Here is a 72089-nt window from a genome sequence, read left to right as displayed (position 1 = left end):
TGAAATTAACTCTGATGTTCAATAACTCCCTTTCGAATTGAGTTACGGATGACTCCTCCATCGTGAAGTCGAGTTCATCTGAAATGATATGAAATTGAAGCCGTTCGGAATTTGAATCAGTACGTGGCTTCCCGTTACCCTTCGGTCTTCTTCTCGGTTTAAAGACCTTGGATCGGAATCAAACTCAAATCTTCATGACAGATAGCTTTTTCTTGACTTAAGCTATGTTTTTGAAAATGGTTGCTTGTCACTAGGCACGGCTAACCCAGTCATCTCTCGAATTGAAAACCTCGACTGCAACCGGAAAGTAGTGTGATTGATGTGTCATCGAGCTGAATGGAGTCGAACTCGACAATTTTGATGGCAGATAATCCTTCTTTGAGTTGGATATCCTTTGTCGTGAAGTTGAAATCCAAGTAAGTAGCATTGTTCCGAGTCCAATATCCTCCGTCGTGAAGTTGAAATTGGCTCTGGAACCGGGAAATTGTTTGTTGACAACCAGCCGTCCCTTCGTTGTGAATTTGAACTTGTGTTGTCTCGAGTCCAATATCCTTCGCTGTGAAGTTGAAATTGACTCTGAATGAAATTTTGTTGACAAGCAGCGGTCTCTTCGTCGTGGAGTTGAACTTGCATTGTCTGGAGTCCAATATCCTTCGTTGTGAAGTTAAAATTGGCTCTGAGATTGGGAAGTTGTTGTTGACAAGCAGCGGTCCTTCGTCGTGAAGTTGAACTTGTGTTGTCTGGAGTCCAATATCCTTCGTTGTGAAGTTGAAATTGGCTCTGAGATTGGGAAGTTGTTGTTGACAAGCAGCGGTCCCTTCGTCGTGAAGTTGAACTTGCATTGTCTGGAGTCCAATATCCTTCGTTATGAAGTTGAACTTGCGTTGTCTGAAGTCCAATATCCTTCGTTGTGAAGTTGAAATTGGTTCTGAAATTGAGAAGTTGTTGTTGACAAGCAGCGGTCCCTTCGTCGTGAAGTTGAACTTGCGTTGTCTGGAGTCCAATATCCTTCGTTGTGAAGTTGAAATTGGCTCTGAAATTGAGAAGTTGTTTGTTGACAACCAGCCGTCCCTTCGTTGTGAAGTTGAACTTGTGTTGTCTCGAGTGTCACGATATCCTCCATCATGGAGTGGAAATCGTGGATGTTTGGCTTCGAGCTAGACATCCTTCGTCGTGAAGTTGAAATCTATTCTCGAGCAAATTGTGTCGTTTCAAGAGAAACTGTCTCAAGGGAGACAAAATTTGTTTGAAGGAAAACATATTCAAAGATTTTGTTAAATTGTTTTCAAAGTTTATGTTTGGAGAGAAACCTGTCTCAAGGGAGACAAAATTCGTTTCAAGGGAAACTATCTCAAGCGAGATAAAATTCATTTCAAGGGAAATGTTTTCAATGTTTATGTTTCAAGAGAAACTGTCTCAAGGGAGACAAAATTTTCTATTTCGAGGGAAACTATCTCAAGAGAGAGAAAAAAATCATTTCAAGGGAAATGTTTTCAATGTTTATGTTTCAAGAGAAACTGTCTCAATGGAGACAAAATTTTCTGTTTCAAGGGAAACTATCTCAAGAGAGAAAAAATTAATTTCAAGGGAAATGTTTTCAAGAGAAACTGTCTCAAGGGAGACGAAATTTTCTGTTTCGAGGGAAAATCTCAAGCAAGATAAATCTTCTTAAAAAAATAGCCTTGAGTGAAATGAAATGCCTTCTTTCGAGTGAAAACGGTCTCAAGCGAGACAAATCTTGTTTTAAGAAAAACAATCTTGAGTGAAATAAATCTTCTTTAGAGAAAAACAGTCTCAAGTGAGACAAAGTATGTTTTAAGAAAAACAAATTTGAGTGAAATAATCATCTGCATTAAATGAGACTGTCTTAAGTGAGACAAAGTTTATATTGGAAATGTTAAATCTGGAGATGAATGTCGATCTTTCAATCTGTCGAGTTAGCTTTTAATCTCATCTTCTCCTGAAAGATCTGTAAAATGTATATGGATGTAACTATTCTGATGATGTATGCTTGATGTATGCCCAAATGAAATTTATTTGCTGTTGAATTTGCCCTCAATGGAGGAAAAATCAAGGTTTTTATTGCTCATGATGATGAATTCAAATATACAAATTTCATGTGTCATATATGTACATGTTGATGTATATGTTGAGATGTGAGGGGAATGGTTGCGTGTGCAGTCTTCATTATGACTTAATTTGTCTTCATTTCCACCAGGGTGTACTCTTGTAGACCTCAAGATAATTTTTTCTTCCCTTATCAAATTTTTCCCCAAAGATGGTTTCCTTTGCCTCTGTTTCGATCTTGAGCTTCGGAGCGATATTTGTTGAATTCCAAGATATGCTTCCAGAGAACTTATCTTGTTTGAAAATGCTTTTTTTCTTTCGAATTTTCAAAATTTTGAAAAATATCAAAAAGAACTTTTGAAAAAGTTACCTCTTTCTAGGTTTCACAATTGAAGCAAATCATAAAACATGAGTTCATTGGATATCAAAAGAATCAAACACTCTTTTAATCTTTGATAACTGCAAATCTTTGACAAATATCAAGATCGAAAAGTTGGTCTAGAGGTAAGTTTGTTTCATCGATTTGGTTATCGTGAAGATCATGGCATGCCCCTCTTTCTTGATTTGGTATTTTGATCAGAGGCGAACAAAATGACACAACTAGCATAATCAATGACTAGACCTTTCAGAACACTTCTGTTTCAGTTCTCTGAAATCTTCCATTTGTTCAAGTTTCGTAGGCTCTTCTAACAAAGGTAGTGCAGAAATATCGGTCTAAAAAATGAAATTCTTGAGTGCTCGTGTGAATTTGACTATAACAGGTGTTTCTCAACTCCCTTAGTCTATTATTACCGAAAATTTCTTTTTAGATGAATTTGATTTATTTTGCCATTGTCTGGCTAGTCGAATCCATAAAGTTGGGGTGTTCAACCAATTGCTTTAGATGGACAGCTTATAATCACTTTTATCAGGTTTAACTGAATGGTTCATCTCATCACAAAGTCTTTGACCTGACAAAAGCAGTGGAGCAAACACCGAATTGCCAAGTGTCCGAGCAATGTCATGATTTGAATGTAATCTATTCATAAAGCCAGGGCTTTCGAGTTTCCTCTATAACCAATTGCCTTAGTGGAATAGCTCAGCTTTAGAGGGACAAATCACTGAAGGGTTCGTCTCATCACAAAGTCTTTGGCCTGACAAAAGCAGTGGAGCAAACACCGAATTTCCAAGTATCTGAGCAGTGTCATAATTTGAACATAATCTATTCATAAAGCCAGGGCTTTCGAGTTTCCTCTATAACCAATTGCCTTAGTGGAATAGCTCAGCTTTAGAGGGACAAATCACTGAAGGGTTCATCTCATCACAAAGTCTTTGGCCTGACAAAAGCAGTGGAGCAAACACCGAATTGCCAAGTGTCCGAGCAGTGTCATAGTTTGAACATAATCTATTCATAAAGCCAGGGCTTTCGAGTTTCCTCTATAACCAATTGCCTTAGTGGAATAGCTCAGCTTTACGGATTTAATTTCTTAAGATTGTCAAGAAGAACCTATTATAGTCTAGGTGTTTTTGAAAGTCAAGGGATCTCATCTTTAGAGTTCAATTTCCAAACAACTGACCTAAACTAGATTTGCTTACTCGACTATTCTATCTGTGAAGATCATTATCATCCCTGAACATCATAAAAAATGGTATAAACCAATTAGTTTTGCAATCTCATGTGCTAGTTGCCCTATTCTGTTCGCTCTTAATACGTGTCTGAATACCAAACCTTGGATGGACTCTTCATGAGAAGAGAAAACTTAGCTCGGTAAGAGAAAAATATGTAGTCTGATGTATCTTTTAAATTAGGACCAAGGGGTCTTTGTTTTGCAGGGTTCAATCTTGTCATTTGTCAAAGATTTACAACCTCAATTATTAAACAGTTTTTAATTGAGGTGATATTCAAGGAATTCAAGATTAAAATTTTCTCATCTCCTAAGAAGGAAGCATTTTATTTAAAATGTTTAAACGTCAAGTGACTTAAATATGTTCACGCATAATAAGTACGAAAGAAAAACAAGTTCAAACAAGATGATATACTTGATAATGCAACAAAATTCATAATGGATGCCCCATATGACTCTCGATCAGAATGCCCCATTACATATTGAAAGTGAATGCCCCTGAATCGATCAGATCTTGGACCTTACGTTTCAATGCCCCATAATTCTTAGTGGTGTGCCCTGAACTCCCAATATGATAGCTGCATACGGCGTTAATATCATGACCTTCAGGATATGAGGTCTCTCTAGGTTTGGATTGAACTAGAGTCACAAGATTTTTCTCAACTAGCGTTGGGAGTAACTCCTCATATGTCATTGGGATTGGACTGATGCAAATCTTTTCTTTCCTTTGTCCTCTCTGAGTTTGTTTAGAAGTACTAGACGGTACAACTGCAACAGTTTTTGGACTTGAGACTGTAACGCCCTTGTTTACGTTGTAGGTGTTGACATTGTTGACCTCTCGATCTTTGTTCTTCATGTGAGGCTTTTTACTAGAGTCTCCTCCTTCGATTTTCCCTTTTTTAATGGCTAACTCAATCATTTCGCCAACCATAACTAGATCTGAGAAACATCCGTATGTAATTGCCACCAGGTGTCCGAAGTAGGGTGTCTTCAGGGTTTGTACGAACAACTTTCTAGTTTCTTTTTCATCCAGGGGTGGATGAACCTGCACAGATAAATCCCTCCATCGTTGCGCATATTGTCGGAAACTCTCATTATGCTTCTTTTCCAGGCTTTGCAGCATAACTCAGTCTGGTCTTATATCGTTGATATGCTTATATTGTTCTAGGAAAAGACTTGGCTAAGTCTTTCCATGTCTTGATGTGAGTTTGGCTGAGCTGATTATACCAGCGGATAGCTGACCGGATAGGCTCTCCTGAAAGCAGTGGATCAGGAGTTGATCATTCCCTCCATATCCTGTCATCTTCCGACAGAACATAGTGATATGGGCTGATGGGCAGCTGTTCCGATCGAACTTCTCAAACTCAGGAGCTGTAAACTTTGGTGGAAGCACCAAATCTAGAACCAAGCTTAGCTCCCTTGCGTCCACTCCATAATAATCATGGTCCCCTTGGACTATCTTCATTCGATCTTCTATCATCCTGAGCTTCTCTTCTATCTTTTTCGCTTTGTCATCTTCATTAAAATTCGGGATACTGTAATCATCCGGATGATTATCAGGATTAGTTTTGGAAGTTTGCACCTTTACAGCAGATGGTGCTTTTCCTTTGACAGCAGAAGAATTTTCTTATGGTCTAGGTAAGATCTCGGGTGACATAATCACCTGTGAGGTTGGTGACATGGTTACCTCTTCGAAGGGACTTCCCCCTTCTGCACTAACTTGCTGTAAACATGATAACTTGGCCACTATTTGGTCGACCAAGGATTCCTGGTTTTTCTTGATGGATTCCAGAGTGCTCTGACTGTTTTGAGCCATCTTATCTTCCAGTTCTTTTGTAGTCTTGCCATGTTCTCCTCGAGTTTTTCCATTCTGGCCTCCATTTTTCTTTTCTTTGCTCGGGTATTATGCGGATGATGCGTATTTAATGTCTGTAGTGGTAGACTTGGTGTTTTCGCTTTCTGAGACATGTTCTGTTTGTTAATACGAATGTAAAAACATGGAAAATATAGAAATAAACATGAGATATAGAATGCAAAATATGCAATGCATGATGTATGCAGCTTAGAGGCACTGATCCAGAAAAAGTGTTCATTATTATAAATAATCTTTATTCAGACAAAAATATCATATCTTGTAAGAGACATAAAAACAATCAAAGGTACACTCGGATTAAATCCTCTAAACCCCGAATAGCTTCTAGTAGATTGACAAGTCTTCTGCCTTCATCCGTTACTGGTTGAATACCTTGTCGAACCACTCCGGCTTCCCTTGCCAGGCCATGAAGATGACGGGCTGCCTTCTGTACTTGATCTAGGAAGTCTCGGATGGCTGCGTCTCTGGCCTTCACCCTTTGTTCTGCTTGCTCCCAACGAAAACACCACTATAGACCTCCATCAAAGGGCACTATCTGAAGCTCAGCTGCTTGCTTTTTGAATCCATCTATGATAGCTTCTAACTCACCTATTGTTTTGCCATCTCTCTTATGATGTTTCTCCAGATCAGTCATCTGGATTCTCAAGCGTTGGTTTTGATGTTGACTATATGCTAAGCGCCTTTGAGCAATTTTCATCTTTTCCTTCTAGGCTCTCTCATCAGGCCCCTCAAACTTTCTTTTCAGGTTGTGAGCTTCGCCTTTCCAGTACTCGGAGGACATTTTCAAGTTGGAGTTATCTTTGACAGCATCTTGATACCTCTTTCTTAAGTCTTCGAGCTCGAAACAGACTCTTTTCTATTCCTTTTCCAGTTTGTCTGCTTTATCTTTCTGAGAATCGGCATCCAGCTTCCACAGATAGCGCTCAGCCTCAAGTTCTTTTATCCTCTACCTCAGCTCATTATTCACAGCTTCAAACTCTGTCTTGGCTATCTCGAGTTCAGAAGGGACAGGCCTGAGATGTTCTTCCATAGTTCGGGTGTCCTCACAGTCTGGCACCGGAATATTGTCATTTTTCCTCAATCTTCGCCATTCCACATAATCCGGGGTAAGCATGTTCTTGGCAGCTACAATGTCCATTCGGAATATTTTCTTCCAAGAATCGTCTGCTTCCTTGATCATCTTCTTATAGCTGTTACTGTGATACCCAAACTCTGATCCAGATAGCCCGCATGTTTCTGGAACAAACTGACGTGCCCCATACTGTCTCAGTGCTAACAATGGAGCATACCCAACTGCACCCCAAAGTCCTAGCGAGGTCATCGTGTTAGAGCCCTCACACCGGAAAAGAACATCACTAAGGAACAACGAGGGGGCTCTCCAGGCAATATCTCGGTCCTGAAGATGAGTGAAGACTTTCATCCACTTCTCTTTTGAAGCACCCTCATGCCATTTCATGGTGATGAACTCTCCCAAAGGTGAATAGGTAGTGCTAAATCGACGGTAGGAAACCCCGTTGGTCTTCCAGAAGTGGCTGTGAATCCATACTTGAAGGATCTGAACACACCCAATAAATCTTCCTCCACCAACTCTTCTGCAATGATTAAGAGAACGAAAGGTTTCTGCTAAGATGGCTGGTGCTGGGTTGACTTGTTTCAGTAGTTGTTCAAATAATTCCACAACGGCTGCGTCAATGCACCCCAAAGCCTTCGGAAAAATAATCAAACCGTACAGACCTAGTGCAAAAAGGTCTATAGTTTTCCACTCATCAGGGTGGTTCTTCATTAATTGCCTTATGTGGATCCATTCAATTCCTTCCCCGCTGCCTCTGCGCTGAGTTCGATCAATTACCCATTTCTCGTCTACTCCCGCGACTCTGGCCAGTGTACTCTTGAAAGGCTGACTTTTGGTGTGCTTAACGTAGACTCGCCCTAGTTTGATGTTTTCACAGTGTAGCAGTGTGGTGTATTATTTGATAGTAGGCACCATATCCTCCCAGTTAAAAGTGAAACAACTGTATCCCGGGTTCCAGAATTGGACCATGGCTCTAATCAAGGGCTCATCAATCCTAACGTGAAGTAAAAGTGCAATGTCACCGTACCGTTGGCTGAACTTCTGTTTCCGATCATTCTTCCAACTGTCCCAGATATCTCGAAGCTCCTGCACATTGTTTTGTTTTAGGCTGATAGATGCGTAGCTAACCAGCTCTGACACATAGCTTTCTTGAAGGTTGTCTCTCTTTTCTTTCTGAGTCTTCTCGGACCATAGTCGTACCTCGGGGTTCTTAGTCTCTTGTATTACAACACCTTTGTCCATTAATTCAGATTATTTTGTGTAATAAACACCTTTTCAGGGATTAATAACCTCTTATTATGATGCAAAATACTATAAAACAAACACAATGGTAAAAAGGTTAGTAAAATAATAATATAAAAATAAATAAGTAAAATACACAAAAATAACAAGGTTAAAAAAACGTCATAGGTTTCGGAATGTGGTTTTGGGGTAGGCTTAATTTCTCCATAGTCTCTTGGGTTAGGTTCTAAAATCAGTACCCGAGTTCTCCTTGTTGGTGCCCCCTTGGGCCTACCAGACCTTTAGTCCTAAACCCATCACAGGCTTGTGTGGACTAAGTTAAACTCGAGAGGACACATTCCCTTATGCCCATACGGAGAATAAATTCACACGAATGCATAAGGTATATGAATCCCGAAGGTTACTTGCTAGGCCCATACGATGAATAAATTCACATGAAGGCGTCGCTTTCACCCCCACTTAAACGGGTTCGGAGCTCGGGTATAGAGCCTTTGGATGAAAAATCTTTAAGGGCTGAAATCATTAAAAAACGGTCAGTACAACTATTTACTCGAAAATATAATCAAAAGTAAGTAATAAGGATCAAAATGTTACCTTAAAATTTAAACTTACCCTTTTCATTAAAAAGATAACTGGAAATTACCTTAGCCTGACTCACTTACCTGTGTCCCCAGCAGAGTCGCCAAGCTGTCGCAACCGTCTTTTGGTTAGGCCCCGCAATTGGGCTTCGACTTAGAAAAAAGTGGATTGGAGTCGCCACCGATCATTTATTTAAAAATAAATGGGTTGATCGGATACCCTATTTCTTATCTGATCTGTGTCTTACCAGAAATATGTCGGGCTCGGGAGTCGGTTACGGTCAAGGAAGGATTAGCACCCTTGAACCGCTCTTTCGGTACTACGTAATTTCCAGTTGTCTTAATTAAGAAAAATGACAAGTTAAATTAAAAGGTAAAGTTTCGATCCTAATTACTTACCCTTGATTGATTTGAAAATATCCTTTAAAAAAATCGAGAAATGTTAGATAAACAAGGTAAAGAAAACAAATAAGATACAAGGGAAAAATAAAATAAATAAGTAAGATAAGAAAAAAAATAGTAAAGTAATAATTATATATAGTAATATTTGAAAAAAAGGAAAAAAATATAAATATATATATACATCAAAGTATTAATAAAATAAATAAGCTATATATACACCAAATACTTAAAAATAGAAAAGCTACCCTCCCAATTCACCGAAAGTGGGGGGCTTTAGTAAGAAATAAGACAAAAAAAAATGGGCCCTCTAGGTTAGTAGTATATAATATAATGTTTAATAATAATAATGATAAGGACACAAGGTTTTTTTTAAAAAAAAATAATAATATAATAATAATGAATAAAAAACGAAAATAATAAAAAATAATATATATATATATATAAAGTTATAAGATATATTACATAAATAAAGAAATAATCAAATAAAAATAATTAAGAATATATATATTTAATAATAGGTATATAAATAAACTATTAAAAGTATAAAAAATATATACGACTAGATAAAGATAATTACAATATATATATATAGTAATATTAGACTTATAAGTAAAATATTAAAGAAATATATATATATAATAATAATAAAATATAGTAAAAAATAAATGAAAATAATTTAATATATATATATACATATAATAATAATAACATGAATAATAAAAATAAATGAATAAAATATCCATATAATAAATAAAGGGACTAATATAGATTTTTAAAAAGCTCTTCCCCTCCTTTAACCGAAAATCAAACCGGTTTTTAAAAATAAGCCTCGGGGTAGATCTAGGTTCGAAACTTCGAAACCCCACCCATTTTGGTCATCGGCGCAACCCACGTTTTGGGTTATTCGAACCAAATCTCAAGAAAATTAACGTGCACATGCAAAAGAAAGAAAAAAGAAAATGCTACCTTTTATTTCCTTTTCGAATCCTTTACAATAGTTTTGCCTTTGTATCTTCCTGTGCTTTCCTCTATGTTTTGTGTGTAAATCATGTGTTACAATGGTGAGTTACAATGGCTATTTATAGTACTTGTGGATCCTATCTTTAGGAATTTAAATCTTAGTAGAACTCTATCCTATTTTTAGGAGTTTGAATCCTAGCAAAATTTTATCCTATTTTTAGGAGTTTGAATCCTAGTATGACGAAAATGTGTGTTGACAATTATATGTTTATATGCCTCACTAAGTTAATGACTTAGCGTGTAAGTGATTTGCACGTAGGTATGGAGAAGAGTAAAGAGCGATGTGGAGTAAGACAGGTTATTTCTCCTTACTCAATGTCAGATCAGAAAAGAGGTGATTAATATGTACTTTAATATATAAAGTTCTAGTTGGCATGTATTCAAAAAGATATATTGTATAAGCTCTGAATAGTTTTGTAATCGTTTTGAATAAGTTAAATGTTATAAAAGTTTTTAAATTACTCACTATTTTATACGAATAAAAGTTTGAAAACTCAATGTGACACCTCGGACTTGTATTCGGGTCGGATATGAGTTAAGGGTGTTACAGGTATGGTATGGTACTCAAAACACTAAGGTAAATTTTAAACCTTATTTATTTCTATTTTTTTTATCTTGAACCTCGATAGACGATAACTCAAACCTAAAAATTAACATGCAAGGGCTCCAACGACACACATCAATTTTATCCAACTTCGGTGACGCTCGATTAACCGCCCTAAGATACTTCCAGTGCAAGTGAGAAAATGAAACCGAGCAAGGTAATTAACTCATCTTCTATATCTCTACTTTGGTTTCAAAGAAAACTGTCTATGGTTTGAAAGAAAATAAAGAAATTTTGGAAACTTTTAATGTTTGCACTGCTTCACATGGATTCTGTTTTTGAAAGGGTGTTGCTTAATTTCCTCTAATTGTAAAATAACACGAATACACACAAAAAGATAAATATATATATATATATATATATATAGAAAAACCTAAAATGACACCCAAGAAGAATACCTCGAAATTCCTCGTATTTTATTGCTTTCTCTATTTTTGAATTATGAGGTTACACTATTGTCTCTCTTTGTATTCTTCTACAATGTGGAATTGTTGATGACTAATAGAGTTTTCGGCTGGTAGTCCCTAATTGTTACTTTCTTCGCTTCTGGTGTGAAAAATCCCCTCAGACTCTCTCGGTTAAAATTTTTTCTCTGTTCGTTTTCTCCCAGTTTTTTGCTCTGTGCTCTCTTTCTGTGTGTAATTCTCTGATCCCCCCGTTTGATTATCTGCCCCCTTTTGTTTAACTCTTCCCAAAACTGCTCTCCCAGTCGTGCCCCCCACTTACAAACTTTTTTCTTCAGTTTTTACTCTCTTTTTCCATAATTGTTTGCCTCATTGCTTCTTACGTGGCTCCCAAAAAAATCTGACTTGGTTATTCGCTGGGTGTTACAAACTGTTATACTTATTGTAGTCCTACAATCCACTTTGAATCTTGTATTGGACCTATAAAATAAAATTAAATAATTATTTAACTCTCTATATATATTTATATATTACTATATATTAAAAACAAAAAAAATGTTATTATTATATTTAAAACTGAAACGAAAACCCCGGACAAAAACGAGCATCTATAATATACACACATATATTCACCACTCATCATTTCCATCATTATCTTTATTTCATTATCAATATTATTATCGTTTATATCACTTAATACATATCCTCTTATACCTAGCATTTTAACCAACATTTGACTCATTTAATCATACAATCCACATATCATCATATAAATCATATAATACCATTAATAGCACAAAAGCATACAAGCCACATGTAATATATTTATTGTTATTTCTTTATTATCCCATGTACACATGTGAGAACTATAGATATGTGAGTGTATAAAGGTTGTGCACTAATGATGTCACCACAGCTCATATAAATGCACCAAAGTGCCACATAGAATTGTACCGTAGTGTCGCGTAGAAATGCACCGAAGTGCCATATAAGGTTGTCCCTAAGGACCTTGTAGAAAATTCCTTAAGAATCATATACATATGCCAAGGATCAAGTATGTGTCTCAAAAGACCTCACACATGTTCCAAAGAATACATATATGTCCCGAAGGACCGCGTAAACCCTCGAATCTTGGCATGCCAACTATACCCTTGCTCTCATGACACATAACATGGGCATCATCATTTATGTCATTTCACATTTTCACATAAACACGTAGTTCACTTTCGCATAGCACGTGGATTATGTCACATATCACGTAGCTCATATATATTTTTCATACTATTTCACATTTCTTGTCACATTGCTTATATCTTATTTTTATGTCCTATCATATATATATATTCCCATGTTCATAGAATCCATCATTTCAGCATCTAAATGTGTATTCATATAATTCATCTTCCTATATATATATATATATATATATATATATATATATATATATATATATATATCATTTTTCCTATACTTGTATTCATATCATTTATATTCTCCTTCTCATAATCTCATATGTCTTGATTAATACCTTATATCATATATGTATAAAATAACTTATATCATATCATATAGCTTATACCTTATTCTATGATATTCACCTAAATCATATCACCTTTGTCATACTCATAAACATATATCACTTCTATTATTTCATATATATACTAGTCTAATATATTTACCTAATTCAATTCATACAATACCTATAACTTTCTAATATGACTACGTAGATTTCCATCATACAACCCATATATCATAATTTTATTTAAGCATATGTATCTTTCCCATCTAACTCATCTTATATGTTCCTATTATCTCTTATGTTCAAGTCTCCTATTTGATCTACTATTCTCATATCATCATATAGGTCAATAATATCCATCTTGTTTCAATTCTCATTCAATGATATAATTCAATTTTACTATTTCACATAAATGTTCATACCACTATTCACTTACCCAACTCACATTCTTATTGTTTATATAACCTTTACACTTGATTACTTCATTCCTATCATTTCTTCTAAACTCTCTTTTTACCATATTCCCATATTATTACCTAATTTATCCCATATCATGTATTCGCGTAATCTTATATTCTATTTCTATATATCTCAAAGATCTTATCACATAACTTCTCTTTTATATTCATATAATTTATTATCATATCATATAGTTTATATCATCATAACATAGGATATATTCACATCAACCATGAAATACATATACAATAATATGTCAACACATACCATAACATATAATTCAGACACTCATAACAAACACATGTTCATGTTCATGCTTCATGCACAATACTATAGAAAATAGACTTGTTTCAAGCCTTATTTCCCATTAAACATCATATATAAAATAATGCGCACTTACCTTGGCCTCACTAAGTTCCAATCCATTTTTATAATTTCCTCTCTTGCGATCGAATCATAACTTGATCATCGTTCCAGGACTTGTTCGTGCTCGATATCTATATAATCATACATTGATACATATTAGTATCCAATTGATATACACTAATCTATCATTTCTTAGACCAAAAGAAAAGTATAATTCTATTTCCCTTGAAGTGCATCGATGCACTACACATGCATCGATACGCAAATCACCTTCGATGTTTTCATTTTAAGGGGGTGCATCGATGCACTCCTTATGCATTGATGCACTAATTGCATTCGATGTTTCCATTTTTAATGGGTGCATCGATGCACTTCCTGTGCATCGATACACACTGAACAATTTCTGGAAATTTACCCTTGATGCATGTGCACATAGCCCATAATTCATTTTTAAGCCCGAAAATCTACTCAAATCTACTCAAATACTTCATCTTTCATCCTCTTTCATGTTCTCGACTCATATACACATACTTAAACCAATTTATATCCATATAAATCATCTTTAACTTTAAAATTCTATTCCTTATATGTAACTCAAGAATTAAACCAACTTTGCAATATGTTTTAATTCCAATTCTATGGCTTCTAACTTCTTAATTAGGCCCTTGACAAGTCAAATTTAACTTCCAACTCTAGTTATGAACTCTATTTCAATATTTCACCCAAGAACCTCAAATCTTTAATCCCTCCTAACTCCATCATACTTTGGTTTTAAGATAACTTAAGTTTTCCTTAAGCTTAGTTATCATCTAATAATCAAAACTCAACCTTAAAATCAACAATTAATCCATAAACAAAGAAACTCACCTTTAAGCTTGGAGATACGGGAGGATGAAGAAGAAGAAAGAAAACTCTGGATAATTCTCTCGTTTCCCACGTGGTTCCTTTTCTTATAAAAGGAATATAAAAAAATATTACTTGTCAATTTACCATTTTACCCTTTAATTCATTCAATAATTACTAAATAACCTTCATCATATTTCCAATAAATCATTGAACTATTCAATTATCCTACTTTAATCACCAATTTCTGAAACTTTACAATTTGGTCACTAACCCGATATTGAGGATGTTACAATATAGATGAGGCTCACATGGACGATCTGAGGGATCAATTTTTATAGTTTAAGCAGGGAGATCGTTATGTGTTTGAGTATGAGGTGGAGTTCCTCTGACTCAATCGGTACGCGCCAAAGTTAGTATCGTCATAGTATTTTCCCTACAGAAGATTCAGGGAGGGCCTCTGACAGGATATCATCACTCATCTATCCTTCAATCCACCCAGAGTCTTTACCGAGTTGTTCCGCCAAGACAAGGCCTTAGAGAGGGTGTTGGGGAGAGGAGCTACAATTGTGAGTACTACTCTCGGGCAGGTCAGGGGAATTGCATAGTCAGCTGGACCCTTGCAGTCATCGAAGAGAGCTCGAGACTGTCAAGGTTCCTAAAGAGCCTCGTCAGGCCAGTTTAATAGACTTGCTCAGCAGGCGAGTAGAGGAGGTGGTAAGTTTGATCGTTGGTGACCACTTTAGTAACGAGCTCTAAAGGTTCGTTGAGGGCACAATCTTAGCCCATCTGTTTAGTTTATGGTTGAAGGCATATGAGGTGTCATTAGGGGTCTAGAGGTTGTTATTGATGTGGTTCTTTGTACCATTTCATCATAGAGTGCCCAGAGGCTAGATATGTGATACCAGCTTCAACACAGAGGACATTCACTTCAGTTCAGAGGGGTAGAGGTTTTCATAGAGGTGATAGCTCATCAACCAGTTAAACTGGTAGGGTTGCAGGTCGATATGGGACCAGTGCAGAGCCTAGGGTTATTCGTTGTCAGTATGTACTTCGAGCCTAGGAGGATTATGACGCATCGCAACTAATGTCATATCAGGTACTTTTATAATGTTTTCTCTTCCAGTTACTGCATTAATTGACCCAAGATCCACTCATTCCTATATATGTTATGATCTAGTTCAAGAAATGAATATCCCAATTGAAAATCTTAATATAAGATTCTGAGTATCTAGCCCTTTAGGACTAGATGTCCTAGTGGATAAAGTATACCGTATATATGTCTTATGCAAATTCAATGTGAAACTTTCCCCACCGACCTTATGGAGATACTTTTCACAGATTTTGATTTAATGTTGGGTATGGATTGATTGTCAGAGCATGATGCGAATTTGAGATGCAAGCTTCGACGGCTTAAGCTTAGGAAAGATGATAACTCTAGAATTTTTATGTTTGGTGAAAAGTAAAAGGGTGCACGGGTTGTGTTTCACCCTTAAGGTGCAAAGGATGTTATAGCAGGGTTGCAAAGCCTTCTTGGCTCATGTAGTTGACATCGGGGTTGCATTTTCAAGGTTGGAGGATATTTACAAGTCAGAGACTTTCCAGATGTGTTTCCAGAGAAGTTGCCAAGTTTACCTCTAGACCGAGGGTTAGAGTTTGGCATTGAGGTAATGTCAAGTTTCGCTCCGGTTTTTATTGCCCTCTATCACATAGAATCAACGAAACTAAAGGATTTGAAAGTTTAAATTCAGGAGTTACTCGAGAAAGGGTTCATTCGACCAAGTATTTCTTCTTGGGGAACGCCAATTCTCTTTGTTAAGAAGGACAGATCAATGAGGTTGTACATCGTTTATCATCAACTGTTTGCCAATTTTGGAAAGTACGAATTATAATATCTGATATTTCATTTATAGGACATTTCGTAGCAGCAGATGGCATCCGAGTTGATCATCAGAAAGTTCAAGTGGTCCTTGAGTGGGAGCCACCCAATAGTGTAACCGAAGTGCAATTTCTTAGGCCTTATGGGATATTATTATCGCTTCGTAAGGGATTTTCAATGATAGCAGCTCCGATGACAAAGTTTCTTCTGAAAGGTGTGTCATTTGTGTGAGGTGAGAAATATCAGAGTAGTTTCGAACAATTGAAAACACTGTTGACCCAAGCCTCAGTCTTACACAGATTTAAAGTGCATGGAAATTGAGTTCAAAGTGGGAGACAGTGTATTTCTTAAGGTGTCCCCATAGAAGAATGTGTTTCAGTTTTGGCGCAAGGAAAAGTTGACTCCGTGTTTCATCGGCCCTTATGAGGTACTTGAGATAATAGAACTAGTCACATATCATTTAGCCTTACCCTCAGAGTTCGAGTGAACTCAAAATTTGTTCTATCTATCCCTGATTCAAAGATATCGCTCTGACCCATCATATGTCCTTGTAACACCCTCAACCTGTACCCTACCCGGATACGAGTCCGAGGTGTCACATTGACTTCTCAAACTTTGACTATTGACAAAAAATCAAGGAAATTTGAAACTTTCATTAAAATAACATTGTTACTTTACATAAGTTAACCAAAACAAGACAAAACTGATCAGAGCATTTGTAACAGACACTTTTCTTACATGCCAACACTATACACAACAAAAGACATACTTTATCTGTTACTTCTGATCTGATTTTCTAGCAGTGCTGCTGTTCTTGCCACCCTATTTTCGCTCTTCCTGATTCTTGGTACCTACGTGTAAATCACTTACACGCTAAGCCATAGACTTAGTGAGATATATAAATATAATAATAATGCATTCCGTATGAATATGAACATGCAATCTATACATTCAATCATGTCATATACAATTCAATGTAAATAATAATAATATGGTAACATATAACTATAACAATGCAATTACCTTTGATAACCTTTTATAGGCCCATGTACATTTTTGAGAACTCAAGGTATTCGAGTACATTGAGGTTGTGCACTATTATTGTCACCACAGCTCGTATGGGGTCCTACTAGGGGCTATGAAATTTTATCCCGAATGATATATGTACTATATTTGTCCCAAAAGACCACTCCTTAAGAACCATATACATATTCCAGTGGATCAAATCTGTCTCAACAGACCCTGTAAATATTCCAAAGGATACATATATGTCCCGAAGGACCATGTAGAACCCTCAACTCTTGGCATGTCAACTATACCTATAACTCTCATACCGTATACCATGGGCATTATTCTTATATTTCATATGTTCATCTATTCATGTCATTTCTCTTGTGATCGTATAACTCATATCACTTACCATGTCATATGTGCATTTGAATCTATTCACATATATCATTTATCAAATCATATGAACATATATACTTTATGCATGTATCATAATAATTATCATGTATGCATGTTCATAACTATTGTGCTATGAAAATAAACATAGGAATTAGACTTATCACAAGTTTTATTCAATTGTACCATACTTCTAATATATACTCACCTTAGTCTTGCTTTGACTCGATTCTAATCCTTCAATTGTTCCAGAACGAGATTATGTTCTAAATCTACATAGTAATACATTGATATATATCAGTATACTAATTGATATATTCTAAACTATCATTCCTTAGGCTAAAAATAAAGCTATTTTTATCTTTTAATGAAGGTATGCATCGATGCACTACACCATGTATCGATGCATCCCTTGACGGGTGCATCGATGTACTATCTATGCATCGATACATAAATCCTATTCGATATTTGCATTTAAGGGGGGTGCATCGATGCACTACTAGTGCATCGATGCACTTCATGTGCATCGATACACCTTGAACAATTCCTGGGATTTATCCTTGATGCATCGGTACACATTGAATGTGCATCGATGCACATAGCCCAGAAATTGTATTTTAAGCCCGAAAATCATCAATTCTTCTCTTTTAAACCCTTATCATGTCATTAAACCCAATCATCATTACTTAAACCAACTTATATTCATGAAAATCATCTTTAACCTCAAAATTCTATCCCTCATATGTAATTCAAGAATCATACTCAAATTCCAATATGTTATAAATACAATTCTAACACTTCATATTCATTAATTAGCATGATGACAAGTCAAATTTTACTTCAAATTCAACTTATCAACTCTTTTCCATAAATTCATTTAAAAACCCATTTTCTTTAATCTCTTATAACTTCTTCATCTTTTGATTATAAGACAACTTAAGCTTTCCTTAAGCTTAGTTATCATCTAATGATCAAAACCTAACCTTTAATTTATCAAATAACCAACTAATCAGAAAACTCACCTTTACTCTAGCTTGGTTCACGATGGAGAGAAAAGAGAATGATGAAGAAAACTCTGGAAACTTTGTTTCCTCTCCCCCTCATTTATCACGTGTATATATCTCATCCTTATCACCTTTTAATTTATTTATTGGTCAAATGACCATTTTTCCCTTCAATTCACTTAATAATTACTAAAAATCCTTCCAGATTAATCATTAAACTATTCAATCATCCTACTTTAATCACCAAATTCTGAAGTTTTACAATTTATTCAATAACCCGTATTTTGAGATGTTACAAATCTCCCCCCTTTTAAAAAAAATCGTCCTCGAATTTTTCATTGCACAAGGAGATAAGATATTGTCTACACATCTACTATTCATTTTCACATATCACCTCTTCAATAAATCTTTTATGCTATCATAAACTTTACTTCATTACTTTAATTCTTCCATTACCTTTTTCCTTGATGCTCTCACATTCCTTTCATATCCCTTATACTTATCCCTCCTTATCATTTTAAACTTTTCTGTCAATTCTTACTTCCGCCAAACATATAAATCCTTTATCTTTATTACACTCTCACTATCATATTACTTTATTATTCAACTCATTTCTTCCAATAAAACATACCCCGCCATCAAACCATTTGTTGAGTTAATCGAATGACGAAATTGGCCAAGAGGGGGTGAATTGGCAATAAAAATTTTGTGGAAGCTTTTGCAGAAAATTGAAAGCAATTGCACAGCGATTTACAGTGGTTCGACTTTCTCAAACAAAGTCTACGTCCACTACCTTAGCTATCCACACTAAGGATTTTCCAACAAATTCACTAATTTGTTCTTTCTTTTGAGGCCAAAGAGATAACCTTACAATTCCCTCAAGAGTATACCCCAACTCTTGAGAACACTCTTTTCTCAAAGAGAAGATTACAAATTTGCAAACTTACAAGAAAACCTCACAAGGTAAGATGTTTGCACAATTCTAGAACAAAGAAAAGAACACTCAAAGATGAATACAATTGAGCACAAATAGTGTTCTTGAAAGCAAAATAAATATTGAATGAAAATGGGCTTGAAATGCTCAAACTTGAGGTTTGATGCTTTCTCTTTGATTCTCTCTTGATTCTAGTTGCTTGATGTTTCTTGTTGTTGATCAATGGCTTCTAAGCTTGCTTAAATACACCTTGAATCACTTCTGAACGTTGGGGATAATTAGAGAAGATATTATAGCCGTTTTAGTGTGAAAACATTTAATAAAACAGCTTGGACAGTGGGGGGAATCGGTTCCCTATCATAGGGAATCGGTTCCCTAAGTGTAAAATTCAAATATTTCGACCGTTGAACAGGGGGGAATCGGTACCCCCTTGGGGGGAATCGGTTCCCTCCGAGCATTCTGGAAATCTCGGAGCCAAACCATTCAGGGGGAATCGGTTCCTCCTATGGGGGGAATCGGTTCCCTCTGAGTATTCTGGAATTTTTGGTTTTGAATTGGTTCGAAATACTTTGTAAAATATTTTGAAATTGTTTTATGATTAAAACTTAATTTTACACTTAAGTAAGGATCAAAAAATGATTTTTGAAATATTTGGAGTAATGTTTTGATATTCGAATAGTTATATCGAATATACTTAGAAAATCATTTGGAAAATCTTAAAATCCATTTAACTTAATTTGTTATATCGAAATATTAAAATGTTTCAACAATCTCCCCCTTTTTGATATAACAAAACATTTTAGTAATTTTAAGATTTTTGAAATCAAGTTTTGAAATTAGAAAATTAAAATTAGAAATTACTCCCCTTACTTTAACACTTATTCTTCTCCCCCTTTTTGTTAAATCAAAAAGACATTGTAAAACAAGGTTTTGTAAATCATTTAGCCAATTGATTTATTAATTATAAGCTTAAGCTGCTAAGATCATAATCAAAAGAGAGGTTAGCCATTAGTTTCATAAATCAATATTCATAAATAATGTGATATGGCAAAATTGGTCATATTGCTAATGATAATGTAAATGATGCAAAAATGAATAAAACACACCAAACATATAAGTTCACACCATTCATATATCCAAAATCCAACAATCCACAAATCAAACATATCAAAATGTTGAAACAATATTCATTTTGTTCAAAGTTTTAAAGCTAAACATAAAATCAAGCATCCGGATCGGTAGGAGGAAAACGGGCTCGCATGGCGGCCATCTCGTGTGTGAGTTCATTTATACGAGCGTTGGTTGATTCATTGTTTGCACGCATCTCCCGAAGAATCTCTAATTGTTGAGCTCCCATTGTGGATAAATGAGACTCTATAGAGGAAAAACGCGAGTCCATGGTAGCGTATCGGTAATCGAATGTCTCCATAAAGGATTGAAAATATGGAGGCATTTGATGCGTTTGTTGTGCTTGCTCCTCGGGCTGCTCTTCGGGCTGATCAGGTTCTTCTTCAACTTCATCAATATCCCTCATTAATTGTTCAAACTCGGGATCTTCGTCAGCTTCGGGTGGAGCTTGTGAAGAACTAGCTCCCGGAGTAGAAGAACGAACCCATTCACCGGTTTCTTTGTCCTTTACCCATCCCGCTCTCGTTAAGGAAAGAAGATTTATTTGTTTCTTAAGAGGAAAAACGGCATCTAGACTTACTCTAAGCCCGGCTTTGGAAAACAGATTACTCAAAAGCAACCGTAAACTAGAGATGAACAGTGTTTCTTGTTAGGAACAAGATTTACGGTTTCAACAATTTCAGCAAAAATAATCTGAGGTAGGTTAATTTTAATACGGTTTTCGAAACAATGTAACCACCAAAGATCCAAAGCTCTAAGAGTAGAATAACGACCTCCGGATGGTCGAAACCACCAAGAAATCATTAGATGAAGAAAACGCTCATGTAGGTCTAAGACACTCGCACTATCTCTTCTTTTGTAACGAGAACCTAAAATTTGTTTTTCATTCGAGATACCATCATTATCTAATCCAAATGTATTGGCTATATATGCCGGGTCAATATATAAGAATTGTCCTAGGAGGTAGGAACGAATTCCTATAGTTTCTGTTTCAGCTTGGTTTTTAACACATACAGCATTAGAGTAGAATATACGAACAAGTTGATGGTAAACGATGGGTTCAAGATCAAATAGTTTATCAAATTTCCATTCTTGTAAAATGGGAAGATATTTAAAATCGATAGCTAACATAGCTTGACGAGAAGGAATACGTTCTTCCCGGATTTTGTAAGAATCGAAATATTGATAATACCAATATCGGTGATTTCTAGACCCAGGATGATTGAAACACGAATTTTGGATAGTCAAGTTAGGATCAGTGGGATTGGGATTAGAAATTGGAATAGAAGGAGGATTTTGAGGTGGATTTGGTTGACGACTAGAACGACTAGATGAAGACCTAGGACGTTTAGGATTTGACATGGTGAAGGAAATCGGAATAGATATAATAACCTGCAATTTTAAAACAAGTGTATGCAATTCAATTAATCCCAAAACTCAAATGAGTCCTCAATATTTCAAGATTCTCTAAAACAATCCTAATGGGCAAAGTTCTTGAAAAACTTTTGAAAAATATGGTTTTGAGAAACAATATATGTATAGTTTTCATAATAACAATATAATTTGATCAAAACACAATAATTTGAAAAATAACATTTTTTTTTTTTTTGAAAATTTTTTTAAAAAAAAAAAATTTGAAAAATTCTTGTGTTTTGATGAAATTAGTTGTAACATCTAGTTTCTAATCACTAAATAATCAATGCCCGATCACTATTTCAACCTAGAACTAATTGAAACTAATCCTATGTTCAAAAATAATGAAATAAAGAGTTTAGAAAAATTTACCTTGAAATATGAAGATTGAGGGGATTTAGTTGATGTTTGCACGATTTTAATGATTCCAACAGGTTTGGAAGATGATTTATGAAGCAAATTCCGATTAATATCGTTGATTTGAGGTAAAAATGGAGATTTGAGGGGTTTAGAGGGTGAAAACGGCGGAAGAAATAATAAAATGAGGGTTTGGGATTTTGGGGTTTTCTGTTCGATTTTAACAGAACCCCAGGGGGTATCGATTCCCCTGTGGGGGGAATCGGTTCCCCTTCAAAGGAGGAATCGGTTCCCTCAGGGGGGGAATCGATTCCCTCTGCACCAAAATGCTAAAATCCGATTTTTTTAAGCACAAAATGCTAAATTAATCTTTTCTAGTGGTATTGACAACTCATATATCAAAAATTAATTATGTTCAAACAATTAAATTAATCTTTAATCGATTTTTGAACATAAAATTAATTTTCACTAAGAATCACAAACTCCCCCTAATTAATAGCAAGAATGCAATCAAAAATTATTATAGTAAGCATTTTTCAGTATTTATTAAAAGTGCTAAAATTATTTTAAACACTAAGTGAAGATAGGTCAGTTAAACCTAATTCTCTCCTAAGTGTCCAAAATCTTTCCTTGTCTAAGGGTTTTGTAAAGATATCCGCTAATTGGTGCAAAGTATCAACAAATTCTAGAACTACATCTTCCTTAGTGACATGGTCTCTAATGAAGTGATGTCTTATTTCAATGTGCTTAGTTCTAGAGTGTTGGATGGGATTTTTAGTGAGACAAATAGCACTAGTATTGTCACACTTGATAGGAATAGTACCTACTTCAATTCCATAATCAAAAAGTTGTTGTTTCATCCATAAAACTTGTGCACAACAACTACCAGCTGAAATGTATTCAGCTTCAGTGGTAGATAATGCAACACAATTTTGTTTCTTTGAAAACCAAGAAATCAGCATATTTCCAAGGAATTGGCAAGTACCGGAGGTGCTTTTCCTATCTAATTTGCATCCTCCATAATCCGCATCAGAAAAAGCATGCAAGCTAAAACTAGAGTCTCTAGGATACCAAAGTCCTAAACTATGAGTGTCCTTAAGGTATCTAAAGATTCTCTTAACAGCTAGTAAATGTGATTCCTTAGGACATGATTGAAATCTAGCACATAAGCAAACACTAAACATAATGTCCGGTCTACTTGCAGTTAGATAAAGCAAAGAGCCAATCATTGACCTATATAATTTAACATCTACACATTTACCTCCTTCATCTAAGTCAAGCTTTGTTGAAGAGCTCATTGGAGTGTTATGAGGTTTCCCATTTTACAGTCCAAACTTCTTGAGCATATCTTTGACGTACTTAGCTTGATTAATGAAGATGTCATCTTTTCTTTGCTTGATTTGGAGTCCCAAGAAAAATGAGAGCTCCCCCATCATGCTCATCTCAAATTCACTTTGCATTAGCTTAGAAAATTCTTGACAAAGAACATCATTAGTAGAACCAAATATTATATCATCAACATAAATTTGAACTACTAATAAATCTTACCTTTTCTCTTTAAAAACAATGTAGTGTCAACCTTTCCTTTTAAAAAACCTTTTTCAATTAAAAAATTTGACAATCTTTCATACCAAGCTCTAGGAGCTTGTTTTAAACCATAAAGAGCTTTTGTCAATTTTAAAACATGATCCGGAAAATTTGAATCTTCAAAACCTGGAGGTTGTTCCACGTACACTTCTTCTTTTATAAAACCATTTAAAAATGCACTTTTAACATCCATTTGATATAATTTAAATTCATTGAAACATGCAAATGCTAATAACATTCTAATTGCTTCCATCCTAGCTACGGGAGCGTATGTTTCATCATAGTCTATGCCTTCTTCTTGAGTATAGCCTGAGCAACAAGTCTAGCCTTGTTCCTCACTATATTACCACTTTCATCAAGTTTATTTCTAAAAACCCATCTAGTACCTACAGTAGATTTATCACTAGGCCTTTCAACTAATGTCCATACTTTACTTCTCTCAAATTGATTTAATTCTTCTTGCATAGCCATAATCCAATGTTCATCTTTTAATGCTTCTTTGATGTTCTTAGGCTCTATGCATGAAATAAATGCAACATAATTACAGATATTTCTAAGAGAAGATCGAGTAGTTACCCCTTTTGATAGATCACCTATAATTTCACCATCCTTGACATAGTTGTACTCTCTTGGAAAAGATACTTCCCTTTCTTCAATGGTTGGATTCTCGAGGGGATCATGAGTTTCCTCATCTTTTGTTTCTTCCTTTGATGATGATTCTCCAACGTAATGTCTAACGTCATTTGCTTGTACAATACCTACATCATCATTAACAGAAGAATCCTTCCTAGGAAGGGGATTATCATCGAAAACAACATGTATAGACTCTTCTACAACTAAAGTTCTTTTATTAAATACACGATAAGCTTTAGAATTTAAGGAATAACCCAGAAAAATTCCTTCATCACTTTTAGCATCAAATTTACCAAGATTTTCTTTACCGTTGTTTAAAACAAAACATTTACATCCAAAAGGATGAAAATAGCTAATGTTAGGCTTTTTATTTTGAGAATTTCATATGGAGTTTTCTTTAAAATTGGCCTAATCATTACTCGATTTACAACATAACAAGCGGTATTTGTGGCTTCCGCCCAAAATATTTTGGCAAATTATTTTCACAAAGCATGGTTCTAGCCATTTCTTCTAAAGTTCGATTTTTCCTCTCAACAACTCCATTTTGTTGAGGGGTTCTAGGTGCTGAAAAATTGTGGCTAATACCGTTAGAATTACAAAACTCAATAAATCCAAGATTTTCAAATTCAGTTCCATGATCACTTCTAACACTAGTGATAGAGTAACCTTTTTCATTTTGGATTATTTTTGAAAATGTGATGAAATTTTCTAATGCTTCATCTTTAGTACTTAAGAATAGAACCCAAGTGTATCTAGAATAGTCATCTACCAAGACAAATGCATATTGTTTTCCTCCCAAGCTAGTAGTTCTAGTTGGCCCAAAAAGATCTAATGGATCAATTGTAATACTCTACTAGTTGATACATCATTAATAGATTTAAAAGAAACTCGTTTTTGTTTTCCTTTAGCACAAGCATCACAGATTTTATCATTATCAAATTTAAGCTTAGGCAACCCTCGAACTAAATCACCTTGAATTAGCCGTTGCAAAACACTCATACTAGCATGACCTAGTCTCCTATGCCATAACCAACTATCATGCTCATCCTTAGCAACTAGGCATAAATTAGTCATATCAATAGAATCTAAATGCACCATGTAAATGTTTCCTATTCTATGACCAACAAGCATAATCCGATTAGATGCAATGTCAATGACTTTACAACCATTAATTTCAAATAAGACATTGAATCCTTTATCGCATAATTGACTAATACTCAATAGATTATGCTTTAATCCATTCACATATAAAACATTTTTAATTTGTATGGAAGAGGTATTACCTATTGTACCAATACCTTCAATGTGACCTTTTGAATTGTCTCCAAAAGTCACTTCTCCTCCATTTTTGGCGTTAAGCTCAATGAACCGGTTTTTGTCTCCGGTCATATGTCTTGAGCATCCACTATCAAGGTACCATGAGTTTGAATTTGTTTCCCGTGCCTTGTAGCAATGCTCCTTTCCCTACAAACATAGATTAATTTTTGATTTTTGGTACCCAAATTCTTTTGGGTCCATATTCATTAGTTTCCAAAATCCTAGTTCCCTTAGGTATCCATTTTTGTAGGATATCTTTATCTTTAGTAGTAATGAGTCCTTTAGGAACCCATATACTTCTAAATATTTTACCATTTAAGGTTCGTTGAGGATTTCTATGATTGTAGTTTCTAAAATCTTTTCTAACAAAGTTGGATTTTGAATTTTCTCCTTTTCAAAACGTTTTGTTCCAACTTTTTCAAAAGAGATTTTAAGATCATCAATTTTCTTTTGATGATCATCATGACCTTTGAAAGTAAATTTTGCAAATCTAAATTTTCTTTTCAAACTCTTCTAGTTTGATTTGCAAATCTTTAATTTTACTTTCAAGATCATTGTTGGTTTTGGATATGAGTTTATTTTCATTTTTCAATTTTGAAACATCATTTTTATATTTTAAAAATAATTTCTCATAATCCGAAGCCAACCCATTATATTCCTCTAATAGCTCATCATAAGATAAATCATCAAATCAGATGAGTTAGAGGTTACCTTAGAATCTTCCCCGAATGCCATCAAGCACAAGTTTGCTACTTCTTGTTCCTCTTCATCGGAACCTTCTTCATCGCTCCATGTAGCCACATGAGCCTTGTGCTTATTCTTTGATTGACCCTTTTTCTTCAATTGTGGGCAATCATATTTGACATGCCCCGGCTTTTTGCATTCATAGCAAATGATTGGGTCCTTCTCTTTTGGTTCATTTTTGAGGCCTTCGTTTCGTTTGAATTTTCTTCCTTGGTAAGGTCTCATCATTTTTCTGAACCGTTTGGCAAACAATGCCATTTCCTCGTCATCATCATCATTAGAATCACTCTCATCTTTTGTGGATTTGAGAGCAACTCCAATGTTTTTCTTCTTCTCCTTCTCCTTTGGTGTCTCTTCAACTTTATCAAGGTCCACCTCATCTTCAAGCATCATCTCATGAGTGAGGAGTGAACCGATAAGTTCTTCAAGAGTTAAGGACGATAGGTCCTTAGACTCGATGATTGCCGTCTTCTTTGATTGCCATGATTTTGGGAGGGAGTAGACTAACTTCCTCACAAGCTTTTCATTTGAGATGATCTCTCCATATGATTTGAGACCATTGACAATCGTTGAAAATCTATCCGTCATAGCTTTGATGTCTTCATTTGGTTTCATCCTGAAATTTTCATAGCTATGCGTTAGAATACTAATTTTTGATTTCTTTACCTCATCTGTACCTTCATGTGTGACTTGAAGTTTGTCCCATATTTCTTTGGCGGTTGTACACGATGAAACTCTTCCGTATTCATCTGGTCCAAGAGCACAAAAAATAATATGGATGGCTTTGGAGTTGAGCTGGAACATTCTTGTCTCTCCTTCACTCCACAACCTTGGATGAGTGAGAGGTTTGATGTATCCTTCTTCTACAGCATTCCATGCTCCCATGTCACTTGCTTGAATGAAGTACATCATTCTATTCTTCCAATATGCATAGTTAGCTCCATTGAAGAAAGGAGGCTTGTTGACGGGCATCGAATCAAGACCGGAGTCGAAGTTTGAAGTGGAGGCCATTGATGACTTTGTAATCGATGTAACTCTTCCCGGATCGACTCAAGAGGCGATTAAACCTTCAAATGAGTTAGGTTCTGATACCAATTGTTGAGTTAATCGAATGACGAAATTGGCCAAGAGGGGGTGAATTGGCAATAAAAATTTTGTGGAAGCTTTTGCAGAAAATTGAAAGCAATTGCACAGCGATTTACAGTGGTTCGACTTTCTCAAACAAAGTCTACGTCCACTACCTTAGCTATCCACACTAAGGATTTTCCAACAAATTCACTAATTTGTTCTTTCTTTTGAGGCCAAAGAGATAACCTTACAATTCCCTCAAGAGTATACCCCAACTCTTGAGAACACTCTTTTCTCAAAGAGAAGATTACAAATTTGCAAACTTACAAGAAAACCTCACAAGGTAAGATGTTTGCACAATTCTAGAACAAAGAAAAGAACACTCAAAGATGAATACAATTGAGCACAAATAGTGTTCTTGAAAGCAAAATAAATATTGAATGAAAATGGGCTTGAAATGCTCAAACTTGAGGTTTGATGCTTTCTCTTTGATTCTCTCTTGATTCTAGTTGCTTGATGTTTCTTGTTGTTGATCAATGGCTTCTAAGCTTGCTTAAATACACCTTGAATCACTTCTGAACGTTGGGGATAATTAGAGAAGATATTATAGCCGTTTTAGTGTGAAAACATTTAATAAAACAGCTTGGACAGTGGGGGGAATCGGTTCCCTATCATAGGGAATCGGTTCCCTAAGTGTAAAATTCAAATATTTCGACCGTTGAACAGGGGGGAATCGGTACCCCCTTGGGGGGAATCGGTTCCCTCCGAGCATTCTGGAAATCTCGGAGCCAAACCATTCAGGGGGGAATCGGTTCCTCCTATGGGGGGGAATCGGTTCCCTCTGAGTATTCTGGAATTTTTGGTTTTGAATTGGTTCGAAATACTTTGTAAAAATATTTTGAAATTGTTTTATGATTAAAACTTAATTTTACACTTAAGTAAGGATCAAAAAATGATTTTTGAAATATTTGGAGTAATGTTTTGATATTCGAATAGTTATATCGAATATACTTAGAAAATCATTTGGAAAATCTTAAAATCCATTTAACTTAATTTGTTATATCGAAATATTAAAATGTTTCAACACCATTCATATATTATACATTCTTCCCAATCAAAAATAGTTCGTTCTCCATTTCCTTAACTTATCAAACATTTATTCTCACTTATCCATAATACAATTTCCTTGGTTCTCATTCAAACATTCCATTTACCTTTGTCTTATAAACTGATTACTGATGTACATATTTTCCAATTCCTCCAAAATAATAGTATCCATCATTTGTTCTTTTAATATTCCCCTAATAACACCCATTCCTTCTACCTTATCTTGTCACTGAAGTAAAGAAACTACTTTATTTCAAAACGATAAAGATCCTCTAATTCTATAGTTTCCAATCTTACTTCAAATCATTTGAATAGTAATTCCATCAATTTAACAGGGAATTCAATTCTCTGAATTCTAATGGAACATTCTCAACATATCTTATTTATCCCAACATTATACCCTAATAAATTGGTTACTTCCATATCACTATAAATAACTTCTAATTGAATTCTCAATTCTCACATCAATTTACTACTAATATATGAATATGCAAGTTCAGATCAATCAATATCATAACGTATCTATTACATAATAAAAAAATACCTATTATCATCTCTGGATCATCAAAATCTTCATTAGTATTAATATTATACACTCGAGCAGTGGAGCATATTTCCTGCTGAGTAGAGGATTCAGGTTGACTTCTACCTCTTTCTCTACCTCTTCTCCTTTGAGACATCGAAGTAGATCACTTCGACTGTACTGGTTCTCCTGTCCCCAATGGATAATCTCTCATGAAATGTCCCACTTCACCACATCAAAAATAAGCTCCAGTAATTACCCTACACATTCCGCTATGGCTTTTTTCACAAATTTCACATTGTCTAATTTGACTCTGCTGTGCTCGTCCATCCCCAGACCCTACAGATTGAGTCTGTCTAGTTCTCATCTAATTTGAATCTCTTGCAACGGATGTCATCAACTCTGATTGTGCTTGAGGTCGGAACCCAAAATCTCTACTTCTCTTAGGTGGTGCAAAACTTGATGAAGCCCTAGTTCTTTTAGATGGTTGGGTTCTTTGATTCCCAAATCTTTCATTTTGAGCTCTCTCTAAGGCTTTAGCACGATTTACTACCTCTTGAAACGAGGACAAGTTCAACATTATCAGCATCTTCTTTAACCTTGGGTACAAACCCTCAATAAACCACTCACACGAATCTTTTTCTGTCGGAATTAACTCGGCCGCAAAATGACTTAACTTGTTGAATTCACACTCATATTCATATACAGTGAGGTCCAATTGCTTTAGGTTCAAGAATTCTTGCTTCATTTGCCTGATAAACTGGTCTCCTATATACTTATGTTTAAACTCTTCTAATAACAACGACCAGGTCACTTGGTCACTTGTCATTCTCAGAGTGATATTTGTCCACCAGATTCTCGCTTGCCCACGAAGCAAAGAGACCACTCCATCTAACTTCTCTACATTAGAACAGTGGAGACCATCTAACATAATTTTTACATCATTAAGCCAAAGGTCCGCAACAACAGGACCTTCTTTGGCTTCACATTTAAACTCTGGTGCTCCTAAACCCTTCAACTCCTTTACACATTCATTCTCAGAGTTGAAGTAACAGAAGGTTGAAAACACGCCAATACAGCATCCAGTGTTCTGAAGAACACATCTTGATTAGTTACAGGCACTCCAAAAAGTGTCTGTTATTCACCTTGCCTGGCCAGGGCAGGTGAATTACTACTTTCAGCGGGCCTATCATCTCCTGCTTCACTTCTAGAGCTACCATGTCCGGACATCTATAAGAACATAACCATATCGTTCTATTAGCAAAACAATATACTTACTATTATATCATATCAAAAGTTTTCACTATTTTATTGGCATAAATACTTTATAGGACACTCTAGACTCCGGTTTATGCCAAGGATCGACTAAACTGTGGCTCTGATACCATTAAATGTAACACCCTCAACCCGTACCCGAACCAGATACGAGTCTGAGGTGTCATATTGACTTTTCAAACTTTGACTCTTGACGAAAAATCAAGGAAATTTAAAACTTTCATTAAAATAACATTGTTACTTTACACAAGTTAACCAAAACAAGACAAAACTGATTAGAGCATTTGTAACAGACACTTTTCTTACATGCCAACATTATACACAACAAAATACATACTTTATCCGTTACTTCTGATCTGATCTTCTAGCAGTGTTGTTGTTCTTGCCACTCTATTTCAGCTCTTCCTGATTCTTGGTACCTACGTGTAAATCACTTACACGCTAAGTCATAGACTTAGTGAGACATATAAATATAATAATAATGCATTACGTATGGATATGAACATGCAATCTATTCATTCAATCATGGCATATACAATTCAATGTAAATAATAATAATATGGTAACATATAACTATAACAATGCAATTACCTTTGATAACCTTTTATAGGCCCATGTACATTTTTGAGAACTCAAGGTATTCGAGTATATTGAGGTTGTTCACTATTGTTGTCACCACAGCTCGTATGGGTCCCACTAGGGGCTATGAAATTTTGTCCCGAAGGACCTATGTATTGTATTTGTCCCGAAGGACCTATGTATTGTATTTGTCCCGAAAGATCACTCCTTAAGAACCATATACATATTCCAGTGGATCAAATCTATCTCAAAAGACCCTATAAATATTCCAAAGGATACATATATGTCCCGAATGACCATGTAGAACCCTCGACTCTTGGCATGCCAACTATACCTATAGCTCTCATATTGTATACCATGGGCATTATTCTTATGTTTCATATGTTCATCTATTCATGTCATTTCTCTTGTGATCGCATAACTCATATCACTTACCATGTCACATGTGCATTTGAATCTATTCACATATATCATTTATCAAATCATATGAACATATATACTTTATGCATGTATCATAATAATTATCATGTATGCATGTTCATAACTATTGTGCTATGAAAATCAACATAGGAATTAGACTTATCACAAGTCTTATTCCACTGTACCATACTTCTAATATGTACTCACCTTAGCCTTCCTTTGACTCGATTCTAATCCTTTAATTGTTCCGGAACGAGATTACGTTCTAAATCTACATAGTAATACATTGATACATATCAGTATACTAATTGATATATTCTAAACTATCATTCCTTAGGCTAAAACGAAAGCTATTTTTATCTTTTAATGAAGGTATGCATCGATGCACTACACCATGTATCGATGCATCCCTTGACGGGTGCATCAATGCACTATCTATGCATTGATACATAAATCCTATTCGATATTTGCATTTGAGGGGGGTGCATCGATACACTGATGGCATTCGATGTTTTTATTTTAAAGGAGTGCATCAATGCACTTCATGTGCATCGATACACCTTGAACAATTTCTGGGATTTATCCTTGATGCATCGGTACAAATTGAATGTGCATCGATGCACATAGCCCAGAAAATTGTATTTTAAGCCCGAAAATCATCCATTATTCTCTTTTAAACCCTTATCATGTCATTAAACCCAATCATTATTACTTAAACCAACTTATATTCATGAAAATCATCTTTAACCTCAAAATCTTATCCCTCATATGTAATTCAAGAATCATATTCAAATTCCAATATGTTATAAATACAATTCTAACACTTTATATTCCTTAATTAGCATGATGACAAATCAAATTTTACTTCAAATTCAACTTATCAACTCTTTTCCATAAATTCATTTAAAACCCCCATTTTCTTTAATCTCTTATAACTTCTTCATCTTTTGATTATAAGACAACTTAAGCTTTCTTTAAGCTTAGTTATCATCTAATGATCAAAACCTAACCTTTAATTTATCAAATAACCAACTAATCAGAAAACTCACCTTTGCTCTAGCTTGGTTCACGATGGAGAGAAAAGAGAATGATGAAGAAAACTCTCGAAACTTTGTTTCCTCTCCCCCTCATTTCTCACGTGTATATATCTCATCCTTATCACCTTTTAATTTATTTATTGGTCAAATGACCATTTTGCCCTTCAATTCATTTAATAATTACTAAAAATCCTTCCAGATAAATCATTAAACTATTCAACCATCCTACTTTAATCACCAAATTCTGAAGTTTTACAATTTAGTCACTAACCCAAATTTTGGGATGTTACAATCCTACCACTAGAACAAGTTGAGTTGAGCCCTGACATGTCTTATGAAGGGAATCCAATCAAAATCCTAGCCAAGAAAGTGAAGGAACTGAGGAACAAGAAAATTCCCTTAGTAAAAGTACTTTGGAGGAATCATAGGGTTGAATAATCTACTTGGGAAACCGAGGAAGATATAAAGATCTAATATCCGCATCTTTTCTATCCAGGTAAATTTTGAAGATGAAATTTCTTATTATGAGAGGAGAGTTGTAACGCCCTGAACCCTAGGTTAAAAGTTCGGGTCGACTCGAGACCCAAATTTTGAGCTCAAATAGACCTTATAAAATAGTGGACCAAGTTTTTATCAGTGGGTTTGAGTTAGGGCCCAAGAGAATTGATGTAAGTGATGAGTATTTTATGTTGTAAAAGGTAGAGGGATTAAAGGTACAATTATTCCCTTGATGTTTTGAAAGTTGAAAACCCTCCCTCTATATTATGATTATACTTGAACCACTCCCCATTATCTTCTCACCAAATACTCTTCTTTTTTCTTCCATGTTTTCTGTCTTTGCAATTCATTCCAAGTGAGATTATAAGAGTTTCAAGTGTAGTGTTTTTCAACCAAAGTAAGAATAATTCCCTCCATCCTTCAAGCTTTGTTTTAAGCTCCATTACATTAGTTTTAGTCATAGAAATAAAATTGGGTTTTGAGAAGTTTTTGTGATAGTTCATGGTTCTAGTTTGTTTTAGTGGATTTAAGTTATAGTTTATATCTTAACTTCAATTCAAGAAGCTATTTGGATTAGTAATTCCTATTCTTACATTTGTTTAGTGAAGGTGATAGAAGAAAGCTCAAGAACTAAAGGAAAAGAAAAACTTAGCCTTAATTCATTTGAGAAGAGTTCTAACCATCCAAGGACTAAGGTAACACATTCACAAACATTTTATACTCTTAGTAAGTCATTAGAGAAATAAGATGATATAATGTTTGCGTTTGAGCATGAAAAGCATTTCCATGGTAGAATTTATGTTTTAGAACTATAAATATGTTTAAAGCCTCTATTATGACCCTTGTTGATCAAATAAAACATTAATCATGTTTGGGGACCTTATTAAGGTCTTTGAGATAGAAAAATAGAGTTTTTCGTACTTGTTTTATTACTTCTGCAGGTATAGTATCGATACTTGTTCTCCCTTCTGGGAAAATTCGTGAGTTTCTAGGCAATAGTATAAAAACTCTTTCAAAAGTATTGAAACTTTGGGTCATAGTTTCGAAACTCCTAGAAAGTATCAAAATCGGGCATAACAGAATGCTTAAAAGTATCGGTACTTATATAAAGTATCGAGACTTTTGCAAAAGTATCGATACTCTTGGGCTAGTATTGATACTTTCATATGTGTTTCCAGATGAGTTGTGAGGTTTACCTCTAAACAGGGAGTTAGAGTTTGGCATTAAGGGAATATAAGGTTCTGCTACGGTGTCTATTGCCTATATCGCATGGCACCAAAGTAACTAATGGAGCTGAAAGTTTAAATTCAAGGGTTACTCGAGAAAATGTTCATTCAACCAAGTGTTTCTCATTGGGAAGCGCCAGTTCTCTTCATTAAGAAGAATGATGGATCAATGAGGTTATACATCGATTACCGTCAGTTGAACAAGTTGACCATCAAGAACCGTTATCACTTGCCCAGAATCGATGACCTCTTTGACCAGCTCAAGGGAGTATATATATTCTCCAAGATAGACTTGAGATACGGGTAATACCAGTTAAAAGTCAAAGAGGCAGATATAGCAAAGATGACGTTCAGGACAAGATACAGTCACTATAAGTTCCTTGTGATATCGTTTAGGCTCACCAACGCCCCGACGAAATTTATGGATCTTATGAACTGAGTTTTCCACCCGTACTTGGATCAGTTTGTGGTGGTTTTCATATATGAAATTTTAGTATACTTGCGATCAGAGGATGAGAATGATCATCATCTCCGAATAGTTATTTAGACCCTTCGAGATTGTCAACTGTTTGCCTAGTTTAGAAAGTATGAATTCTGGTTATCTGAGATTTTATTCCTAAGACATGTCGTAGCAGTAGATGGCATCCGAGTTGATCCTCAGAAAGTTCAAGAGGTCATTGAGTGGGAGCCACCCAAAAGTGTAACCGAAGTGTGTAGTTTTTTAGTCCTTGTGGGCTATTATCGTCGCTCTGTGAAGGACTTTTCGATGATAGCAGCTCAGATAACAAAGTTACTTCATAAAGGTGTGTCGTTTGTGTGGGATGAGAAACAATATAGTATTTTTGAACAATTAAAAACCCTGTTGACCCAAGCATCAGTCTTAACCCAGCCTAAGTCGGGAAAAGAGTTTATCACATATAACGATGCTTTGCTAAACAGTTTGGGATATGTTTTGCTGCAAGAGGGAAAAGTAGTAGTGTATGCATCTCGTCAGATCAAGCCCCACGAGCGAAATTACCCCATCCATAATTTAGAGCTTACAACAGTTGTTTTCGCGCTCAAGATTTAGAGACGCTATCTGTTTGGGGAAATGTACCACATCTTCACTGACCATAAAAGTTTAAAGTATTTTCTTACCCATAGTTAAACTTGCGGTAGCGTATGTGGGTGGAGTTGTTAAAGGATTATGATTGTGTTATCGATTATCACCATGGCAAAGAGAATGTTGTGGCAAATGAACTGAGCCAAAAATTGATGTCACGACTGACAACTTTGCTAGCGCGCCTGAGTATATCCAGTGATAGAGGTTTGTTATCCGAGCTTTGAATAGAACTGAGTTTATGGGTGAAGTCAAAAGACTATAAAGTTCAGATAGTCGCCTACGAGCTCGCGTGGAGCAGGTCTGTCGAGGCAATCCCCAAGGTTTAAAGTGTGAGATGGAGACATGTTGAATTTTAAGGGTCATTTATGTATGCATGATGTTCAACAGTTGCGTAGCAAGATCCTTAATGAAGCCCATTATAGTATGATTTCCATCTATCCCGGTAACAATAAGATGTACCAAGAGCTTTGATCATTATATTTATGGTCGGGCATGAAGAGAGAGGTTTTCGAGTTTGTAACAAAGTGTCTGGTGTGCCAGCAAGTTAAGGCAGAACATCAAGTTCCCTCAGGGTTACTCTAATCGATTCAGATACCACAGTGGAAGTGAGACTGAGTAACGATGGATTTTGTGACTAGGTTACCGATGATTAGATGCAAGCATGATATAGTTTGGGTGATAGTGGATCGGTTGACCAAGTTTGCTCACTTTTTACCGGTTAGAATGGACTTCACTTTAGAAAGACTAGCACAACTCTACATTAGCGAGATAGTGAGGTTGCATGAAGTCTCTATTTTGATCATCTCATATAGAGACCCTAGATTCACTTTTCGATTTTGGGAAGCTCTACATAATTACTTGGGTAACAAACTTCACTTCAGCACCACTTTCCAACCTTAGATCGATGGTTAGTCAGAGCGTGTTATCCATATTTTTGAGGACATGCTTAGGTGCATTATAGATCTTGAGGGCAGTTGGGAGGATCACTTGCCATTTGTGGAGTTCACATACAATAATAGTTATTAGTCGAGCATCTAGATGGCTTCATACGAAGCTCTGTATAGACGCAAGTATATAACACCTATTTGCTGGATTAAACTTAGTGAAGGGAAATTAGTAACATCAAATCTGATCTGAGAAACTGAAGAAAAGGTCATGGTAATTCAGAGCAAACTTAAGAAGGCTTTGGATAAACAAAAATCTTATGTAGATTTGAAGCGCAAGAAAATTGAGCACAAAGTGGGATATAGTATATTTCTTAAGGTGTCCCCGTAGAAGAATGTGCTTCAGTATGGACGTAAGGGAAAGTTGACTCTGTGTTTCATCGGCCCTTATGAGGTGCTTAAGAGAATAGAACCAATCACTTATCATTTATCCTTACCCCCAGAGTTGAAGCGCGTTCATAATATGTTCCATGTGTCCATGCTTTGAAGATATCGCTCCGACACATCATATATCCTATCGCTATAACAAGTTAAGTTGAGCCCTGACATATCTTATGAGGAGGAGTTGATCAAAATCCTAACCAATAAAGTGAAGGAACTGAGGAACAAGAAGATTCCTTTAGTAAAAGTACTTTAGAGGAATCATGGGGTCGAAGAAGCTCTTTGGGAAATTGAAGAATATGTGAAGCTTTAGTATCTGCATCTTTTCTATCTAAGTAAATTTCGAGGATGAAATTTCTTACTATGAGGGGAGATTTGTAACACCCCGAACCCTAGGTTAGTAGTTCGGGTTTACCCGAGACCCAAAGTTTGAGCCCAAATGGACCTTATAAAATAGTGTACCAAGTTTTTGTTAGTGGGTTTGAGTTAGGGCCCAAGAGAATTGATGTAAGTGATGAGTATTTTATGTTGTAAAAAGTAAAGGGATTAAATGTGCAATTATCCCCTTGATGTTTTGAAAGCTGAAATCCACCATTTATATTATGATTACGTGGACTAATCCCCCTTATTTTCTCACCAAATACTCTTCTTTTTTCCTTCCATATTTTCTTTTTTTTCCTTTTTATTCCAAGTAAGATTATAAGAGTTTCAAGTGTAGTGTTGTTCAACCAAGGTAAGAATAATTCCCTCAATCCTTCAAGTTTTGTTTTAAGCTCCATTTCATTAGTTTTAGTCATAGAAACAAAAATGGGTTTTGAGAAGTTTTTGGGAGAGTTCATGATTTTAGTTTTTTTTAGTAGATTCAAGTTATAGATTATATCTTAACTTTAATTTAAGAAGCTATTTGTATTAGTAATTCCTATTCTTACCTTTGTTTAGTGAAGGAGATATGAGAAAGCTCAAGAACTAAAAGAAAGGAAAAACTTAGCCTTGATTAAGTTGAGGAGAGTTCTACCATACAAGGACCAAGGTAACACATTCACAACCATTTTATACTCTTAGTGAGTCATTAGAGAAGTGAAATGATATAATGTTTGTGTTTGAGCATGAAAAGCATTTCCATGGTAGTATTTATGTTTTAGAACTATAAATATGTTTAAAGCCTATATTATGACCCTTGTTGATCAAATAAAACATTAATCATGTATGGAGACCTTATTAAGGTCTTTGGGATATAAAAATAGAGTTTTTCGTACTTGTTTTATTACTTCTACAGGTAGAGTATCAATACTATAGGGATAGTATCGATACTTGTTCTCTTTTCTGGGAAAATTCGTGAGTCTCTGGCAAGAGTATCGATACTCTTTCAAGAGTATCGGAACTTTGGGTCATAGTTTTGAAACTCCCAAAAAGTATCAAAATCGGGCAGAATAGAATGCTTAAAAGTATCAGTACTTATATAAAGTATTGAAACTTTTATAGAAGTATCGATACTCTTGAGCTAGTATCAATACTTTCAGTATGTTTTAGGCAAAAATGTCAGTTTTTAAGGGAATTTGACTTGAGGTACCCCAACACTTCATTATATCATCAAATAAGACTACAAAAGAGAATATTAATGATATTAATTACACTTAGAAACAAGATCAATTAGGATGACATAAAAATAACCTTGGTTGATACTCGAAAATCGATCAAGACATCCGTGTTACTTTAGAAAATGCTAGCATTATCGAAGTATAGATTCAGTCCGGATATATCCTTAGGTAGTGCGCGAGTCACTTAAAGCTAACTAGCTTGGACGCAAGGTCCGACACTTAAGGAATGGGCTAGTCAAGGGGGTTGACCGATGCAGAGATTCTGAGAAACCAGCATCAGTAAACTATAGGGGTATGTGAGCCCCGAGATGCAAAACTCTCGGCCGCACCATGATGTCTATCATAGAGTAGAGAGTGCAGTATACAAGTATACTCACTATTTCGGTTTATCAGTTAGCTAGAGCATGTTATGAACACTTTTATTATGGCTTAGTTGTTAGTGTGGCACTGGGCTAGTTAACTCAGTGTTTTTAATTTGTTTCCTTATGCACGTTAGTCGATGAGCAATCCAAAGATTTTTTACCAACAGTGATCCAGACCCTAATAATGTAGAGTATACCTGATGTCATCTTTTTAGAGGACATGTATACTTGTGGACCCTTTGTATATTTTTGTATGGGTCGTAACTCATTTTAAACATTGGTTTGTATGATATAAATATTATTTTTGCAAGCTTCTTATGTAAACTCCTTTATTTAAATTGTGGTTAATTTATTTTAGCATCAATATTTCTAAATGGTCATTTTAAAATGGAGAAATTTAAAAGAAAAAATTTGATTATCCACTCTGGTGGTTCCATGTGGTATTCTGATTCGTAGATCGTGTGCCGTACTGGTTTAGGGTGTTATAATTTAACTTTAACCGAACAAACGAACGGAATTTTTTGTTCGCATTCGTTCATAAGAAATTTAGCTTGTTCATGTTCGTTTGTTAAAATGATAAATGAACACAAATGAACGAACATAAACGAACGAATATAAACGAACATAAATGAACGTAAACGAACACAAATGAATGAATATAAACAAACATAAACGAACGAACATAAAATTATTTGAATTTATATTCGAGAAGAATTTTTTTCTTTCCAAATAATTTTAGGATTTATATTTTGTTTAATTGATTTGAGTATTTTTATTTGGGTTTAAAATTAATCGGATTTTAAGATATTAATGGGTTTAAGGTTAAAATTTATTAGATATTAATATTTCAAACAAGTCTGAAGATTGGTTTAAATATAAACGAATGGATTACCAAACGGTTCACGAACAGTTTGTTTACAGACCTAGCTACATCCAACAACATGAATATTAAATTTAACAATTCATATCAATACCATAATCATATATCACATAAATCGAACATGATCCAGGGAAGAAATATGTACACCAGATGAGAAATTCATGTTCTGTTTCTAATATAGCCTTTTCAAAAAGGAATTAAAAGCTGCAACTCCTTTTGCATTTTCTTTTGAATTATAGAGGGTAAAGGCTGCTTTCCAAAATAGAAAAGAAGGGTTTTATTTCATCTTCAACAAAGTAGAAGTAAGCTGGAGATTCGCAAAGCTTTTGAATATGTGTAGCGATTAAAAGGCCGTTGATTCTTGTGGATGGGGTCGCTCGACCTGTCACTCAGTGTCACCCACGACTCACTCCTTTCTTCTTTCCACAAATTAACCTCCCATTATACCTACAAAAACTATAGATATAATTGGCAAAATAAATTCTTCTTCAAAAATTACTCATCATCTTTTTCATTTTTTGGGTTGATATGTATTTTTATATTTTAATTTGGTTTCAAAGTTTAGTTTGTTATTTAAATCTTTTTTAGTTTTAATTAAGTATTGGAATTGAGATTCTTGATTCAAATTATGAAATTAATATCTAAACTGTTTTTTTTTGTTTGTTCAAAATAGTATTTATATTTTTACAGTTTTAAAAAATAAAATTCAGAAAATAATTTAAACCCAAAAAATAAAGATTAAATCTTGAAAATAAATACAAGTAACCAAATATATATTACAAAAGTAACTTCTCCATCACTCATACGCTATAACACTCTTAAACAAATTGCACAACTATAATAAAATATATAAAAAAAGAGCAGTCATTAGCAATAATCAAATAAAACTATTGGTTGCAGAATTTGTTTAGGACCACGAGTTTACCATTAAGCCGAAGGTTTCATCGACAAGAATTCTTTTATATTCCTTTATAATTAATTACTGAATTTATAAACATGTGGCAAATACTAGATTTTATAATTAACCGAGATATAAAGATTTTTGTGGACAAGAAATTGGTCAGACTAAATAACGTGTTAGGTCTCTTACGTTGTTGAATAATGTTTAAGGTTTAAATTGACATTATAAATAAAATAAATTTATTTTAAAAAATAATTAGCATGTTATATTTATAAATTATTTTATTTAAATTAATTAATAAATTAATTATCAATAATGAAAAATATGTATCAATTTTTTAGATATACTGGCTACCTTGTTGAATTCTCGTCTATTTTTTGCCCTCTCAATTTCAAGAGTTTTACTTCGATTAATTCGGATCTATTTACGTCGCACACCTGATTTTAATGAGTGCATCTTCTAATTTGAATCTTTTGCATACGTTAGGACTAGAATTTTAGACATACCTAAACGATATTAAATTGTTTACCACTTGAACCGATACTCTTGATTGAATTCTTCTTCTTATTATTTGAATATAAATAAAATCCGGAAAGGCTAGTCTAATTAGAAAACAAGATCGAGGAGGTGGAGTCTTCCATATCAATGGATAAATCACGTTCTAAACTTGGAGGAGGTGTTGCATGAAGGGTGATCCGTGACACCGTTGACGAGACCAGTTTCGCGAGCTTATCAGCAATGGTGTTCGTCGAACGAGGAACCTAACGCGTCAAGTTTCCCATGCACAACAACGAAGAGCAGCGATTGCAAGAATAAGCGAGAATGGACTGTTTCGAGCCAGACTGTCTTCAACCAGTTTGACCGCTTGTAGACAGTCAATTTGGATTTCCAGACGATGAATATCATTGCTCCAAGTAGAGGTGTACAAAAAATTTGAATATCTGAATATAGATTTGAGAAAAATCAGTTTTTTTAAACCGGATCGGATATTTAAAAACCGGATAGTATAACCAGTTTGAGAAAAAATTGGACGATCAGATTTTTGACCGGATAAAAAACAGGGTTTTTATCTGAAAAAAATTTGGTCTGGGGTTTCTAACCGTTAATATAGCTGTTATGGGGTTTTTGTGACCGTTTTTTCTATAAAAAAAATCACAATTTTACCACCCTAAACATGTTTAAATAGGTTGGGGATGTATTTGGTTGATTACAACTTTCTCAAATCTTATTACACAACACTTAAACATCTCTCAAATCTTATTTTTGTAATTTTTTTGTTCATCATGGCTACAAATACCGACCCTAACACGGCTGAATCTTCTATCAAGAGAAACCTTGAAGTCGTGAGAGTGATCGAACACACTCGAAACAAAGATATTTGGATCACTACGATTTATGTGAGATGTCAAATGGCTCGAGGAGGATGCGTTGTAAACTTTGTCTAAAGTTTTATGCACCAAAAGGAAACACAACGTTGAAGAACCAGTTTACAAAATCATGCAAGGCACTTCGCTCAAGATCGGATCCAAGTCAATCGAATCTTACACCGCAATGTGGTGTTTTTGTTTACGACAACGAAAAATTACGAGAAGCGTTTACAAAGTTCGTGATTACAAAAGCATTGTCGTTCGACCACTTTGATGATGAAGATTTCACGGCAACAATTCAACAACTAATGCAACCACGTTATACTCAAGTAAGTCGTACTACCCTTAGAAGAGATGTTATAAAAATGTGGCGTACGATGAGGGAAAAAATGATTTTAGGATTCCAAGAACACAGTTATGGTGTGTTGCTAACATGTAACGTTTGGAGTTCCCCTCATAATACCGGAAATTCTTTTTTAGCAGTTACGGCACATTGGTTAGATCAAGATAATTGGCAAATGATAAAAAGAACAATTGCGTTTGAATTATTCGGTGAGCCGCATACCGGTGCTAATTTATTTACACTTTTAAAAAGGGTAATTTGTCTTTATAAATAAAAAAATAAAGTTTTTTCTATATCCTTTGATAATGCATCGAATAATACAAACGCGGTTTCAAGATTGAAAATATTACTTTCACCGATTTTAGAAGGTGCGTTTTTTCATACTCGTTGCATTGCACACATAATTAATTTATCCATGCAAGCCGATTTGGAGGTTATTAAGCCGATTAGATTAGAATTTAAAGCAATGATAAAATCGGTTCTTTGTAACAACAACAAAAGAATAAATGATTATAAACGATTTTGTAAGTCGGTTAATAAAAAAGCTTTGGGTCCTAATTTTGAATGTTCAACTCATTGGAACTCAACTTGGATGATGATGCATACCGCCTTAAGGCAAAGGGAAACATTGCAAACATTTCACGATCGGCTTTTCGAGAGGGGTCATGTCCCAAACATTTATCTATAGCCAAAATAACCGATTTGCTTGGGGTTTTTTAAAAATGCAACAACTTTTTTATCCGGTGTTTATTACTCTACTAGCCCGTTGGTTCTTAATCAAATATTTTTATTGGCTAACCGACTAAATGAATTTGAATTTGAAACCGAAGTTTTTCAAGAAATTGGTTTTACAATGTAGGAAAAACTTTTAAAATATTTTAAGGAGATTCCCCTCATTTTTACTTGTGTCGCCGCTTTAAACCCAACGTTAAATGTTGGCGGGGTTGAAACACTAATCGAACAAATTGTGTTTGCTTTTAATCTAACCGACGATGAACCCAACTTTGTCCAAAACCAAATAAATTATTTTAACAAATGTTTTTGAGACATGTTTGCAATTTATTTAACTAAATACAGATTAAGTAGTGTAATACATGATCAAATGAGAACGAATGCAGAATCATCTAGTAGACGTCCAAGTAACTAAATTTGTCACTTTTTAACACTCTAGTAAATTCTCAATCCAAACGATCACGTTCTACCACCCCAAGTAGCGAGTTAGGAAATTACATGTCTTGCGATTTTCTATCAAAAATGACATTTGAAGAGTTTGAAAGTTTGGATATTTTGGCTTGGTGGAAAGAAAAAGAAGCGCAATTTCCGATTCTAGCCGCCATGGCCTGTGATTTACTAACCATCCAAGCTTCTACGGTAGCTTTGGAATCCGCTTTTTCTGTTAGTGGCAGGGTTATATCGCAACGGAGATCAAGACTAAGTCCCGAGTCGGTGGAAGTATACATTTTGTTTGAATGATTATTTGGATGGAGCGGCTCGGAAGCAACATATCACCACCCTAGAAGATGCAATTGATGCCGACTTGGAAGCAAACTTACACATTGAAGAAGTCGAACTTGAAATATTTCCTCTAAACGAAGAAGGCGAAGATGATGAAGAAGAGATGGCGATGTAGTTTCTTTTTAAATTTTGTTTCAATTATCGTAAACTTTGTTTCAATTATCGAACTTGTAAGTTTTTAAGTATTTGAATTTATCGAACTTAGAAGTATTTAAGTATTTCAATTATCGTAAACTTTGTTGCAATTGATGACGATGTAATTTTAACATTGTAATATTTAAGTATTTTAATTTATCGTTGATGAGTATCTTGTATATATGCTTTTCACATGCATAAAATATTTATAAATACACCACCACCGGTTTTTTAAAAAAAAATTGGTTTTTTTCAAACCGAAACCGGTTACACCATCCGACCCTCCAAACCGGATCCAAACCAATTTTTTTTTAAATCTGATTTTTTTGGCTAGGTGAAAAAACCGGATCGGTTTTTATCCGATCCGGATCGATTTTTCATCCGACTTTATGCATGTCTAGCTCCAAGCAAGTAGAAGACCTTTGTAAATACCCTAGAGCTCAGCTTCCAGTATCGAAGTGTTCCCGATGTTCTTGCTGAAGCCACACAACCAAACACGATTGGCATCCCTGATGACCACTCCCGAGTAACCATATCCCGTAGTTGTTGTTACGCCACCATCCGAATTACGGCACGTCCAATCCGTCTGAGGTTTGTTCCCGATGTTTTTTGAATACGAATAAAGCCATGAATTGTTTTATTTAATTATGAATTTCAGAATAATTTGTTAAATCGGCTATCATATTGTTCAATCAAGGTTGTCATCTAATATTTGAATGGGCTTCACGCTGAATCTCTTAACTCTAAATATGGGCCGTAATAACCATTGGAATCGGTCAAGGCTCCCAATCGCATGTGCATTAAATAGGGTTTTTGGCCCAATAGGGCAAACAGGAAAAATAGGGCAAGTAGAATTTTATTTTGGGATCTTATGTACTTTTTACAGTGTTGATAGAACTCGTCGTCTTGATATGCCAATTTTAATAAAATATATTTTTTATTAAATTTTATCATATCGTATAATTAATTTGAATAAATTTTTTTTAATAAAACTCGTCATCTCAAAACAATAAATTTCAAGTCATGTAGCAAATATCGTAGATTATAAAACAATTTATACCCTATTGAACTAATTAATTAAACGATTTGCCCTACTGGGCAAAAAAAAACCCATTAAATAGTCATTGTCCCTATTGGGGCTTTAATTGGACCAAATGCCAGCTGAGCGTTTAACTAATTAGCTTATTCGAGCTAGATCCTGTCCTAATAAGACACCTCCAAGATCTGTCAGTTTGAAACATTCAGATCTCACCAAATTAAATATATAAATTGTGAAAAAGTTGTCTTTTGATTGTTAATATATTATTATGAGTGAATCAATAAACTTTTTTTGAAAACAAATATTATGTATATATAAATTTATTATGTGATATATTAATAAAAAAATATAATTTTACGGATGATATTAATTTGATTCTGAGTACTATATTTATTCTTTAAAAATTTTAAAAATACTTGCAATAATCTTAAGAATGTTTATGAAATTTTCTTTTTACAAACAATATTACAATAGTAATCCACGTATCTACACATTCAACAATAACACATTGTCTCCATAAAATCTGACCGATCATAATGGCTATATCAAAATATTTTATTCCTTTTGTTTTGTTCATTATCCGAATATTCATTTCTCTCGGCCAAAAAGGATTCATTTTAAGAACCTAAGATAGAGGCTAAGCAAGTTGCATGAGCAGATTTTTGTCGTTCACCAACACTAAACCAAGCAGGAGAAGTTAAGTATGTGATAACAGAGTGGAAAAACTAAAGGCGACAAGTCAATTATGTTTTGTGCCGGTGGTTAAGAAAGTAAGTTTTCTAAGATGCTTTACCCAATCATCTCAAATCTCCGTTTAATTTCATCATTACGTAATTCTACTATTCAAAGTAAAGATTAAGCCCTCCTCTAAGATAGACCATCATTGTAGTTGGAGAAGAAATCACTGCAAATGAATCTACACCTAAAACATGAATTACAAATTTACAAATGCTGATATTGATTTCATCTCTTTCTACAATAACAATGAAGGTCATCACAGATAAACATTTATATTAGCATGTTTTCATTTTTAGTTACCATAGACCTTTCAAACTACTAGAAACGCTCAACTGATCAGAATTAGCCACCGACGACGACACTCCGTTCCCACACTTAGCCACCGTCCTCACGCTCTCAATCAAAGCCTCCGTTCTCGACTCCTGCGCCAAGATTTCCGCCAACTGATCCGGACTTATCACCAGCTTCACCTTCCATACACCGCTGCTGTTATACCTAGGTAACACCTCCGCCGTCTCCGCCCTCTTCAACACCCTCTGCTGATCGAACGACATTCGATACGGTGTAGTCATGGACGAAGACGTAGGCGTAATATCGTTCCTTTTGGTGATGCTGGTGTTGATAGGGAGGAGATAGTAGAGGCGGCCTGCATGGAGCTCCTCGTTGTGGAGGAGGGGCTGGGAGAGCAAACCGGGTGTTCGGTAGATGGCGTGGCCTGGGAACTCGTTGGTAATGCACTCGGCGGTGATGGGTGCGAATAGCTCCATGATGCCACCACTGGATGTAACCACTCTCACCATGTCTTCGACTTGTGCGAATCCTTTAAAAACACAATTACCCATGTCTGGTCTCGTAGGACGCAATCTTGTTCGCGCTGCTGTTGTTGTTTTTTATATGTGGGATGGAATGTTGAGACCTTTGCGGTGAAATATCAGAGGGAATGGGATTTCTTGGGGGTTTCGGTTGGTGCCGATCCTTTCCTTTGCCACCCCAAAATCTAAAATCCCGTGCTTTTATAGTGAATGGCCCCCACTTTCCTTTGCTTTGCTTGTAATGTTAGAGAAAGAATGCACCGTTGATATAGGAAAAGTAAAATGCCAAAATGTCTCAACGTTAAACAAAAATAATTATATTATTTATGCAACCATTACACATATATACCTTTTTTTCATTGCTTTCGACACTTTTTTAAAAAAAATCAACTCGTTAACGAGTACATTTAGTTGATTAATTACATTATTTTTATTTTTTTATATCCTCTAGATAATAATATGATTAAATTTAGAATTTGTCAAAAAAATTAAAACTCTTCCACTAAAATATAATCCTACAGTTAATTCAAACTAATAAATAATTATTGATCGAGTTTAACTCAATTGATATTTTATTGAAATATAAAAGAACGTGTGGTCAAACATGTTTAATATATATCAGTCGATGAACGAAGAAAAATTTAAATAGTATAAATATTATATAAAAAAATATCATTTAATTATTCTATGTACTATACTCTTATTTTAACTTCTATAATTTTTCAAGTTATCCCATGTATTGTTGTTTTAACTTATTAATTTGTTATTATTTTTTCTTTAAAAAATGAGTATAAACTATGTTAATCAAACGCATATATATAATCAACAGAGTTTATTTAAATTGTAAGCAATTTGATATCTCTTAAGTAAGGTCTTAGGTTTAAGTCCTTGTGTATGCAGAAAATCCCCGCTGGGAGACTCACCTACCAAAATCAGATGTACGACACATGTCGGTCCAAATTAGTTAGGACGAGACCTTATAATCGAAGTGCAAAAAGAAACATATATATGAAATTATAATTTTTACTTTTAACATATGTAATGAAGAATAAAATAATTATACATATAAATGATCATTTAACTATAATACTACTATATAATTATTAAAATGTAATAACTAGCTAATTATTTTGTTTTGTTACAATTACTTTGTATTCTCCAAATACTACCGTCAATAATATCTGAACTTTTAATCTCAAAGCTTGGGGGCATATTAAATTCATTGTTAAGTGGAATATTAAGGCAAGCGTTGGTTGAATTGACCGCATGTATGCGTTGGAGATGATGATGATGGAGGGTTTCATGGTCAATAGAGCCATCAAGTGTGTTAACTCCTTTTAACATGAAAAGAAGAGAAGGGGTTGAACATATTAAATTATGCTCAATCATCAACATACAACACCGTTTGATATAGACTCTCAACACAAGAAATATAGACTGTCAACACAATAAATATAGACTCTCAACCATACAACATCGTTTGATATATTTGGCTAAGCCAGTTTTTTTTTTTTTTTAAAATAAACCAAACCACGAGAGATTTTATATATGAGGTAGATAAAAGATTCATCTTAATTAATTTGGATCGACTCGCGTCGTACATTCGAGATTTTGCTTAAACGATATCAAGTTTATTACCACTTGAACCAACATCTATTAATATTTATTGATATTTTAAAATATTATATATACATATATTTAAATATACTTTGATTAGAGTCTTTTGACCGACTTCACTGGTTAAAAAGATTGTTGTTCTCCTTAGAAATTCCTAATTTAAACAGTTGTATCTATAGAGACTAAGAAAGATTATAGACGAATAATATCTTCTAATAACATACTCTAAAACAATTCAAACAAATTATGGCATATATCAATATTAGGGGTGTTTATTTTTCGGTTTTAACCGAATTAACCGACGAAATCGAATTAGTTCGATTAATTCGGTCGGTCACCGAATGAGTTCGGTTTGGGAACGTTTAATATTTTTTTTAATATTCGGTTAATGGTTAATTCGATTCAAAGTCGGTTAATTAATCAAATTAATTAAAATTATTAAATATATTGTATATATGAAATACATATTTTAAGCTCAAATATATTAAGAATTAACACTCAATTATTTTTTAAATACACTAGGCTCATTAAATTATTAATACCTAATTAAATTTTAATTTAAATAAAAAATACTTATATTATATTAAATTTAATCAAATTATAATTTTTTTTTTGGAAAATTCGATTAACTGACCGAAATAATCGAACTTTACTCGGTTCGATTAATATTTTTTAAAAAAATTCAATTTAATTAACGGTTAAAGAAGAAAATAAATCCGATTAATTCAGTTAATAAAAATTTGATTCGATCGGTTGTCGAATTAACATATAAACACCCCTGATCACTACCATAGCAACTACTCGGGTGGAAAGGGTTACGTTAACTACTTGCTCCCATGATAGCCGAACCATTGGTTAAAGCGTCATTTAACTAAGTCTAAAAGATTTACTAGTACATGTTTACTTAACTATGAAGTAATTTTTTGTCTTCTTTTCCAACTTAGTTCAGTGTTTGAAACCCATTGATATTGTGGGAAAATTACTAAAAAGTTGAAGCTAGGCCGGTAATATGAGCGGATAAACCAAACTCAAAATCATTGATAGGCGTACGTCAAGTCAAGAAAACTAATTATAACCAACGGTTCAAGCTTTCAACTTTGGGCCCCCATCAATTATAGTGACAACATTTTCGAACATTCAATTCACCTCGTTCGTTGATGATTTGTCCTCTGCAATCACTATCAAACTACCTATAAATCTTGGTGGCTGACCTCAGGTGGGTTGTTAGAATTCAATGCCGCCTCCTACATATCATGCATGCTTCATACTCAATAAATTCTCACTTCATTAAGTTCCAGTTTGGGCTGCTTTGAGTGACACTAGTTTTAGTATGGGCCAAAATCATTGAGATAGCTTTGCCAAACAATGTGTTGGCCCATTAGTCCAAAGAGAGGGAGAAGTAATGTGTTGGATGCAAATATTGATGCCGGCTTTCTGATTCTTTGATGATTAAAAAAATATGTACTGATTTTCAAACATGTTTGGTATGAATGATGAAAAAAAGGGAAATTTCATATTTAGGGGGGTTTACTTTATTAATAAATGAAAGAGATGTTTGAGACTCGGTTTGTCCAACACTTGCCATGGCCAACTCAGGCTGGCCTACTTTTGAGTGATTAGGAAATCACAGAGAATCTTCGAGGGAAATCTGGGCATAGGTTGGCTGATTATTTCAGGGTAAACTATGTTATTCATCATTTGGTTATGGTTTTATTTATATTTTGGTCACTAAAAAGCTCAATTAAGATATCAAGATAGAAAACTTATTGATCTTATTGATGGTAATATGTGTTATATCAACTATACGTGATTCATCCATTTTATTTTGGACAAAGAGTTATAATTTATTATTTTATGGATATTCAAAACGATAAGACGTACTTGAAAAGGAGAAAAAAACTTAGAGAATAAGAAATATAAAGGAAGATTGTCCTCTTCCCCTTGTGCTTTGAGACTCCTATACTTGTCCTTAGTAGCATGGGTATCGAGTTCAATATATGTCAGTTATAGAATAATGATTAATATCAATGAGTTGATAAAGCGAATTGACGAGATTATCATGTGACAGAATATATAGGTGATGATTTTAACAATAGTCAAATCAAAATTTAAAAAATAAAAAGTTCAAAACTATTAGTTAAATGAAAATTTGGAATTGTTACCAACAATCAATTAGTCTAGTGGGATAAGACAATATATCCCTTAAGCAAAGTTAGAGATTTAAATCTTGACAATTACAAATGAAGCAAAATGGGTTGAGAGGGTCGTCATTGCTTCTGCAGTACCTGATTCGAATTAGTCGATCAATAGATTGAATCCAGTTGTTATTAAAAAAATTGGAATTGTTCTCCTCCGAAGAACTCCTAAAATTTCAAAAGTATTAACAATAAGAGGATGTGCAACAGATTTAAGTCACTCATTTTTGAATAAGTAACCATAATGATAATACAACCATTTTTTTATTGATATAATAACCTATTTAATTGTAAAGTTTTATACATTTTATTAATTTTATCATACTCTTAAACGGTTCAAAAAAAATCAACCCTAAGCATTTATGAATTCTATAAATTTAAAATTAAGAATAAACTAAAAAAACTACAAATATCAAGAATTAAATTTATAATTATATTAATTAAAAAGTTAGTGATTTGAGTGATAAATTTGATAATGTTACTGCCTTAATTAATTTGTTTGGTTTAGTGACCAAATAAAAACACGGTCATAATTCAATGGTGAAGAGAGTAATTTACCTTTGCTTGTATGTCACAGCTTGTAGAAATAGCGTGTTGTATAGCGGGACTGACGAATGGCAGGGATTACAAGGATTTGTTAGGTCCCTGATATTTTGTCATAGAGGTGACCGACTCGAAGGATGTTGGCGTGGCGGTCGTGAAAAGCGTAATTTTGACGGCCTCTCCCAATTCGCAGGTTCTAACAGCTGGACCCCCCAGCTCCTCAGATACTTTGTCGGTGCCTTATCCTCGCAATATTCATATTTTTGTGCATCGACAAATAAGATAACCTCGTTTAGAAAAATGCATATACTTGTCACTTTTGACCAACAATTACATAAATAGATTACTGGATCATGTTTCACTGCTCTGACGCATTCATCCCACTCTCCTGTACCTACCCTACGATTTCCTCCATCCAACAGTCCGTAATAATTAAAAGAAAAAAGCGATGAAGCAAAAACCGGAGATAATAATAATGAAAGGTCTGATCACTTACATGTGCGAGTCTCTGACTCTTGACCGTCTGCCGGTTTTTTATTTTCTATTTATTTGTACAGCCTTCATGTGGATGGGTAGTACGACTCAATGTCCAGCTCGGCTTCCTTGTCTCCAAAGCCAGCTGCCAACGACATCGTCCTTACACGATTCTTACGGCTCGAATTTTTATGTTACTTTTTTTTCTCACTTTTTCAATATAAATGTTTTATTCTTCTTTCGGAGATGTTTGCAATACCATTTACCAACTGGATCAGCCATTATTATTAAAATTGATTCGCCTTTACCATTATATTAATCCATCCATCCCATGTGCATGCTTTGTGTCACAGAAAGTTTTTCTTTACATAAGTTTAAATTCTGTATATAATCGAAATTTATTTTATATAGTTAAACATTTAGATTTTACTATTAATATTAAAATAACAATACGGAGATATAGTTAATGTAATTATTAAAGTATCTACAAATTAGAGTACGGACTACCGAAATAAAAGAGGGTTAAGCGTACAAGTTTATCTAAGATTGCCTCGATTTACGGATAAGGTGTCGTTATCAGCCCATTCTGCAGCGAATCAAATAAGGATGTTCATGGACGGTATCGTTTAATCTAAACGATCAATTAATCATTATAGCAGTTATGATATTTTTTAATTATAATCTAATCATTAAAAATGGTTAATCGTGAATGGTTAACTTTTATTAACAGTTCAGTTACAGATTAATCTACGGTTAACTACTATAATTGAAGACACTTAATTTCGTCTATAAAATTTATTATGTTATATAATGTATTTACATTGTAAATTATATTATATAATGTAAGTATTTGTATTAATCGTTTTTCATTAACATGTTACAGGTTCAAGGTTATGTTTGAGGCTCAAATCTCGTGACCCAAGTGGCCCAGACCCAACATGTGACCTAGTGTAGACTCAGGGTTTCCAAAAACCCTAACACCGCGTGCCCTCTCTCAATCTCATCCATCGTCACTTACCCGAGGACACCTAAGCCCGTACACCTTTCCCCCATGCTTCTCGGCAACAAGGCACGATCGTGAACATATGGGACTCCAACCAACACGCTTCAATCCTCCGAACCATCCGGCGCAAGAATCTCGGCCAACAAACAACAACCACGGCGTTAGCATTTTACTCGGATTCAAACTCTAAAAGTAGCATTATTTGTACTATAAATAAATCAACACTCACACACGATTTTCCCAGAGAGCATATTGTCATAACCATTTTTCATAAAAATAATTATTTATTATTTTTTTAAAACGATTGTGACTTTAATTTGGAACAATGGGTGATTTTGAATTCATTTGGATTAAATTGGAAAGGAGTCGCCATCGACCTATGAGTTAGGTAGGTCGAATACCTTAAAAACGTCTTTTAAAACAATTTTAAGAAAAATCATTTTATAAGACAAAATTTGATCTGCTTACCAAAGATTCAATTAAACGGGTTCGGGAGTCGGTTAAGCGTGGGGAAAGATTAACACCCCCATAGCACCCAAAATTGGTACTAAAATCGCTTACACGTTGTCGTAAATGGTGGAATTTATGAGCCGAATATAAAGTTAAAAGATGATCCGTTTATCGAACATTGATTAATTTGCTTCGACTTAACTATTGTTAGGGAAAGTTCTTTAACTCGAAAAAAAACCTCGAAATTAGTAATTCTCTGTCGGGAAAACTATTTCGACTATTTCTTATCCATAATGAATATTCCCTATTCGATAAAACGTGAATCGAATATAAATTGAAAACTGACATGTTGTGTAAAATAAATTGTCATTTAGAAACATGCATCGTATTGTACAACAAAAATGAATTAATTAGAGAAAATAAAATTGATTTCCATTTAATTCGAACGTTGTATTGGATTATACCACTTCGATCAAGTGATACTTTCCACGCCCATTCTACAAATACGAGTCCTCAAAGATATTTGAACAAATAACATAAAATGTTGACAATTAGACTTTTAACAAATTAACATAAATTAAAATTAAATAACATGAAACAAACATTGGTAATATATGTATATATATATATGAATATGCAAGGGTAAAAATAAATTTAATATTTATGTATATAGGCATATATGACGCATCACATGTATGTAATGAAATAAAATAAAAATAAATAAATTAGTATATGCACAAAGACATTTGAAACATAATATGTATATGAATATTATATCCTAGATTAAAATGAAAACATGCAAGCATGGCATACCCAAATATGAAAACTTCAAAAAAACTAAATGTAAAGAAATAAATAATCACATCACAAATTAACAAGTGAAATTAATCAATTAACCAAAAACAATTAACAGTGCAAAAATTTAAAGTTTGAATTAAAAAAACAAAGTTTCAATTGAGGACTGAAATATAAGAAAGTAAAATATCATGATACTAACAAAAACATCCAAAGATAAAATAACAGAACAATAACTCACTAAAATGAACTAACAGAAACTTTAGGGTCTTAACGACAAATACAAATAAACCGGATCCCTAATCAAATACAACAAATAAAATGGATACAAAAAATGAAAATAATCTAAAAATAATATTAGGGATAAAAATGAGATAAACCAAAAACATAAAGGAACAAACAAGCAAATAACCCCGAATAAAACTAAATAGTAACTACATCATGAAGATCTCATGGACTAGATATGTAAATTTCCATTTTCATACAACAAATAAAGGACAAAATATAATGAAAGTAAAACATATAAGCAAGTCTCGGTATTTAACCCAAAATACAAAACAGTGACCAAAATAGAATTTTCATAAACAATGAGAACAAAGTCTAACATTTAGAATATATATATAATAATAGTCAAGTGACCAAATCGAATACAACCCAAAATTAACAATAAAAATTCTAAACGTTTAATAAATATAACTAAATATAAAGGACTAAAGTGATACATGAAAAAAACAGGGAGGTCAAAATGGAACATTATCATAAATATCAACATACAGATCAGGACGAAAATGCAACAAGGAATAAACATGAGGTCCAAATCAAAAGGAAATGAGAATCCATTAATAGCTAGAACGAACCCTTACAAATGTCTAGGGACTTACAAACTATTTACCCATTTTTCAAAAACACGCAGACCCTTACCCTCGAACGGCGTCGTTTTGATGGATGCTTATAAGCCCAAAATCGGTTCAAACTGAACCCTCAAACCCCAGTTGCTTTGCTTCCACTTGAGAAAGAGAGAGAGAGAGAGACAGAGAGAAAATCTCTCTAAGCCTCAACCGAAGCTCAGCTCCGGTGAAGCTGTGCCGTGTGAGCCGCCACTGACCGGCGGCCACCGCCGAAATAGATAAAAGATGGTACCAACTGAAGCGCCTCAACGCCCTTGTCATGAATCCGGGGTTAGTTTCCCCTGAAAAGGGTTCAAACGTTGTGAATCTACGAAGAACCCTTCGGATTCTTCGACTCCAACGACCTCAGATTTCAACGATGGAACGAGATAAGGGTTTCTCTCTTTGGTTCCTCTCCACTCTCTGTATTTCTCTCTCTATTTTCTTTATTTTTTTTGTTTTTATTTCCCCCAAATCTCTCTCGATTATTTTTTTCTCTTTTTTTTCTCCCCCTCAAACCCCGAATCCTCTCCCCTTTAATCTGGTTGTCCCCTGATAAATGGTTGCTTACTGGTTTTTGTTTGTTTAGATGATGATTAGATCTAGAAATATAGGGGAATGGCTTCTGATTTGGGGTATGATCAAATCTATTAAATCCTGAAAAATCGAGATTTAATCTTATTTTTAATGGGTTTTTATTTAAGGGTGATTTGTTTACTGTTGGGTACTGATTTGGGTTGTCGGCAGACTACTGTGGATGATTGACTGGTTCTGATCAGCTCCGGTGGCAGCGGCGGCGAGGGGGAGCTCGGCTGGGAAGTTGGAACGTTGGAGCTCGGCGGCTGGAGAGTTGAAAGGCCACGAGGCGGTTGAGCTGTTAGGGGATTAGGGTTGAAACTCTAATCTATTTAGGGTTTGAAACCGTAATGTGAATGGGTTCTCTTGTTGGGATTCAATTGGGTCAGATCCGGGTAGGGCTATGGCTTTCTTTGTAATCTAGGCTTCGGGCCTACAAAAAGAAATGTAAATAATAATAAATAATAATAATAATATAAATAATAATAATTAAAATATAAAATAAATAGAACAAAATAAAAAAAGCCTGGACAAAAATGGGTGTATACACATATTACACAAAAAATATAAGAAAAGCAGGAGTATTCGAAAGGAAAACGAGTCTTGTAATCGTTCGACAACAGAAGAAATAAAAGGTTTAATTTCTTTTTACCTTTTATTTGTTTTGACTTGCATGTGGCTTTCATTGGTTTTTGCCTTTTTTTAGTCAAAAGTACAAAGGAAAAATGGTTTTTCTCTCTCGAAACCTTCAACCTCAGATTTACCCCCGAAGCTTGGTTTTTGAGGAAACTATTGAGATTTTCAGAATGAGGGCACAAAGAACTTTAAAGAAAATAAAAGCTTTTTTAGTTTGGCGTCGATGACCGGTGACCGACGCCGATCAACGACAGTGGCGAGGCGGCGCGGGGCGGTGCAACCGTCGATTTCTGGAAAACTAAACCTTTGTTCTTCATTTGGAAGAACACTTGAGAGCATATTCAAATGGGGGGCTCGACTTGGAGAAGAGAGAAATGAGCCTTTTAGATTTTTTTTGATTTTATACTCGGCCCTTAGATCAAGTTGGTGACCCGCATGTCGACCCTGACCCGAGAAAGATCCATGCGTTTTTGCGCATTAAGGGGTCAACCTCAATTTTGATCCCTTTGATTTTAAAACAATTCTATTTTAACCCCCTAAATCGAATTTGAATCCGATTTTCATCTGAATTTGACCCCCGATCTGAGTTTTATTTCAATTTGGTCCCATACGAGTATTTTACCATTTTTTATTTCTATTTTTTTGTTTAACCATTATTATTATTATTGTCAATATTAATATTATTATTATTTTTATATATATCATTTTATTTGTCTATTTTTATTGTATTACTTTTTTTACAAATTATTATTTATATATATTTTATTATTTATTTTATTTTATTTATATATATATATATATTACTATAGTTATTACCATTATTATTATCTTCTTTATCATCCAGCTCAGTTGGTAGAGCACAAGGTTCTTAACTTTGAGGTCGTGGGATCGAGTCCCACGGAAGGCATTTCATAATTCGGAGGTCTCTTACGGAAGCTGCTCTCAACCTGGTGTTGGGGGTAGCCTACTATCTTACCTCCCCCTTACCCCATATATATGGGAAAAAGGGACATCCATTTTTTTGTTTTTTTTTCTAATATTTATTTATGTATACATATATATCATCTATTTTATTCTTCTTTTTTATTTTGTCTTCTCTGTGTTTTTATTCTTGTTTTGTTCTTGTTTTTATTTTTATTATTTTGTTCCTCTTTGTTAAATATTCACTCATATTATCATTTTATTTATTCTGTTTTATTTTTATGTATACTTACGTTATTGTTTTCTTTGTTGTTTTGTCTGTTCTCATATTTACATGTTTTTTCTCCTAATTCGATCTTGTATTTCACTATAAGTCTAACATCTTTTGATTTTTTAAGGATATTTTCAAATCAATCTAAGATAAGTAATTTTTTATCGTTATTTTACCTTTTACGTTAAACTTACAATTTTCTTACTTAATGACAATTAAAAATTACATAGTATCGAAAGGGCAGTTCAAGGGTGCTAACCCTTCCTTGACTGTAACCGACTCCCGAATCCGACATATCACTGGTAAGACGCAGATCAAATAAGAAATAGGGTATCCGATCAACCCATTTTTAATAAAATAAATGATCGGTGGCAACTCCTAATTCATTTTCCTAAGTCGAAGCCCAATTCCGGGCTCAACCGAAAGGCGGTTTCGAAAATAATTATTTAACAAATTTTTTCATAATTCATACTAAAAAAATGTTATCACTTAACACATACTTACACCGGCATAAATGAATAAAATAAAAAATATAACACTTAACACATACTTACAACGATGTAAGTAAATAAAATAAAAAAGTGTAACACTTAATACATACTTACACACATCTCTCAATATCTTAGTACATAGCAATAAACATACAATTATATTAGTGTAAGTATGTTTCTATATTTTCAAATATATATATATATATATATATATATAAAAGTTAACTATTTGTATACAAATTTGATTAAATATATATAAATTATAAATAATAGAAACTTATATTAAGTTATTTATATAAAAATATAATAAATTATAAATATAATTATGAATTTAATTTATTAACAATTAACTGTTTATCAAAATTTGTTATCGTAACATTCACAGTTAACTATCATTTTTAACAATTTAATTAACCAAAACCGTTTAATATTAATAGTTCAATTAATTAATAATTTTGAGTTTTTCGAACCCCTTAGTCCCAAACACAACTAGCCGCCAAGAGATCAGTCCATTGCCAAAATTAAATATAAAATCATATAAAATATGTGTCTTAAAGCTGCCCAATAATATGCAATATCTAGTTTTTAACCTTAAAAAATATAAGAGCTTTGACCAATCCGTACGGTAGTCTAAAGCAGCTAGTATGAGCCAGGTTTTACAATTATTTACTCCTAATAAGATTTGGTTGATTTTATTACTTTTATAAATTCTAGATTATTTTTATATAAAAATTAGATTATATTTACTTGTAAACCGTCAAAAAATTTAGAAGATATAAAATTAAATAATAATATAAAATACATAAAAATTTAAATCTCTCAATGAGGATAACTGTTATAATATTTTTCTGGATCTATCTTTACCTCCTGATATTCTAAACTAAATTTATTTGGTATAAGAAGTATATTATATTTTTAATTAAAATTTATGTGTAAATTAAAAAATATCCCTAATTAAACTCATTGAATATCTTCGATAATAACCAATCCTTTTAAAAGATTTAAATTTAAAAGAGAGATATATGTATAACATATGCACATTATCAATAAATTAAAAATATTTTAAATGAATTATATCTTATATCATTCGTACCGTTGAAAATAAATTATCCCTAATTATAAGTTAAATCCAGCGAATCTAATTACCTTATTTTACTCTTTTATTTCTCTCCTCGCTTGTAGCTCATAATTATCCTTTACTTTTACCATTATAAACGCCGCTGACCACGCTTTGACGCTCACCATAATTTTCTCTGTCTTCAATTCTGTTATTTAATTTTTAAATTTAACAATCAATTTAAAATTTAAACAAAAAAAAAGGATGTTAGACGACATTATCATTTTTATTGTTTGAATTATACAGCAGAGCAAAGGGCAAATTTGGGAGTTTAGGTTCTGTTTATATAAAAGAAAAACAATGGGTGGCCAAGGTGGTTAACTGTTTAACTGCTCCCCCCTCCTCAATAATTTACTACTAATTATCCAAAAATAATAAATTAAAGAAAGAAATAAAAAGATTGAGGCAGAAAGATTTGGCCCATCCATCGATACCAGTGCTGTTTTTCGGTTTAAGGGAAAATAGCTGAAGACGAAGACGAAGCCAAACAGAAACAACGGAGAGAAAAAAAAAACCCAGAATTTCTCGAGGTTGTATGAATTAACGAATGATATCTCATAGACTCACAAATGCTTGAAACAGAACATGCAAATACTCGAGTAAGAGAGAGGAAAATAAATAAATTGATGGTTGGATACAGCGAAGCAGATGATAAAGAGCCCCACCCTTCTCCTCTTCCAGCACGCTGATTTGTAATAATAAATAATAATATATATATGTATATATGTATGTATGTATGTATGTATGTATGTAAGTATATGTTCGAGAGAGAGAGAAACTGAGAGAGTATTGAAAAAGAAAAGTTTGGGTCTTTGGTTTTTCATTGGACGACCTTGCCTACTGCTGACCCACTAGCAGATTTTTTCTTCTTTTCTCGCTTTCTGCAATTCATATTAATCATCCTTCTTTCTTTTTCTCAAGCTCGGTTCTGTTATAACTTGGCATAGGTAGGTGTATAATATATATTTATATGTAAAGTTTATTTTTTCCCCAAAAAAATCAGCTTTCTCAACAGTAATGATTTTCTCGTTAGGGGTATCGTCGCTGTGGAATCTGAGGCGTTTTGGTTGTGCAAAAGTGGCAGTTATCATTATTATAGCATTAGAAAAACAACAGCAGCTAGAAGAAGAAGAAGGTCATCGCCAAAAGAACAAAAAGAGGATACACGCTATTGCTGCTGCACGAGTGGTAGAGGAAGAAGGGCACAGAGAAACAAGCCTTGGCCTTTGATTGATTTGATCACCTATCCTTTTTCCCCCTGTTTTATTTGTAAAGTCTCTGTCTATATTTTCTTCTATGTCTCAACCAAGGCAGCTCCGCATGGTGGGTGGTAACAATCCAGGGCAGTTCAGTGACACGACGTTTACGAAAATATTTGTTGGTGGATTGGCTTGGGAAACTCAAAGGGATACCATGAGGCGTTATTTTGAGCAATTTGGAGAGATTCTTGAGGCTGTTGTGATCACAGATAAGAATACCGGGAGATCCAAGGGTTATGGCTTTGTAAGCTTATTTGATCCCTTTTTATTAACAAAGCTTCGTTTCTTTCCTTTGTTATTCATGCTATGGATTTTTCATCTTTTATGTTTCCAGGTTACGTTTAAGGATCCAGAGGCAGCCATGAGAGCATGTCAAAACCCTTCACCTGTCATCGATGGAAGGCGAGCAAACTGCAATCTCGCTGCATTGGGTGCTCAAAAGACTCGTCCACCAATTTCTCAACATGGTTCCTTTCTTCCCTTCACATTTCTTTGTTAGTAAATGTTAAAAAAATCGATCTTTTTGGTATAATGGGGAAGCATTTTCATCTTGGTTAGGATCTAATGAAATGAAATGCAGATCTGAAACACCCGAGGTCTACAGTAAATTTAATTTAGGAAGACCAATTAAATGCAGGGGCAGGACGGATTAGACCAGCACCTGGTCCTGGATTGATGGCACCACCTGGCTACCAAGTTTCGTCTTCAACTCATATCCAACATCAACCTACTGGTCAATATTCAATTCCTTACTCAGCTTATGGTGAGTCACCGAGTCCAACGTTGTAGAAATTGAAATTCAATATCTTTTGTTTTTAACTTGCAATATTCATCTCCATTTGTTTACTTTCAGGTATACTGGATATTCACAAGAGGGCATTTACCCTTTGGTTAGTGTTTACAAAATGACATCTCAAAACAATTTCTTGACATTGCTTCGGCTGAATTCAATATTGTTTTGCAGAACTACTATAACCTCTATGGAGGTCAACAGTTTTCGCCTTACTACACCGCCGCCGGGTATCGGTGGCTCCGGGGATGTTTCATAATTTGTACTCACTTTATGCTCAATATGCACAAAGTAATCAAGCTCATGGTTTCGGAACACAATTCCCGCAATTCGTGCAATATCCTTATGTGCCTCAGCAGTATAGCTCAACCGGTATGCTATCCGTTCCATCTTCAACGTCCATGGCAGCAACTACCACAGGTGATTGATTGTTTTATATAGCTTCTAAATACATTTACAGAGTACTTTTACTGCAGCTTGCAACCAGATAATCTTTTGGTTTATAAGTGACTTCAATGCAAAATGCATTTGTAGATGTTAACCATCAAACAATATCTGCAGCAGGTATTGCGGCAACAATTGCAGAAACTGCAGCAGTAACAACGACAACACCACTGCGAACAGAAACAGCAACTACGACAACGACAACAGCAACAACCGGGGTAGTGGGAGCTGTACCTGGTCCATCACAAGCTCCCAAGACACCACCCGAAAAGAAACCACCGTGTTAATTTGCAGTCGACGTATGTGGCGTCTTCTACAAGAGGAACATAAGCAAAGAGGAAACATTTGATCAACTAGCATAACAAGGAATGGAACTCAGGTAAATTCCAGACAGGGGGTTGGAATGGGCGTTTCATACATAAACTAGTTCTACTAACCGTCCACAATTCATTCTCGGTAGGATTGTTTTATTACCATCATCATCATCATCTTCTTCAGACAGCAATTAATCACACATGTTTGCTCTTAAGGAGGATAGGGAATCGTTTAATTTCATTGTTTAGGCATAGGAGAACAAAACCATATTCATTCATGTATTTGCATGAGGTGGAAACCAAATATTGGCTTTGGATTCCACCTTAGACACTAATTACTAGATGATTCCGTCTCGGTTGCAGAGAGCATCCGATGTTCATATTTGTAGCAAAGTGGTTCAAAAGATTGATTTTGTATCTTTGAACCCCAAGTTTATTTATTGGTCAAAGACAAAAGGGGAAGCTCGGATAGCTCACCTATCAACGTGCAACTGGTTTTCTCCTTTTTCATTATTCATGATTGGTGTATTATTGTTTTCCAATGGTAGGGTTAGGATAATAAGACGGTATTAACAATTAACCATCTATTTTGTATTAGATTAATATAAAAATAAGTGTCTAAATTATATTTAAAATTAACTTTTGGTACTTAAATAATTTTTAACTGAAATTAGGTGCCTAAAGCTTTCTCCATTACTTTTTTAGGTGTCTACCGTTAAAAAAAACTGTTTAGTGACACGTGTCACATTAAGATTTTTTTTAAAATAAAATATTTTTAACAATATTTTTTTAATAAAAATATGGGCGTGAGATATGTCACTTAATGATTTTTTAAACGGTATACACCTAAAAGGAACTTAGGCATCTACCTATTTTTAATAAAAAATTCATTAAACACAAACGTTTTTTAATCATTCTTTAGGTACTTGTTTTTGTATTAATCCTTTTGTAGGAACTTGTTTTTGTATTAATCATTTTGTATTTCGACTTTCACTTTCAATGTGTATTCCCTTTATTTGATGTATCTAATCTTTGCCTTTTTCCACTTTTGGGTTTGCACGTGATTTTGGAATCCAAGGGGAATGGGATCTCTGACATGGCAAAAGGTTGTCCATGGTTTTTATTTTATTTTTTTCCAGTCAAAGCATGCTGGCTGCTTGTATATACAGGGATGGGTATTTCATTTTTCATGGGTTCCGACCGATTTGATCGGGCCTAACTTTTATTTGAAAAATTTAGGTTTGGGTTTAGGTTTAGGTTTAGGGGAAAAAACGTAACCTGATTGATTTTTGTGAAAATTCGGATATTGGTGTGCAGTGACGGATGTATATATAACCTAGGGTGAATATGTATTAATCTTGAAATTCGAATTTTTTTATATTAATTATTTTACTGAAGGTGTTCACCCTAAAATTTTATTTATGTCCACCCTAAATGAATTTTTATTATTATTAATATATATGTATCTACCCTAAAAAAGATATATGGATTCGTCACCGTTGATTGATGTGGAAGGAAAGATTTATTTTTCAGATAAGTTTGATAGACTTAAAATAAAATCCTACCTGACCCATGAACATCTCTATATATATCTTTGTGATTCTTTTTAAGATACAAAATATATAAATCATCTCACTAGTACATTTGACAAAAATTAATATATTGATAGTATCATTTTAAGCGAAATGACCATCCAGCTCAGTTGGTAGAGCACAAGGTTCTTAACCTTGAGGTCGTGGGATAGAGTCCAATGGAGGGCATTTCATAATTTGGAGGTCTCCTACGAAAATTGCTCTCAACCTAGTGTTGGGGGCAGCCTACTATCTTACCTCTCCCTTACCCCATTACATATGAAAACAAGGGACATCCATTTTATAGTATCATTTAAGCACACAAATTTGTTTTACATGTCACAGTAAAATATATAATTTCTTTTAAAGTATCTTATAAGAGAATGGAATGAGGTATCGACGAGATAATCGTCTCCTTGAAAATTTTAAATTCTGATATAATTTAAAAGTTTTGATGTATTTTAGCTAATAATATGTTTTCATCTTTTACATTTACAAAATTATTTTCTAAAATTTTATAAGTTTCACTTATACAAAATCTTAGATGTATCTTAATTGTAAAATTAAATTTGTATTAATACTTGTGAATAAATTTAAGAAAAAGAATTATATATATATATATATATATATATATTAGAATTTAAATCAAATGAAACCAGATAAATTTATTCATAACATCAAAGAAGTTAATTACAATATTTACACCGATATATGAAAACCTATGGAATAAGATAAACCACAGACTTATTTTACATCCCTAATTTTCTTTATAAATTAATTTAAATATAAGTAATAAATCAAATGACATTTTAAGTTTTATCACATCATATAATGAATGAATGAATAATTTATATAAGAAATATATTTATAAAAAAAATTATATACATGATCTTTATTAAACACAAATTTAAATGTTGAATACGTGATTTATTATTTATTTTAATTTATATTATATAAATATTATAGAAGGAAAAATTTTACCATAATACTTATTATCTTTTAAACAATATTTTAGTGTTTATGCAATTAAGTTAGTGTTGGTGACACTAAACTAGATTTAGTCCCCGTTTGATAATGGCGGTATAAAATTACTTTTAGTTAAAAAGATTGTTTTGAGAGCATAATTAATGTCAAACTAGAAAAAATAAGAAAAAATTACGGTGGAAAAGGTGGTTTCAAACTAATCGCAAAAGTTAGAATTTTTAATTTTTCATTCAAACTTTGTGTTTAGAAGCATATTTATATTTTACCCATACTAATGCATGAGCTCGATTCAATTATGTATTTATATTTTATTTTAATTTAATAAAAATATCCTTAAAAAATAATTTATATTAATTTTAAAAAATAAAATTTATAAATTATATATTAAAATATTAATAGTGAGTTATACAAAATATATTTTTAGTACATATTTAGTACCTAAAATTATCAATTTTGAACTATTTTAGTACCTAAGTTTTAAATTTTTTCAAAACCATACCTAACGTTTAGTTTTTGTTTCATTTTAGTACCTCACCGTTAAAAACTTAACACATTTAGTACCTAAACTATCAATTTTGGTCCGTTTTAATACTTAAACTTTCAAAAAAAATTCAAAATTAACGTAACTTTTGAATAGGGGTACTAAAATGAAACAAAAACTAAATTTTAGGTATGATTTTGAAAATATTAAAAGTTTAGGTATTAAAACAGGCCAAAATTGATAGTTTAAGTATTAAACGAGTAATTTATCCATATTTTTCATTTGTATTTGTATTTTTATATTTTTATTATATTTTAAATTGATATAATTTATATATAATAATATTTTTTGTATTTATTATAATTTAAATTGATATAATTCATATATAAGTGTGAATATAATCTAAATACTATATTTTAATTTACAATATAATGTCTATAGTAGACATTTTATCTATTCAAACTCACTTTTAAGAACAATTCCAAACAATTAAATTTTAAACTATATTAAACAACAATTTTAAAAGTCACTTTTTTTTTTGAAAGGAATGTAAAATTTAATATATATAGATTATTATTTTTTTATTGTTGAAAATATTTAGATTGCTTTACCTATGATGAACAAGTCTAGTTTCAAAAATTGGCCGGTTTGTTAACCGAGTCTCTGAAAAATCGGGAGCGCAGTTACAGTTTCCTCCCCCCCCCCCCTTAAAATCCCGTTTTAGTAGTGGAAAAGAAACCCAAATTCCTAACAACCCCCGTTTTGAGGCAGCTGCTGCACACACTCAGCTTTCCGAAAAACCATTGTTCCAAGTAGTAGGATATTCTCAGGCAATTCTTTGCCATTCTCTTTTCTTGTTTATTGGTTCAGGTAATTTTTGCCTTGCCGAGATTTCTTGGAATTTCGGTTTCACTCATGCTCTTGAATATCGATTGGGTTTCATTTGTTTTATTCATTTATTATAATGTTAGTAGCAGGAAAGATGTCGACGGCTGGCGAAGCTGCTTGCTCTTACGCTGCATTGATTCTCTACGACGATGGAATCCCCATCACTGTATCCTTTATGCACGTTTGGATTTATAATATCTAATTTTCTATGATGCGATTACGGAATGAACGAAAATTGGATTTTTTGTGATTTTATTGAATGAATGATCATTGGAATAGGGGCTTGTTGGTTTGTTTCTTTAACTACGGCTAATAGGCGGAGAAGATTGCAACACTGGTTAAAGCTGCAAATGTCTCCGTTGAATCTTATTGGCCAAGTTGTTTGCCAAGCTTTTCGAGAAGTGCAACATTGGGGACTTCATTACCAATATTGGCTCTGCCGGCGCCGGTGCCCCGGTTGCCGCACCTGCATCCGATGCAGCTGTTGCCGGAGGTGGTGCTGTCGCCGCCGCTCCGCCTCCTGCTGAGGAAAAGAAGAAGGTGGGACCAAAAATTACAAATTAATACGTGAATCTCAGCACCACGTCCTTACTATTTCGTTTCTGATATTTGATTTGTATGGTAATTTTGCAGGAAGAAGCAGAGGAATCAAGTGATGGAGATATGGGATTCGGTTTGTTCGATTAGGATGGGTTGATTACTGGTTCATTGCACTAAGCTACGACAGCATCACGTTTTGGTATATGCACTTCTGTTTCAGCGAAGCGACAAATAAGCAGTTGTACAGTTGAATCTTCTATGATATAAATGAGCAATTTTGACATTTATCATCGAGTGTTGTGCTTTATTTATTGCATGGTTAGTAGTTTTTTTATGCTATAGTTGGCATCTCTTGATTTGATTCTACTGAAACTTTAACCAATCTAAAAAAAATGATAGATTTGACCGGATAATTAAGATCAAAGTCTCGAAAATAAAATATTAAAAGGAGTAATGTTAAAATTTTTTAATGATTCATTCACATTATGTTTATCGAATATATATGTTTTGAATCATCAAAATTTTATTCTTTTAATAAGTTCGAGTAAAAATATTAATAAAAAAACATGTATTATCATTGTTATAGACTCCAGGGCATATATCATTCGAGTGAAACTACAGTAATTCTCTATCAATTTGACATGCACACACACTACGCTTTGAAAAGGACATTGAACTCATCCATTGTCAACTCCTGCCAGGTTGGAATTGGCCTTATCAAGTTGAAACCGATAGAATATAACAATCCCTACGCCAGCTTCCCATGCTAGGAGGCTCATATCCCGTTATTTCAATCAAATCGAATTTTAGTTTCATTGTTTTTTTTTCATCTAGATGACTAATAATATTAAATGAGACGGTTCAAATCTACCATACAACCTTATTTAGAGTCAAGCAAAATTAGATTTGATTGAAAAAAATTGATTTTTTTTACTCGATATCATTTGAGAAAACTTAATTCAAATTGATGAGGGCACCTACTTTGGCTGTGGACTACGTGTCCAAATGAGTCGAGGCCATGGCAACACTAAGAAATGACTCCAAGATCGTACTAAAATTCTTATACAAAAATATGTTCACTCGTTTTGGAGCACCAAGAGCAATTATAAGTGAAGGGAACCCACTTTGACAACAAATTAATTGCAAAGGTGTTGCAAAGATACAGGGTGCGCCACAAAATTGTCATGGCATACCACCCCTAGACCAATGGGCAAGCTGAAGTCTCAAACCGCGAGATCAAGCAAATAATCGAGAATGTGGTCAACCCAAGAAGAAAAGATTGGTCGCCGAAGTTAGATGAGGCATTGTGGGCTTACCACAAAGCTTTCAAAACACCACTAGGATGTCTCCATCCAAGATGGTTTATGGCAATGCATGTCACTTACCTGTGGATTTGGAGCACAAGGTTTTTTGGCCCATCAAGAAACTCAACATGAATTCACAACTTGCTGAAGAAAGGAGCTTGCTGGATGAAATGGAGGAGTTTAGAGCTCAGGCTTATGAGAATGTTGTCTCTATAAAGAAAAAACAAAGAAGTGGCATGACATAAAAATTTTGCCACGGCAAGTTTTACCTGGCCAACAAATATTCCTCTACAACTGCAGACTGAAGTTGTTTCCGGGCAAGCTGAAGTCAAGATGGTTAGAGTCTTTCCTAGTGCATCAAGTGCATAGCCACAACGCAATATAAATCAAGAACTTGGATGATGGAACAACATTTAAAGTAAATGGCCAAAGGTTGAAGGCCTACAATGGAACATCCATCATGCGCAACAAGTCGGCGCTGCTGCTTCATGATGTTTGAGAGTTTGCCCCTATGCCTTAAATTTTTTTTTGCCATGACAAATTATTTTCACATTTTGTTCTTAAATAATTTAATTTCTTTTAACTTACACGAGTTTTATTTGCATATATAAGTCTTATTTTATTCTGAAGAGCATGTTAAGAATCCACCAATAGTGGAATTGCCACGACAAGTTAGTCCCCCAATGACTAGAAGTCGCCACAAGTGTTCAGCCGGTCGTGCACCTATTGAGATTTCATCACCGCACATGTTTGACAATACAGACTCTGATAGCCCACACCCACTTAAAAGACACAACACCCGAGCGTCCAACAAAATTGCCCCACCATAATAAGGTACCTCACCACCATTGCATTTGGATTGCACTTATATTAGTTTAGTTCACATAGTTTACATGCATTGAGGACAATGCATCCCTCAAGTTTGGGGAGGTATTGTGCTTGTACTTAGTCATTTGCATTGATAATGTTAGCAGAAAAATTTTGTTATGGCATTAGTTAGGATTAGGTTAGTTACTTGGAATAAGTTGATGATGCCCGATGATGATAGAATATTATTTTTTCCATGACTAGAACTTAATGTACATGACTGTTGAGGATGATGGAACCGACCTTAGGACCTTATTCTTTGTGATTCTACGAACACAATTGTATGTTTTCTATGCTTGAGGAACTTAGAAAATTTTAATGAAAAAACTTTTGCGTGCCGTGGCATAAAATTTTGGTAATAAACTTAACTGCTAAATTAATACGTGAAAAGACTAAGTTAAACTCCTTATTGTTAATGTTTGAATTGTGTTGCAAATAAATGCCTCGGCATAGCTGTAGAGGGACACTCCTATGTGTGATGGTATTGCCTAGAAACCCCTTACATAAATGACATCCTTAACAATATGAGTGAATGAATGTAGTCACGGTATGACTCTGCCTGACTTGCTCAGGGATGGAAGATATGTTCCCATTCATCTAGCGTGTGGGATAGTAGTTGTGATAGGCTGACTCCCCTTGTGCATTAGCTTTAAAAAATTGAAAAATTAAAAAGTTCAAGTGTTAAATAAGTAGGAGTAATTTTATGCTTAATGAATAATTTATGCTTTGGCAAAACAAAGGAACTTACTTAGAGACTTTCTAATTTCATTAAGCATAGACTAGATACAATCACGCACACACACTTGCAAATGATCTTGGCCTTGGGAAAAGTACTTGACTTCTCAATTACTCTAGCATGTTGAAGCCAAACTTTTTTGTTGAGGGCTGAAATTTTAGACCACTTGATTGTCCTAATTATAACTTTGCCATAACATTTTTATTTTATATTTTTCATAATCCATTGCTTGAGGATAAGCAATGACTTAAGTTTGAGAGTGTGATAACTCCATAAAAAGATTATATTTTAGGTCTTTTTACTTAAGTTATTGTTTGTCTAAAAGTCATTGTCATCACATTTTAGTTGCATTTAGGACATTTCATGCATGTGGTGGAAAAGTTTTGCCCCGACTAGTTTTTCTTTATAAAATTGATGTTGCTGATGAGAAGGGTTGCGTGTTGGCTGTGATGAAGCATGTGATAGGAAATGACTGAGGAGGAAATTATTTACCGAGACAAATTTTGTGCTAGGGCCAAAGAAACTGAAGATGATGACAGTGAGGAATTTTTCGCCACAATAATTTTTATCTTGCAAATCTCACACAGTACAAGACAAAATTGCTAATGTCGCATGGCCAACTGTCCAATGCACCTCACGTGAACTCCTGCCCCTGCTAATGATTTGGGACCATTGTCAGCTGCCATATTATTCACAAAATGATCATGAATTTAAGGGTAGTTAGGAAAATTTCAAGGGAACTTAATCCTAGAAATTCCCCGATATAAATAGCACATTATGCACACCATTTTAGAAATCCCCACTCTCACATACCCTAAAAGATTTGGAAAAGGCAGTTACAACACCTTCTTCTACATTGTTCCCCTATCGTCCTTCCTTGTTGTCCACTATAGCCGGGTTTCACCGGAGTAGCGACTAGTCCCTCAAGAGAGGCTAGCGCGCAGGAGCAATCCTAGTGGTGGTCTGAAGTCACGACAACATCTTTTTTTTTGGGAGTTTCCTTCTCCTTGTTCTTTATTTCTTATCTTTTAAGGGCTTGCACTTAATGAATATTTTAGGATAAATTTAGCCACACCATGAACTATTTTATTTGGTGTTGGATATGTTTGGATGATACTTTATTTTATGTTTAATGGATGATTAAGTATATTTATGTTTATTGTTGTTTTGTTCACTGCTTTAATCTCTTGCCTTAGCACTGTAACACCCTCAACCCGTATCCGACCCGGATACTAGTCTGAGGTGTCACATTGACTTTTTCAAACTTTAAACTTTTGACGAAAACCAATGAAATTTAAAACTTTTATTAAAATAATATTGTCATTGTACACGAGTTAACCAAAACAAGACAAAACTAATCAGAGCATTTGTAACTAACACTTTTCTTACATGCCGACACACTACATACAACAAAATACATACTGTGACTTTACTTCTGATCTGATCGCTGAATGGAGATATGTTGATCTGCAAATTCCTATTCTTGATTTTCTTGCTCTTCGGAACCTACGTGTAAAAACACTTACACACTAAGTCATAGACTTAGTGAGACATAATTACATAATAAAGAATTACTAAAAAATATAAACATGTCGTCTACTATCCAAACGCAATTATACTATCATACCATCATTTATTATACCACATATGAGACAATATAAATCATAATAATACCATATTAAGATACAATTATATACATCTTCGTTATGTCCTGTTTAAGCCCATATACACTATTGAGAACCCAAGGTATACGAGTATTATGAGGTTGTGCACACGTATACTGTCACCACAGCTCAATGAATGTCCCGAAGGACCTATCCAGAGGTCATAAAGATCCTTAGTAACTATCCAGAGGTCATAAAGATCCTCGGTAACTATCCATATGTCCCGAAGAACCTAGGTAAACTATCTATATATTCCTTAGAACATAGGTATACTGTCCATATGTCTCGAAAGACATAGGTAGTTCTTTAACTCTTGGCATGCCAACTATACCTACAGTTCTCATAACTCATATCATGGCATTATCTTTTACCTTATTACATATTCACACATCATATAACATTTTTATTTTTCTATAGCTCTTTATACATGTTCCTATGATCATCTTATCACATATACCTTTTCATATAACCATTACATACATACACACATACATGTCATCATTTATGTTTTTATCATACTCCTATAGTATTATCCTTCATCTCTTTTATCTCTTGTTCATTTTTCATCCAATAACTTATATAAATATATATATATCACGTATACTAGTTCCTAGGTCCCATCACACTAGCATATTTTCATATATTTGTAATCACGTAGTTTATTTTTCATATAATTCATGTCACCCCTCATATGATTTCATATTCATATGTTATATATTTCATAATCTTTCTTATGTTCTTTCCATACTTCTTATTTCATATTCTTATGAAATCATATTGATCATTTTAACTATTTCACATATTTAACATATTTATCTACCTATTTACACAACTCATATAATATATATATATATATATATATATATATATATATATATATACTGTAACATGTTAATACATATGCTCATTCATACATATAAACCATAACAAACACATCACACACACTTCATATACCTAATATAGATATCCCGTAACTCATTCAATCCCATATGACACATACATTCATATATAAGCTCTAATATGGAAAATACACTTACCACAATCCACATAGTATATCCCATAATGCATATGGTATGAATTCATATCATCTTTAATAATATTGAATGAATCATGTATCAAGATATTAAATCTAGACTTATCGCAAGTCTAGAACTGAATATACTAACATAATCATGTTATGCATATGCACTCACCTTAGCCTTGTTTGAATTGAATCAATTCTAACCCTTAGATTACTTTGAAGCAAAGTCACGTTCAATATCTACATAAATAATACATTGATGCATATCAGTATCCAATTAATATACTCTAATCTATCATTTCTTAGACCAAAAGAAAGGTTTATTTCTATTTCCCTTTAAGTGCATCGATGCATTCAATAGTGCATCGATGCATTCTTTAGCATGTGCATCGATGCAGTACCCGTGCATCGATGCACAAATATCCTTCGATGTTTTCATTTTAAGGGGATGCATCGATGCACTCCTTATGCATCGATGCACCAATTGCATTCGATATTTCCATTTTAATAGGTGCATCGATGCACTTCCTGTGCATCAATACACACTGAACACTTTCTAGAGATTTACCCTTGATGCATCAGTTCACCTTGAATGTGCATCGATGCACATAGCTCAGAATTTATTTTAAATCCCGAAAATCTACTCAAATCAACTCAAATGCTTCATCTTTCATCCCCTTTCATGTTCTTAACTCTTATACACTTATTTAAACTAATTAATACCCATTCAATATCTCTTAAACTTTAAAATTCATTCCTCCACATAGAATTTAAGAATTTCTCTCAAATTCCCATATGATATAATTCTGATTCTAACCCTTCATATCCCTTAATCAAGTTAGGGACAAGTCAAATTCAACTTCCAATTCTCAATATAAACTTTATTTCGATATTTCATTCAAAAAACTCCAAATCTTTAAATCCTCCTAAACTCTTCATCTTGTTGT

General features: G+C 34.0%; 2 protein-coding genes and 1 pseudogene across 3 annotated transcripts; 2 read left to right on the top strand and 1 right to left on the bottom strand.

The window, feature by feature from the left end:
• Window positions 1-45620: 45620 nt before the first annotated feature.
• LOC120158454 lies at window positions 45621-46333 on the bottom strand. Its single transcript, XM_039169282.1, has 2 exons — window positions 45792-46333; window positions 45621-45675 (listed from the first exon to the last, which is right to left on the bottom strand). The coding sequence occupies exons 1-2, from the start codon at window positions 46331-46333 to the stop codon at window positions 45621-45623; spliced, it is 597 nt and encodes a 198-aa protein (XP_039025213.1).
• Window positions 46334-59300: 12967 nt separating this feature from the next.
• LOC120158343 (RNA-binding protein 24-B-like) lies at window positions 59301-61573 on the top strand. 2 transcript variants are annotated; one of them, XM_039169210.1, is made up of 6 exons: window positions 59301-59782; window positions 59873-60005; window positions 60176-60302; window positions 60392-60428; window positions 60503-60748; window positions 60890-61573. In XM_039169210.1, the coding sequence occupies exons 1-6, from the start codon at window positions 59576-59578 to the stop codon at window positions 60926-60928; spliced, it is 789 nt and encodes a 262-aa protein (XP_039025141.1). In that variant the 5' UTR covers window positions 59301-59575; the 3' UTR covers window positions 60929-61573. The 2 variants fall into 2 exon arrangements, with proteins under 2 accessions (XP_039025141.1, XP_039025142.1); XM_039169211.1 differs by having other exon boundaries at window positions 59302-59782; window positions 60176-60301; window positions 60391-60428; window positions 60893-61573.
• A 3377-nt stretch (window positions 61574-64950) lies between these two features.
• LOC120158453 lies at window positions 64951-65697 on the top strand (annotated as a pseudogene).
• The last annotated feature ends 6392 nt before the right edge of the window (window positions 65698-72089 follow it).

The sequence above is a fragment of the Hibiscus syriacus genome, unplaced genomic scaffold (genome assembly GCF_006381635.1).
Source record: "Hibiscus syriacus cultivar Baekdansim isolate YM2019G1 unplaced genomic scaffold, ASM638163v2 tig00111311_pilon, whole genome shotgun sequence".
In the NCBI taxonomy this organism is placed as follows: domain Eukaryota; kingdom Viridiplantae; phylum Streptophyta; class Magnoliopsida; order Malvales; family Malvaceae; genus Hibiscus; species Hibiscus syriacus.
This window is presented reverse-complemented; position numbering and strand designations above follow the sequence as displayed.

What these genes read in the sequence shown, in the direction of transcription:
- LOC120158454 (XM_039169282.1), bottom strand. Translation starts at nt 46,333, where the DNA reads ATGGGTAATTGTGTTTTTAAAGGATTCGCACAAGTCGAAGACATGGTG. An exon ending in AGTAGTTTGAAAGGTCTATG is followed by an intron (nt 45,676 to 45,791) that starts GTAACTAAAAAT and finishes TTCATGTTTTAG; the next exon opens with GTGTAGATTCATTTGCAGTG.
- LOC120158343 (XM_039169210.1), top strand. Translation starts at nt 59,576, where the DNA reads ATGTCTCAACCAAGGCAGCTCCGCATGGTGGGTGGTAACAATCCAGGG. An exon ending in GATCCAAGGGTTATGGCTTT is followed by an intron (nt 59,783 to 59,872) that starts GTAAGCTTATTT and finishes TTATGTTTCCAG; the next exon opens with GTTACGTTTAAGGATCCAGA. An exon ending in TCCACCAATTTCTCAACATG is followed by an intron (nt 60,006 to 60,175) that starts GTTCCTTTCTTC and finishes AATTAAATGCAG; the next exon opens with GGGCAGGACGGATTAGACCA.